Here is a 72,089-nt window from a genome sequence, read left to right as displayed (position 1 = left end):
AAAACTTAGAAACACAATCTTGTTTTTTTTTCTCCCTTTTTCCTTTCCTTTCTTTCCTCAGGTTGAACTCAAAAACACAGCGTTAATGTAGACGGGAGAGAGGGGTGAGGCGTATGTATATACTCCACTTTTGAGATTGAATTTATGTCTTGTGAACATAGTATAACACAGTATCATATTAAATATTATTATTATTATAATGGTGGTTGAATAATTAAAACACCTACACAATATTTATAAATCAAATACATGTTGTCATATGTTAGGATGCCTAACAAGAGCTTAATACAATAATCAAAGGTAAGGTTTCCAAGAAAATGGGATCCCATTACCTTAAAACATTAGCATTGATAATAGTTAAGATGTGATGTATTTTTTAAAATCCTTTTGTTTTTTCTTCTTAAAAAGTCGTGTCATTTCCATTAAAAATGAAAATTCTATAATACTAATATAATCGTCGACTCTTATGTATTTGGCTAATCAAAGATTAGATCTAAGGATAACATAAAGAAGTCTTATTAAAAAATTACAAAAGTTACTAAATGATTTCAAGTAATATATTTGATTATTTTATCAACACTAAGTTGATAAAAACAACAAAATGCAAATGTCTTTTGTGGTATCGTCTCTTTGCTTTGTCATATTACTCATATATCACAGGTTTTCTACTAGCACGTGACTTATATACTCGCATTATAGTAGCTCAAAAATCACGTCTTGTTATAAGTTGAGGTTGAAACGCATCTTCGTATTTGAACTCGATAGAATAAAACTAAAAAAGAGTTGTAAACTATCTATGGCGCTTGTTAAAAGCGCACTATTTTTTGTTTTCGTTAGAATCATAAAGTGTTATAAGAATAATTCTAAAACCACAATTAGAGGTGGGCAATAGGCAAACCCGGTTTTTTCATGAACCGGTTTCGAGTTTTATGCCTACCTTTAACCACTCTAGCCAATAACCACAATGCATCGACTTATTAAGCAGTGGGTAGATCAAAATGTGTGGCTCATGTAAGAGTGAAACAAAGCTCTCGGTCTTCATTTAGAGCATTCCCAACCTCATCTCCGTATTTTTAACATAAACATCAATAACTCACTTCATCGAATCCCTCATCCCCATACCTTAACCTCATATTTTTAGAGGTAAATATTCACATCTCCATTTTGATGTGTCACTATTCACCCTCAAATCTATTTTTTAATATTATTTGTGAGTGGATGGAGCGGAAGAAATAGAAAAATAATTAAAAAGTGAATAAAAATGAATTGTTTAATTGAATAAGGATATATGTGAAGGACGGGTTGTGAGAGGTTTTTTAAAAATAAGAGATAAATTTAGAAAATTATGTGTTTTAATTAAACAAGTTTTCATACCCGCGCATTACGGCGTGCAGATGTTTATGTGTTTATGTGTTTACATGTAGTATGAAAAGAAGACGAAATTCATGAATTTATAAATAATGAAATCCAAATGAAAATAAGCAATCGTCTCCACCAAAAGTTGTAACCAAACAAATGTTGTACATCAAATGAACTCTAATTTAAGTCAGAACTACCATTTTTTTTTTGGTAATTAGAGTGCCCAAAATTTGTTATCTAGCTTTGAACTCCAAAAGCTTGAGGGGCCCTAAAATCATAACTTATTTTATTTTCTAACTAAGATATGTTTGGTTGAGGTAATGAAATGAAAGAAAGAATGTAATGAACAAGAGGATGATATAGATCATTATCATTCATTTATTTTGTTTGGTTAACCTATGAAATGAAATGAATTATTACTTAATATTGTTTGGTAGCAAACACCCCCCCTCCCCCCCCCCCCCCCCGGCAGGAATGAAATAAATTTAATAAAAAATACTTTTATTTCAAAATAAATAAAAAAATACCAAAAATAAATTTGCAATGACAACGGTAGTGGTGGTAGCGTGGGCAACGATGATAGCGGTGGCGGTCAGGCAGTGACCATGGTGGTGGTGGTGGTGATCAAGCAGTGGCGATGGCGACGGCGGTGGTGGTGGGGTGGTGATGGTCAAACAGTAGTGGTGGTGGTAGCGGTGGTGACAGTGGTGGTGGTGACGGTTGTAGCATTGGTGGTCAGGTGGTTGTGGCGACTCTAGCGGTGGTGGTGGTGATGACGGTGGTGGAAGTGGTGGCAGTTAGGTGGTAGCGACGGCAGTAGCAGTGACGATAGCGTTGGTGGTGGTTGTTGTCAAGTGGTGGTGTGAAGAGAGTATGGTGAAAGATCAATGGAAAGAAAGAAAAAAGTGTAAGAATAAATAGTTTTGATGGAATGAAATTCATTGTGTAATAGTTGATTACATTCTATTAACCAACCAACGTTCATTTTTTCATTTCATTTTTTTTATTATTTCTATATACTAAACGTTAGCTTATATGTTAGACACGTCTAGTTTAAGCTTAAGCATCAAAATTATAACTCAACTCAAAACCCAATCAATAGGCATGTCTATATGAACATGTGGATTTATCAATTTTAGCATGTCTCTTTGTTATTTTAATGATGATAAAAATAGGTGGACTGAGTTATGGGCCCAGCCATCCTCATATATACTTAGTGGTCCACATATGGCATACCCATGGTCCACGTCTTAAGTAGGCTTCAATAATGAAGGAAGTGTGGTGGGGTCAGGTTGGTGGTCTTTCGCCTCTTATTTTTTGATATAAGGACCGAAGGACACCTGCAAATGCCCCAAGGGGAAGGGTAATCCAGTAACTTTACAGATTGAGATGTTATCCTAAATTCATTGTTCATTGGAAGATGCAAGTCACGGATTGTCACGTTATCCTAATTTCAATATTTATTGGTTGCTGCACCTCTCAACCTTACCCCTACACCACTTCCACTCAATGTCTGTTGAATTGTTCGTTATTTGACATTCTAGTTCAATGGGACGGGATCTTATGGTTTTAAATTTGAAGCCTAATTCAGTTGGATTTTTCTATTGTGGTGATTTTTTTTTTGATGGGGTTCCTAGATGAGTCAAAGGTGAAACGTCAAAATCAGTATAGACAGCTGATGTTCCGTCTCAAAAAGTATCACTCGAGTATTAGGACTGGTTCCAAACGTTGTTCAGAAAGTAAAGAAGTCGAATTGTTCAAACTCTATCGGTTCCGGTTCAAATCGGTTTTCAAAACACGATTGTATTTTTATAATTGAAAAAAAAAAGTTGTGTATGCTTAATTTTCAGTTATATATCTTTTCTAAATTTGTATCTTTTATATATACAAACTTATTATACGGTTGTTAACATATTATTGATATGAAACAAACGCCTCTTTGTATATGTCTATGTAGAACGATGTATATATTAACGAAACGGAACTATAAATTTGGAAGATGCAGTTTGTGGGAACTTAATACTAGTTTAAGTTTATACATTTAAGCAAAATATATGATTATAGTGTATTTGGTATTGATGTATTTTGACATATTCTTGTCTACATGTTGAGTAAAAAGCCAACATGAATCGTGTAAATGCATTTTTTAGTGAATCATTCACACTTTAATGCTGATCAATTAAAGTATCTGTTAATAAAATTATTATGAGGCTATCAAAAAACCCTTTGGGTATGTTTGGTACGGGGTAATGAAATAGATGAGGGAATTGAATGGACGTGGTAATGGAATGGACAAAGGAATGAAATGAATCATTATCATTCCATTGTCATGTTTGGTTACCGTGTAAGAATGAAATGATTAATCACTTTATTATTATTATTAATATTTTTATTAGTAATAATAATAATAAATAAATAATAATAAATAATATTATTAATAAATGAATATTCATAATAAGTATTTTTAGGACCTCGTGTTGCCACGAGATCGTTAAACTGTATATGCGTTGTGAAATGTTAACTCATCAAATTTAAAAATAAAATATATTGATAATGTAGTAATAGTTCTAATATAATAATAGTTATATTATAATATACAAAACGATAATGATAATTATATAATGATAATATAATAACTATAATTAGAAAATCATAATAATAATATAATTATAATTTTATAATAGTAATAATGATTGTTGACTTTTTGACTTTTTCATTTCTTGAAGGAATGGAAAAAAAACACCTATACCCAAAGAAATGAAAATCCTAAAAATGGAAAGAGTTTCATTCCATTTAGAATGATTCATTCCATTCATGCACGGTAACCAAACATGCTTTTTTTCATTCCTTTGGAATAGCTTATTAGGGGGTGTTTGGTACAGAGAAAAAGAATGGGAAGAAATGGAAATAGAAATGGGAGAGAAATGGAATTGGAGAGAAATAGAAATGGGTGGAGAATTGACAATCATTTCCTTTGTTTGGTACAATAGAGAAATGGGTGGAGAAACGGGAGCAGAGACGTGATTAGGGTTCCGCCTCGGCATCATCATGGTGGAGAAATGGTGGCTCAGAGACGCGTCGCAACACCGCGAACGGAGTAGAGCGTCATCATCATCGCCGCGCAACATCAACACCGCGATTTAGGGTTCCGCCTCGCAACACCGCCTCGCGATTTAGGGTTTCGTTTTGGCTCAGAGACGCGAACGGACGTGGCTGCGGCGTCGGCCGCCGTGCCGGACGTCGGCATCATCATCACCATCGCCGGTCGGAGCATCATCATCATCATACGCGAACGGAGTAGAGCAGAGACGCGATTTAGAAGCAGAGAGAATTCCATTTCTCTTCCAAATGGAGAGAATTGGATTTCTCTACTTTTTGCCTACACCCAATTCTCAGAGAAAACCAATTCTCCGCCCAATTCTCCGCCTAATTCTCCCAAACAAGAGAAACCTAATTCTCCACCCTCAAATCTCTCTACCAAACACCCCCTACATTCCACCTTTCATCCCTTCATAACAAACACTATCCAAGTTGGTGAGAGAGGGAATCTTAGATAATTCCTACCCTTCATTAACAAAACATAAGATTGCACCTTAAATTGATTTAAAAAATGACCCTTTTAGCTTAAATCATACCACACATCATGTTTAGTTATTGATGTCTGTGTATTTGTTTTTGTTTGAAGTGTCATGACTTCAAAGTCGGATGATATTTTAATTAGACAATGTATTCTAATTAAAAGTCTAATTAAAATATCATCCAACTTCATATATATCCCTAATAACCTACAAACTTTTAAAAGGTCATATTTCAATTCAAACTTGAAATATCATATCTATATACCTTTTATAAATGTTTATTTAATTTATGACAATTTATATCTCTCGAATACATTATTCTTTTATCACATTCTTAATTCTGCTTCTCCGATTTTCTTCAATTGCATCCCAGGTTAGTAGTATTGGATGTTGAGGTGGTAACTTGTTCTTTTTCTTTTCTTTTTTTCCTTTTAACAAAAAAATTTTCCACCTACCTTGCATTTGCAAGAATGTAAACCCACGGCCTCACATTTATAAGGGGGAATGGAAAACCGTCACTTGGGCTGCAGTCATGAAATATGGTCTGCACTTGTAAGTTGTAACACGTTAACATGTGTTATCATTCAATTTATAACAAAAAAGCGGCCAAGTAAAACAATCTGTTTCCAGAATGAAGAATGATTAGACTTGTTCACATTAGCAAGAAAATATCCTTCACCATATTCCTTGGAACTTTAAAAACCATGCAATTTATCATGTGAATGAAGTTGAAGCCGTGATATAAGGCATGTGAAAGAGCTGCTTGAATTCAACAACTAGTTGAAGATATTTTAGCACTGATGCCCTTGAATGAATCAAGTACCTTCATGGTTGAATGAAATATTAAAAGAAAAAGATCAACAAATTGATGTGATTTCACTTCATATGAAACCAATCCCAATAAAATCTAGCAGTCTTCTATTGTAAAGGTGCATAACATCACATGAAATCCAAAGCTTTATAAGGTAGCTTGTTGCTAAAGTATGAAATCAATAAAGAAGGATGAGGTGATATAGAATCTATATCAAAAAATAAGTAAATTGTTACATTACGTGTTACAATTTTCCTAGCCCAAGATTATTTTTCTACCTTCGGTAATAATAAGATTTAAATAAACAAAATCTTATATATAAGTTAATAGTTTGACTTTATCCAGATTAAACCAAATCTGGTTAATTCCTGGTAAAAAATTTTAGGATTTTCAAAATCTTCACTAGTAACTATTTAATATTCTTAGTATTTAACCCATGTAGTATACGGTTTCCAACTAAGTTGTTAGATACAATTATACAAAGGTATAATACTACCAGAAACACCTAAAATTAAAAGTTTAATTTCTCTAAATAAATAAGTAAATAACATTATTAAATTGAAATTACCAGCAATAAGATAACATGAGAGAAGTGCCTATTAAAATACTATATAAGTTGGTATGCCCATCCCATATCCTCATCCAATCAAAATCCAACACTTCCACCCCACCACCCCTGTAAGATTCATTTCTTGAAGAAGGTAACCTTTTCTCATTTCACAATCTAATCATTCATCTCCAAATTCCTTCTGTATATCTTTAGCATTTCCAACTTTTGAGGAATCAAAATCCCTTTTGGTGAAACTCATCTTCACTTCTTTCCTCTTTGGATTTCAAGATTTTCCAATCTTGAACCAAACACCACCCATTCTTTCCAGTTTTAGCAACTTCAACAAGTTTAGATCTTGTTCACCATAATTTGGAAAGTTAGTCTTTTCAAGAAACAACATAAAAAATGCTTCTTGATTCAACATTTCTTGAACAACAACCCTTAAAGCTGTGATATTGTTTCTTGGTTAATAAGAATAATCTTGTTTCTTGGATAATGAAGTTAGAATCTGTAATCCTCTCACCATCATCACATATTGGAGATAGCATAAAGAACACAATCTGGACACCACTTGAGAACAAAGTGTTTGAAACTGCTTTAGCTAAGTTTGATAAAGATACGCCTGACCGGTGGCAGAAGGTGGCAGAGATGGTGCCCGGGAAGACGGTGGCGGATGTTATGAGACAATATAAGGAATTGGAAGATGATGTTAATTGTATTGAAGCAGGATATTATCCAAAATATGGGTATAATTGTAGCACTTCTGGTTTCACTTTAGAATGGGGAAATAGTAATGAGTTTACCACTGAGGGGTATGGTGCTCGAGGGCGGAGACCCTCGGGCGCAACCCCTATGGTTGTGGTGGCCGCCAATCGGCCACTGGAACACGAAAGGAAGAAAGGGGTTCCTTGGACTGAAGAAGAGCATAAGTAAGTTTAATTCTATACTCGCTATGTTATTTTTTATGTTGAATTGTTAGCATGATTTAACAAGATAAATTATCCATCACATCGTGAGTAGTGCGTGTTTTGAGTTTATAATCTATGTAAATTATGTAATCATTCTAAGTACTACTACACATATACTTCATAAGTCACTTATGAGCTTGTTGTAAGCTAAAATTAAGCCATGCTTAAACGAGTTCATATCTGAGCTCAAGTCTAAAAATAAGTTTGTTTATTAAACAAACTATACCCAAGCTTACTTATCGAGCTTGATTATAGACTCGCGAGCCTAAACAAGCATGTTTATTATACGATAACTTTTTATGAATATATCTAAATATCATAAACAAAATGCATAATTATAATCATATATATATATAGGTAATTACATTGTTAATTAATAAATTAGTTACTTATTAATAAATAAGTCGAACTCGAGCTTTGAAATTTAGAGCTTGGAACAATTAGCCGGACTCGAGTTCAATAAAATTAAATGAGCCGAGGTCAAGCTAGGTCTGCCCGGGCTTGTCCTTGACTCGGCTTGTTTACACCCTACTTACAAGATACATAAAGGTATCACATGTTTAATTAAATAAATAAATTGATTATGTGTTTGTTTACTAAGATTATATATTTATTTGTTAAAAATTAAACGAGCAAGAACAATGTATTTCATTAAAAATAACCAATGTATAATCTAATATTTATAATATACGTTATTTTCATTTGTTCGAGAATAAGTATCAACATTTTACAACCCGGCCAAAGTTATAAAAGTTTGTCAAATATACTATATGACATTGGGTATTTGGGAATTTAATCATAGATTGTTCCTGCTGGGATTAAAAAAGTACGGCAAAGGAGATTGGAGAAACATTTCACGGAATTTTGTGGTGACAAGAACACCTACTCAGGTGGCAAGTCATGCTCAAAAGTATTTTATCCGACAACTTTCCGGTGGAAAAGATAAAAGAAGAGCAAGCATTCATGATATAACAACGGTTAATCTTAACGAAAACCACCTCTCTTCGCCAGAATCTAAAACAACCACTTCAGTGGAGCAATGCAACCAAACACATGGGAATTTATTCACATCCTTTAGGTATGGAGGTAACACAATTAATGGCGGTGGTGGCGGCTGTGGTGGTGGTGATTTACATGAATCTTATGGTGCACCACATAATATGGTTTTTCAGATGCAACACACATATCCTCACTGAAAATCTATTGGCTATTGGATTCCTATGATTTGGATGGTTTTTATTGGTTGTTTTCATTAAGCATCTTATGATTCTAATTGTACTTGATTAATGATTAGACTAAAAGGCATGATTTTCCTAGTACAAATCAAAATGAGTCAACACTAGTGAATGGATGTCACCATCTTCATTATTAAAAAATAAATAAAAATCCAAGACAACATTTCTATCCCATGAATCTACAAACAAATCATTAGTGATGCTAATGATCCTGTTCAAATGGGTGAAGCTAGGCCTAACTGGTTTGTTTCTTAGACGTTGGTTTTGTTTTTATAGATTGGTTGACAGAACGGTTTAGTTTACGAAATAGTCTGAAAAAATGAAAAAATGTCTAGTATATATCAAAATGGATTATAAACAATTGATTAATTCTAATATTATAAAAAACCCAATATAGTTCTAAAAGTTTTCTTTTTGTAATATTACCTTTTCTCGACTTATAGTCGTGTTTTATTCAGAAGTCACATGTCAATGAACATGTTATAATTTGTAAAGTCCTAGAACATGTCAATCCAGTTTGTATAAAAAGTTATGTATTTTGAAGGCTTGTAGACTTAACCTGCAAATCCGAACTGATACTAGACCGTAGTATTACTACAAAACAGAGTGTGTTCAACGACAGACAAATAAGTTGGAAGTCTCTCTGTTGTAGTGTTATCTATTGGAAGCCAAAGCGTGGATAAGTATTTAACATACGCGTGCTAAGATCGAGGGATCAAGAACGAGGAGCATGACCAACAAATGGTTGTGATTTCACTCACTTTATGTTTTCTGACCGTTCTTTTATTTATATATTTTATAATAAAAGCTAAACAATGCTTTCTTTAATTCTAACTATTTAATATTTCTTAATTCAAACTCTAACACATTAGTTGTAAAATATTCTATTATTTCAGTTAATTAAACAAAAATGTTTTTGTTTACATCTAAAAATATTTATCCTTACATTGCAAAGTTTAAACTCAGTCACTCTTATTGAAGAAACACTAATCAGCCCCGGGCAGATTACGGATAACCTGGGAGTTAGATAGGTGTTTCCCATGAGGGGTTAGACCCGGCAAAAATGGTTCTTCTGATAACCTGCAAAACAGACACCGTGAGCTCGTCACTGAGAAGGGGGGGTTCCTCCTTGTGACCACCCTCCGGCGTGAGAATCAGACTAGATTGCTCTTGAATATAAATGTATATTAAGAGATTGCTAGAGCAGATATCAGGTATAATATGTAATACGAGATAGTATATGATAAGATGATAAGATGAGATGATCATACCATTTGGGGTATTTATAGCCGAAGGTAGGTTTCCAAGAAGGTATTGCCGGCTGAATAGTATTCCTGTTCTACCAACTGTGGCCTACGCACGTGCCCTGCTGGTAGTTGGTGGGTAGGCAGCGGCTGACAGTGACCAGGCCTGCTGTGTACTATTCCTTTTCCACCAACTGCCGGCTATGCACGTGGTATGACAGGAGTTGGTGAGTAGGCAGCGGCTAATAGTGACATACAGTACAGGAGCATGCTGCTCGCCATACTGTTGTCAATAAGCTGTCGTATCTTTAGTCAGATCTTTTGCCCATACCTCGTCAGGTACAGTACAGAAGATCTTCCCGTATCGTACGGACTGGCTTATTTGGGCGGGAGTATTCCCCCTCCCGCCTTTGTGCGGGATTGTTCCCGGCTTTGCTCATTCCTTCAGGTGACAACTGAATTATTGAGAGCTAAGTGCCTTGTGCGTGTAGCCTTGCTGCGCGGGTGGCCTTCTCTGATGGCTTGTATCCGCAGCTGCGGGAACAGGCGGAGTACTTCACCATTGGGAGGCATTTCCTGCGGGAACAGCTTGCGTACTGCGCGTAAGGACGTCACGTCTCTGAGCATGGTGGGTCCTGCGGATCCAGTTGGTTTCTGCGCAGACGTCTCTGTTCAAGGTGAGTCTTGCGGGTCCAACTGAGCTCTGCTGGGACCTACCTCTTCAAGTCCCCCAGTCCAATGTTCTTCTCATGAATGTTTAATAAAGTGAGGTGAACTTTTGGACTTAAGCAAAGGGTTTTGAAAAGGGTTTAGTTTTAAGGTTTTCCATGGGGATTCTTCCCGCGGAAGTCCTTGTCACTTGCAGAAATTCCCGACTTTCCTGCTTGATCTTTGGGTACGATGCGGGTAGGTCTGTAACCTCCTCGCAAGTCAGGAGCGTTGAGTCCCACTTGTGTAGATTCTCCATGAGGTTTTGGTAGTTTTGAACATAGTGATCAATTATGTTAAAACCACCAATTCCATCCTGGAGCTTCAAACAATGTAGTTCTCGACGTTCCCGCTATGCGGGGATGTTATTTCCGTTTCCGCAAGCATTGCCCAGAAGATCCTTGGTTTCAATTCCCTGCGGAGCGCTAGGTATGTGAAGGGTTTTGCCTTGACACTGTACCCGCACTCGTCTTACGGTTATTTTACTTCCAAGGTATTCCTGGCGTCAATTCCCTGCGGGTGCTAAGTATGTGAAGGGTTTTGCCTTAACACTGTACCCGCACCCGTCTTATAGTTACTTGGTCGCCGAGGTATTCTTGGCTTCAATTCCTTGCAGGTGTTAAGTATGTGAAGGGTTTTGTCTTAACACTGTACTCGCACCTGTCTTACAGTTACTTGGTTGCCAAGGCAAGGGGTATTTTCCCGCTTACTTTTGAATCTTTTTGAAATTTTTTGAAATTCGAAGAGTTGGTGAAAGGATAAGAACAATCCAAACTGCTGAAACGTCGTGCGACGGTTTCTTCTGACTGTGTCAGGACGTGCAGGAAGTTATGGTGACGTGACAGTACATGGTCATTCCAGACGCTTTTTCAGGCGCGTGGGCGCGATTTTTCGGGCGCGTGGCCACGAAATTAATGGCACGCGTCTTTTCAACAGCTGTTGCCAGCTTGCTTTTTGCCACGTGTCATAGTTTCATTGCACCTTCGATTTCTCTCTCTTCCGCATTAAATTCATCGCATTAATTGCGATTAGTATATAAAGGGGGAGAGGGTCCTTTGTAATCCACACTTTCACTTTTCTCTTCATCTTCAAGACGATTTCCGGCGAATACTCACCTTTTCAGTCGAGCATTCTCTTGAAATCGTTTTCTTCTTTCATATCTGCAAGATGTCTTCTCACGATCTTGAAGCTACAGCCCAGGAGGCTGGGGTGTACGCCGATGACAAGAGTACTGCTGGCGAGTGCCAGTGTGCTCTGCCTGTCGATCTATATCAGTACATCGTCAGGAAGTTCATGCTCGAGTCTCTCGAGCCTGAGTTTCCTGAACCTCATCAGACGGTGTATGATGCCCCCAGAGGCAAGATCGGGGTATATGCTGCATTCTTTGTCTGTGGGAATCTTAGGTTCCCTGTGACAAAGTTTGTGTACCGTGTCCTAGAGAGGCATGGTGTACACCTGACCGAGGTGCACCCGATGGCGATCGCGAAGATTCGCCACTTCGAGTGGGTGTGCCGGATTCTGGGCATTGAGCCCTTCGTCGACCGCCTGATGACCTTCTACTCCTGGAGGTGCATCCAGGGGTGGTATACTCTGATAACCCGGATCAAGGGTTTGAAGATTTGCGCAACCGAGTGCAGTCTTCGTTCATGGAAGCGGGAGTTCTTTTTTATCTCCGCTCGCGCCATCCCCCTTTCCATGAAGTTCAAGAATGGGCAAGCACTCCCCAGCCTTCACGCCTCCAACTACCAGGAGGCGGAATGGTTCTCGAAGATATCCCGAGTCCAATCTCCGGTTTACCGCTTTGCGGAGTCCGGGATGGTGATGCTCGGGATGAGCCGGGTGTGGAAGGATGCGGATGCGCAAAAGATCCCGATCGTCCTCGAATACGGTTCGAACTCTGTTCCTTATGGTATGCTTCATTTCTTTTTGTTGATTTAGAATCTCTTCTAACTTCTTTCCTGTTTATTTCAGAGGGGAACGACTTGCAGTCGCTCCTGTATCCGCGGGAGGCTGATGGTCCCGCTCGGATGGGTACTCGTGCTCTAGATGAGAACGATTTGCCCATCCTTGCACAGACGGCGGATCGGTTTGTGGAGGTTTACCCGCCAGGCCACGAGATCCTGAGCGCCAGGCGGCCAGGTAAGGCGTTATTCAACCCTCGACCCCTCAATGTTGAAACCTCTGCTGGAATTCCTCTAATCTTGTGTTCTGATGAGGAATCCACAGATGGTCCTCCGTTGGTGCAGAAGAAGAAGGCTGCCGGCGGGAAGGGGAAGGCGAAGGTGGCCTCCACTGCCGATCCGGTGCCTCGGTCTGATTCAGAGACCGAGAGCGAAGAGGTGGCGGGGAACCCCGGTGGTGATAAGACCACTGCTCCGGAGGCTACGACTGTTACCTCCGGAGAGCCCAGGATGACAACGGTGAGCGGCGTGAAGAGGCCGGCTCCATCGGGTTCATCCCCGCCTGTCCGCACTTTTAAGCTCAAGAGAACCCGTAAGTACAAACTACCCTTATTTTTAACTTCATAGCTTTCCATCATTAATACTTATCTTCCTTGTGCAGGCGTGGATGTTGACGCATTCCAGGGTGGAGCAGGGAGGAGTACCTCCGGACCCATGACGGTAGGCTTGGTCAGCCTACCTGAGACGACGACCCAGGCGCAGCGCCTGCGCCTGCTTCCGCTGGTTCAGTTGCTCACTCCGTTGAGCCAACTGTTCCAGCTGTGATGACATCACCGCCGGCTGTCAGTGCCATATTTACCGCATCTTTCACTGAGCCGGCGGTTACTTTTTCTGCGAATTCCGCAGCGGCGACCACGGTTGTGAGTTCATCTCCGTTGGTTATTACCGCGGCGGCCTCCATGCCTCCGACGTCGGCAGCTACAGCCGATCCTTCAGGTATGCTTGGGGCTTCTCGCCAACCTCTGCCTCCTTCCCATCTGCCTGACCTCTTGGATGGATTTCCCTTGGGTTCAGGTGATGGGTTTGGCGGCTATCGGCCTGTTGTTGACCCTACAGGTGCGTAGGGTTCTTTTGGCCTCTTTTTTTTTTTTTTTTATATCATCTTTTCCTAACTGCTTTTTGTTTTTTGCAGTGTCGGATTCCAATGAAGTGTATGTTCCACGATGGAACATCCGCCGAGGAACAACCCTTCGCACACCTGTGGAGTGCGTGGAGTGGGCTCGTCACGCAACTCCCAGTGGTGCGTTGAGGGAAGCCATGGCTAGCTACCAGGAGGGCAGGCTAACCAATGAGCTTCGGGTTCTCCTTGCCCGGATGCAGCAGCGCGTCGAGCTGCTTTGTCGTGAAAACGACAAGTTAAAAGCAGCTCGCATTCAAAAAGTAGCTCGGGCGCGGGCTGTCCGGGAGGAGAACGTAAGGCTTACCGCAGTGGCTGCGGAAAAGGAGAAGGCCTTCAAGGCCCTCGAGGTTGAAGTTCAGGCCCGGCTCGAGGACCGTTCCAAGGCTGCCCAAGCTGTTAACGAACAGCTTCGGCTGGCTAAGGAAACTGCACGGAACGCAACCGAGAGGGCCACCAAGGCTGAAGCTGTTGCTGAGCCTCTACGCGTGGAGAATGAGGAGCTTAAAGCCAAATTAGAGGCTCTCCAGCAGGCTCATGATGCCTTGGCGATGGAAGACGCCAAAAAGCTCCAAGAGATCTTGGACCAGAGGGGGGTGCTTGACCACACTGAGCGGAAGCTAAAGGGCGTCGAAGAGGCTGCGGCTAAAGAAGTGTTGCTTGCCAACCTCAACAAAAGTGAAGCCGAACGCGCCCGTAACGAAGCTCAAGCCGCCCTCCAAGAAGCTCTGGTTGCCAAGGAATGGCTTCTTCGAGAAGCGTTGTCTCAGGTAAGCTTTTCATGTCTTTACGCTTTTCTTTGTAAATATAAAAGGTTTTGATACTTGTATTTTTTTTCTTTTTGTAGGTTGTGCATCGGGTCTTCACGGAGACGTCTTATGACGATGCTATGAGCGCAGCCCTCAACGCTTCTCATGAGGATGGGGAAAAGGCCGGCTTCCTACTTGGTCTAGGGTTCGTTGAGAAAGGCATCCCGCCTTCCAACTTCCCTTTATTTGATGTGGATACTGAAGCTATATACGACCAAGCAGTGAATCAGTATGCCGCCTTCCCGCATCCGGTGGTGGAGAAGGTAAACGAAGCTGCTGCTGCTGATGATGGGCTAGCTTTCCTAAGCTTTCCTTGAACCGCCACGCTCTACTGATGGTGCTGGTCCAAGTGGAAGTGGCCCTGAAGCTTGATCCTGAAGATCCCTTCCCACTGTTAGGATAGGTTTAGCTTGTATAGATTTATATTCTTGTAGGCGGGTAGTTACCCGGCCATTCTTGTAATGAATATTATGAAATATAAATCTTTGTGCGGGTAAGACCGCTATCTTCACTGGATTACTTGCTTTATAAACGTTATATGACTTGCATACTTTAGTTTAAATTAGCAATTTTCTAAGTGTTTAGAATAAGTTAACCTTTGAACGTGGTAGATAATAGGTTGAAGTTTTGCTTCCTCTTTCGTGATTGTGCGGGTAGGACCGTCACTTGCACTTAGTAGGATGGCTAAACTTTACCTATATCTGACCTACGTGGAGGTTTTCCTCATCTTTTTAGAAATTTCTAAGTGTTTAGGATAAGTTAACCTTTGAACGTGGTAGATAATAGGTTGAAGTTTTGCTTCCTCTTTCGTGATTGTGCGGGTAGGACCGTCACTTGCACTTAGTGGGATGGCTAAACTTTACCTACATCTAACCTGCGTGGAGGTTTTCCTCATCCTGTTAGAAATTTTCTAAAGTATTTTGAATAAGTTAACCGTTCGTCGCGCGGTTGTCAATAGGTTCGGTTTCCTCTCATGATTCGTGCGGTTAGGACCGGCACTTTCATTTAGTTGGATGACCAAAGTTTACCTATGACTGACCTGCGTGAAGATTTGCCGTTTTTTGGGTTTATGCGGGTTTTGCCGCCTTCCCCACGCAACGACTTTCCACGTAATTATGCGGTGAAAACCGGCATCAGTGTTGAGTAAATTAACCGTTCGACGCTCGGTTGTTAATAAGTTAGTGTTCAGTTTCCTCTATCATGATTCATGCGGATAGACCGGCACTTTCATTTAGTGGGATGACTGAACTTTACCTTTAACTGACCTACGTGAAGGTTTGCCGTTTTTTGGGTTTATGCGGGTTTTACCGCCTTCCCCACGCAACGACTTTCACACTTATGTATGCGGTGAAAACCGGCGTCAGTGTTGAAAGTTCATAAAGTATAAATGTAAAATCATCAGCGTCGATGTTCTAAGGAGAATCATTTCCATTAGAAGTGGCTCTGGGCCTTTTCTTTACAAATTTGGAATTGATCTACATGCAAACTGTGTAATTGAGCTCCCTTCCATGTTGTTGGGATGGGAGTGCCATCGAGCCGATATGCACCTGGTTCGGGATCTCGTTGTTTGCGCAGTATGTAGTCTCCAACATTGAAGCTGCAATTTTATTCGTGTTTTCCCCAACTGGGGTTCTACACGCATCAGCCTGCTCAGCGTTCATTGCGCCACGAGGTGCGCGAGCGTCCCATCTCTGACAAATGCTTCGACCATGTCCTTTACGTCTGTGCATTCTTCAGTGTTGTGGCCTTTTGTCCTGTGAAAGTCACAGTATTTGCTCCGATCAGCATTGTGACGATGTCGGATTATTGGAGCCTTTGGCCATGGGAGCTCCTCAGTGGCGAATATCTCGGTGACGCTTTTGGTGAGTGGCGTCCATCTGGAGTTCTTGTTTGACTGTACGTTATCCCTTCCGCCTAACCGATGTTGCAAGCCGGATGAGGTGTCAAAGTTTACCCTTGACTGCCAAATGCCTAGCTTCCGCTTTTTGTTTAGTCGGGCGGTAAGGACGTTGTCTTCTCTTGTTTTCTGGGTGTAGAGGTTTGTGCTCTGGGGGAGATCTCTACCCAGTTGCTTCTCCGTTTCCGCAAAGCGTTTTGCTGCTGTCATGATGGCATCCCATGTGGATGGCATGCCATATTTACCCGTTAAGGTGCGGATGAGCTCTGGGTCGTTCGCGCCCTGGATGAAAGCAGCGCGAACAAGATCTTCGCTGATATTACCCAGATTTAGCTTCTTTGAGTTGAAGCCAGTGATGAAGTCTAGCAAAGATTCATCTTCCTCTCGAGTGCATTTGAGGATTGTCCATTGCTCTTCGGTATACTTTCTTTGTTGGCTGAAGTGTTGGCTAAACTTCTGTTGGAAGTCTGCCCAGTCGTAGATGTGGTTGACCGGTAGACGATCGAACCACGCTCTAGCTGCCCCAACAAGCGTCATTTGGAACATGTAACACCACGTAGGTTCCGTCCAACTACTGACGGTTGCCCCCGCTATGAACCTGTTCAAATGATCGTCTGGATCAGATATACCATCGTAAGTGCCGATGTTGGACATCTGTTTGGCACTTTTCGGGACGATTGCTTCCGCAATGTCCCTTGCAAATTTGGACGTTCCCGCCTTTGCAGCAGTTGGTGTAAATGTTTTCGAGAAGTCACGTGGATTTCCGCCTGTGTTTTTTGGTTTGAAGGTTTCTTCAAAATGCCTTCTCGGTTGGGAGTCCGTTTCCTTACGCTTCCCTTTCGCCCTATGACGAGGGTTTGCGTCACTATCGGATTCCTCCGAATCATTGTCCCAGTACTCTCCAAATTCGTCAGCCTGTTGGACGGAACGCAAGCGTTCGTCCAACTCAGCTTGGAATTCCTTCTGACGTGCCTCCGCCCACGCTTTAACTTGTTCAAGTGTTTGGCGGGGGAGTCTCGTCTGTTGTCTTTCCGCCTGGGTATTATTGAATCCCAGGGGATGGTTGTTTACTGCACTTGCCCCAGCTTGGGTAACTGGGGTAGTGTTCGTAAAATTTACTGCACTTGCCCCGGCTTGGGTAACCGGGGTAGTGTTCGTAAAAACTGTGTAATCACCGGTATTCCCCCCAGTAGCTGGGGTTGTGGTTACCGGAGTTTCTTTAACCATCTTTCCAGAAGTTTGAAAAAACTGAAAAGAAATGAAGTTCTAGCTTTTATGCACGGATGGCGCCAATGAAGAAACACTAATCGGCCCCGGGCAAATTACGGATAACCTGGGGGTTAGATAGGTGTTTCCCACGAGGGGTTAGACCCGGCAAAGATGGTTCTTCTGATAACCTGCAAAACAGACACCGTGAGCTCGTCACTGAGAAGGGGGGGTTCCTCCTTGTGACCACCCTCCGGCGTGAGAATCAGACTAGATTGCTCTTGAATATAAATGTGTATTAAGAGATTGCTAGAGCAGATATCAGGTATAATATGTAATACGAGATAGTATATGATAAGATGATAAGATGAGATGATCATACCATTTGGGGTATTTATAGCCGAAGGTAGGTTTCCAAGAAGGTATTGCCGGCTGAATAGTATTCCTGTTCTACCAACTGTGGCCTACGCACGTGCCATGCTGGTAGTTGGTGGGTAGGCAGCGGCTGACAGTGACCAGGCCTGCTGTGTACTATTCCTTTTCCACCAACTGCCGGCTATGCACGTGGTATGACAGGAGTTGGTGAGTAGGCAGCGGCTGATAGTGACATACAGTACAAGAGCATGCTGCTCGCCATACTGTTGTCAATGAGCTGTCGTATCTTTGGTCAGATCTTTTGCCCATACCTCGTCAGGTACAGTACAGAAGATCTTCCCGTATCGTACGGACTGGCTTATTTGGGCGGGAGTATTCCCCCTCCCGCCTTTGTGCGGGATTGTTCCCGGCTTTGCTCATTCCTTCAGGTGACAACTGAATTATTGAGAGTTAAGTGCCTTGTGCGTGTAGCCTTGCTGCGCGGGTGGCCTTCCCTGATGGCTTGTATCCGCAGCTGCGGGAACAGGCGGAGTACTTCACCATTGGGAGGCATTTCCTGCGGGAACAACTTGCGTACTGCGCGTAAGGACGTCACGTCTCTGAGCATGGTGGGTCCTGCGGATCCAGTTGGTTTCTGCGCAGACGTCTCTGTTCAAGGTGAGTCTTGCGGGTCCAACTGGGCTCTGGTAGTTGGTGGGTAGGCAGCGGCTGACAGTGACCAGGCCTGCTGTGTACTATTCCTTTTCCACCAACTGCCGGCTATGCACGTGGTATGACAGGAGTTGGTGAGTAGGCAGCGGCTAATAGTGACATACAGTACAAGAGCATGCTGCTCGCCATACTGTTGTCAATGAGCTGTCGTATCTTTGGTCAGATCTTTTGCCCATACCTCGTCAGGTACAGTACAGAAGATCTTCCCGTATCGTACGGACTGGCTTATTTGGGCGGGAGTATTCCCCCTCCCGCCTTTGTGCGGGATTGTTCCCGGCTTTGCTCATTCCTTCAGGTGACAACTGAATTATTGAGAGCTAAGTGCCTTGTGCGTGTAGCCTTACTGCGCGGGTGGCCTTCCCTGATGGCTTGTATCCGCAGCTGCGGGAACAGGCGGAGTACTTCACCATTGGGAGGCATTTCCTGCGGGAACAGCTTGCGTACTGCGCGTAAGGACGTCACGTCTCTGAGCATGGTGGGTCTTGCGGATCCAGTTGGTTTCTGCGCAGACGTCTCTGTTCAAGGTGAGTCTTGCGGGTCCAACTGGGCTCTGCTGGGACCTACCTGGCTTATTTGGGCGGGAGTATTCCCCCTCCCGCCTTTGTGCGGGATTGTTCCCGGCTTTGCTCATTCCTTCAGGTGACAATTTAATAAGATGATAACTAACGTTTAATAACAAAACATTATAAAGGTCATACATATGATTATATGAATTCAATACACTTTTGAGAAATATGGACTCGTTTAAGATTTTCAAGGTTTCTTTTTTTTTTTTAGTTTCGAGTTATCTATATTCAATAAAAGAAATAAATAACATAAATCTACCTGTAAATTTGTCATTGTCGCTAACTTTTACTCGAAGTACTTTCATAGGATACAAAAATTCAAATAAAACAAGACTTTATAACTTACAAAAAGCGAATATAAATCCAAATCCTGTTTAAGTTAAATTCAAATAATAATGAATTATTGTAGTAAGTGAATTACAATAATAATTATTAGTTTATTGGGTACCTTTGGTTTTGTGTCTGCTGTTAGTAATCCAACTCGAATAAAACAGATTTATAGAGCCTTTTAAGGTGCCAAGAGCCTAAGAGTTGGGATTTTCATTAATGTAAATCAAATTCAAAAATAAAAAATAAATAAACTATATCATTACTTATTAAAATATGAAACTTGCACCTTCTTCTTAACAACAAAACCAGAAACAAACTCAACAGTCGCTTTATCAATCTGTTTAAATGAAAAGGAAAGAAAAATGATAATATCGATCCAATATCAATTTCAAATATTCCAATTCCAAGTTCAAATGTTGTTGATGATATGCAAGAAAATGAAGATACCGATCCACGCTTAAATATTGAAAATGATATGCAAGAAAATGATAATATTGGTCTAAATATTCCTTTGGCTTCAAGCACTTCAATACAAAATACAATCGATTTCAATGATATATCTTCCATCTGATCTCTTTGATAGACCACCTATTGCAAGTTATCATCATAATCAAGCAGATGCCATAAGAAAAACGTATCTTTGTTAAAAAGGTTTTTCAATCATGAGGTCATGACTTTAAATATACAAACTATTCTAGTGGTCGGGGACGTTTTCATGTAAAATGGTTTGATAAACACGATTGGTTGGAGTATAGCACTAAACAAGAAAAAGCATATTGCTTATGCTATTATACTTGTTTAATGAAAATGTTGGTAATCAAGGTAGATGAGAAACTTTTGTAAGTGGAGGCTTTTCTAACTGGAGTAAACCGAGTGTCTTAAAAGACCATGTTAGGAAAGTTAATAGTGTTCATGATAAAGCGCCTAAAAATGTAACAATCTCTTGAATCAAAAGCAATCCTACGAGGTGAATGCCGGTATGCCACTAAGCGTAGTATGGAAAAAAAGATTGCCAATTGATATCGATCATTGGGTTCAATTCATAGTTATAGATTGTTAGAATATAGTTTATCATTTCGTGATCATAATAAACTTGAAAACTCTTTTTCTAAAGATCACTTTCTTGCGGAATTAAAGTTAATTTGTGAGAACAACTCGCATATTGGTAAGTACAGTTTAAGGAATGCAAAAAAAATTAAAATAAATAAGTTAAAGAAGGTGATGTAATTGTTTGATTTCAAGCTTTTAAAAACCGAAAAGGAGAAATCTGCACCCCATATGTAAAAATATATTTGTTATCATGTTCCTATTTTTGTTTCGTTTACATAGTGTGAAGTACGGTAAAAAAGAAAATAAACGTTCCCCCTGAGTGTATTGTCTAGATCTGTCACTATGATTTACCTTCTTGACCCACCTAAAACATATAGTCTGATCTCTAAGGTTAATCCGTGCCAAAGAATTCCTCAAAAGAACAAATTTCAAAGATTCCTAGAACGTCCTGATCCAACTCCACGTCATCTAGCCATGTACCAAAAGCCACCATTCTTCTTGATCAAATTAGTACTCTCTCTCTCTTAGCGGCATTCTCTTCTAGGCCCAAAAAAATGATCACCAAAGACATCCATCGTTACTTCACTTACCTAGTCAGAAAACTTGTAGTTTTTAGCAAACTCGATAGGAATAAAGACGGGGTGCGTGTATTGAGAGCTAAAGACCCACACCACTTACAAGAACACAATATTCCTTAACACTAATTTTCCTTCGGACCTGATTATCTAATGACCAACCGAGATTTTTCAAATCCACATCAATACCAAAAACTCCGATCCAAACACTCGGTACACCCTTTTCACCAACAAGAATAATGCTCGTCCGATACCCGAATATTAAGTGGTATACCTTATCCAACATTCACCAAACACCAAGGGGACACTAGTGGTTTAGTTTAGGTGACACATTAAAATATTTGACATTACAAGTTCCAAGTATCCCACACTTATTGACATTTTTGCATGGCAACTTTATAATAATAATAATAATAATAACAACACACATATGTTATCAATGGAAGTTAGCTTTAGCTATGAGTGTTGTCGGATCACGCGCACCATCTTCTGTTCAACCACCCCACCCATTTTCCACGTTCCCCTCTTTTGCCCCTAATTAGGGTTTATACTGTTCCCACTTTGACTTTCAATCAACCCCAGATCCACCTCAATCAGATGTTAATTCGCACCCACAATTACAAACCCACATACCCAATTGCTTCTATTTACCATCTTGATTTCAGAATCTTCAAACCCTGAACTCACTATGCCGTTCACTTGGAAGAAGAACACCAGACGCAATCGCTTCTCGCAATTGGTTGCTGATCATCTTCAATCGCCCAAGCGTGGTGGCTCCCTTGTTGTCGAAACCGGGTTTCCGACTTCGATTATTGATCTTTATGTTAGGAATCGTGGTAGGTTTCGGAAATCGAGTGTCAAGAAACAGAGTGAATTTGAATCGAATGATTCATTGAGTCAGGTATCGCCAAACCCATTTGTGGGTTCAGGTAATTGGACATCTGGTGGTACGGATCATGCCCAAATTGATGAAATTGTTGAAGAAATTGATGAAATTGTTGGAGTTCATAGCGTTACGAGTGACGATAATATCAGAAATTGCATCGAAGTTACTGAAATTGAAGTTGAAATGGTGAAATTGAACCCTGTGTTGGTGGGTGTGTTGAAGGGTTTGTTGATTATGGGTTTGGTGTTGTTAACAAAGGGGTTTACTGTTGGGATTACGGTATTGGCTTTCGTGCTAATCTTGTTGGAGTCGGTGGCGAAACGATGGAGTTTTAATGAGACGGGTGATGTAAGAAGTTTGGAAACGGATACGAGTTTTGAAGTGTTGGAGATTGAAGAAGAATATGTGGAATCGAAGGCCGATGAAGTGACAAGTGAAGGCTTGATGGAATTGGAGATTAAGCGTAAAGGTTCTAGACGAGCCGTAATGAAATCGAGGATGAAGAAGCTTGTGCTGAAGAAGCTACGTAAATCTTCGACAGGTTCAAAGGAGGAGATAGTGAGAGCTAGTGAATGCTCGGTTTCGAAAGGCCAGAGCTTGAGAATCGTGAAGCTAGATCAGGGTGATATTGTAGAAGTAGAGGCAAAATCGAGTGGAATTGAGTGTGATGGTGAGGGATTAGGAAGGGGTATGCATCGGAGTTCGGGGTGTTTGGTTTTGTGTTTAGTTGTTCTGGTTGGACTGATTGGAGGACGGGTTTTGGCTCTCGTGCTGGCATTATCTTGGTGCTTGATGCTGAAGAAGTTGCAATGGAGAAATGTAAAGTTTCCTGTTTCCTAACTTTGATTTGTTGTTTTTTTGTATCTAAATCTTGTTGTTCTTGACTTGTGCACAACTTTATTTAAGCAATAGAAAAAGATATACATGTACTATGTTTTTCTTGTTATTCAAATGCACCTTACTTGTTTAGTTCTTGTTTTACTAACACACATAGATTTTTGTTATTAGTTAATGGTCACATATTCATATGATGCATTAGGAAACATTCAGTTTCAGCTTTTAATCACACTGTAGACTATGGTCATTAAGTTCAAGATTCAATGGTTTATGTGGAATAGTAAGTTTTTTTTTCACTTATCCATTTTTCTAGTGGCCAAATACTTTGATGAGTAGATGAGGGGTTGCCGTTCGAAAAAAAAAAGTAGATGAGGGGTTGTTTGGGATTTTTAATTGAAGATTAACAAGCAAGTTACAGTCTTTTTAAGGCTTTTTAAGTTCAACATGTTCTAACTCACTTGCAGTTGCAGATAAACAGTGTTAAGTATTTTACCGAAGCTAGTTATTGAGGTAATCGTTTTTGAAACTAGGATATCGGTTTGAATGCTAACTAAAGAATGATGAGTTAGTTAAGTTCCGATTTGGCTGAGAAAGATGAAGCAATCAGATCACTTTGTATATACATCTTACTAACATTCAAAAAAGATATTGTACTAGTATTACTTAAGAACATCTGAATATCTGATATAACTTGGTTTTAATAAGCGCGGGGCGACTAGGTTCTGAAAGCCAAGCACAAGGGAGAGTGTGGTTGGTCTTAAATCTATTAATGAATTTTTAAAAGAAAAAAGATACAAAATAACTTGATAATTTTTTAAAAGATAAAAAATAAAATAATAAAATATCTAGAAAAAGAAAAAAGCTTTATCAACTTGCAAAGAAGGTTTATACCATGTATAAGTCTACTTAAACCCACTTGAACATATATTTCTCTTGAATCTATGAGTTTGTATCTGAGAAATAGGGCAATCCTAGATTCCTAGTTTCTTAAAATACTTTAAAGCATACTATACGACTCACATAACTCATAGTACAAGCTCATGAAGTAGATGACGATGGGCCGATTCTGCATCGCAAATCAGTTGCCCATATCGCTATATTAAAGATAATATAAGGTTAGTAGTGTTGGTATACAAAAGGCATACGCAGTGGTGGTTCATGTAATAGCTGCGCTTCACCATCACTGAGGCACCCGAGACACTCATTTTAAACCCAAGATATAATTGAAGGGAAAAAACAGATTAAGAAAACTTCAATGATGAATCGATCAACGGGTCTCAAGGTAATGCATATGACTAGGAAGAACTGAGGCAGTGGCAGAAGTTATCGAAATGGATCAGAGTGATAGAAATAAAGAGTTAAAACGAAAACACAAAAATACACAAGGATGAAAATACCAAATACTTTCAGCAGTTCATTCTTCTGTTCACCGCAGGTGTGATATTTCCAATCTCAACGGCATTGTATAAGAATGGGAATGGGAATGGGAATGATGGGTCACATAACCTACGAATGTTTATCGATTCGGATTATGTGAATTGGGTAGTTCTAATTTGTTATCGAATTCAGTTTGAATTTGGCTTGATTCGAATTGCAAGAAAAAAAATTAAATTATATATATCTGAATTTGAATATTTCAGTCGAATCGGCTCAAAAGAGTCACAAGTTCAAACTCATTTCGAATTCCAAATTCGATTAGGATGCTAGCCCAATTCGAATATTCACCGAAATCGAACTCTGTTGGGTTCAAATTTATGTTTAATCAAGCGTGATGGCATTAATTTATCTAGTTAAAGATCTTAAAAGTTGATTTAGGGTACGGAACTCACATCTTTTCCTTTCTGTAACTCCTTTGACAGTGGTCTTATGGCAAACTTGTTTGGATACTAGGATTTCACTCGTAGTCCGTCAAGTAAGTTGAAGTAGTGGTGTCAAAAAGGTTATGGAAAGTTTATCTGAGGTGGGATTATGTACATGATCAGGAGTTTCGCACATGTGGAGCGTTAGGTAGCGGATTAGTCTACATGAGGTGCATTTGACATTTTTGAGGTCGAGTATACTTGGGGTTTATTGTTACGTTGAACTATATAAACGACTCATTTGTATAGATCACATGATGTTTAGCACCTTCGTGGCAATAGTGAACAAAAATAAGAGATGAACCGATGTTCTACCCTGAGCTTAAGCAACACATAACCCATTGTAACTAGTTAGCTCCAAAACCCATATTCTCCATTACTGATAATAAGAAGCTCCAGTTGACAGGGTTGAAAGCTTTATCAAAACCAACAATAAACACTTTCTACCTTAACTTTTAACCCAAGATGAGTTTCATTGATACGTCTGTGGTTTATTCGCTTCCGAAAAAGGAATGAAGAACTTTTTTGAGGCCGATGGCAAGAAATTTCAATAGCACTTTAGGCATACAACTAGTCAAACTGATATGATGATAGTCTTTCAAAGAAGTTATTAGTTGTATATTTTGTAACTTATGTTTTAATCAATAGTCAATAGTGTTGTAATTGTCATTTGATTAGATGCAACAGTTACAAAATACTTTTTTTAACGGCAGAGGATCTCACGTTTAAACCCACCATGTTTGGGGCTATGCCCAAGGTTGACTCCTCGACCACCGTGAGACCTTACCCCCCCCCTCCTGGATGTGCGGGATCCCGATGGAATCCGTAAACTCTCGCTCCCTGTCGGTTTTGAACTCGGGATTCAAGCCTAGGTTCGTCTCTTGGCCCAAATGTCCATGAAACTGGCCCAAGTAGGAATCAAACTTGTATCATCACTAAGGGCATGCCTTGAAATGTTACAACACATATTTTTTAGTCCGGTGAATTCAAATTCTATAATAAAAGCTAGTTAGTGAAATCATGCTCAAAAATCTCCCAAAATGTCTTGATAAATTTGAATGAAAAGCCCTCAAGGCCAGACACCTTTTCTGCATGCCAAAACTGCTTCCTCTATTTTAAATAAAAAACGGTAAACGCACGTTTAGGGAGTTCCTTCATGAGCCGATAGTATAGAGGAGCCGTTGGATATCAACTTTATCCGGTTATGAACCAACTCTTCAAAGATAACAACACTTTAATTAGATATAAATTACACATTTTTAAACTGTGTATATTTTGTTTACTACCCTTATTATTTTAAAAAGGATTAATTAATAAATTAGCAAAAGTAACACACTTATATTTTAAGTAACACCTTTAGTTTGAAAAGTAAAATTGGACCCTTTAGCCTGAACGTTAGATTCGTTTCTGAAAATTTCAAATATAAAACAATTCATTAATTAGTCAATAATACCAGACGTTCAAACAATAAAGTTAATAATAATACCAATCACATTATTTCTCGCTGAGTGCCCAATCATGCTTACGTGGACGACGGGCAACGGCTATTACCTTTTAAAACTTCAGACCGTTGATTTCAAACCCCACAAAACCTGGCCCGCAAGTCCAGCTCATCATTAACCAACGGCCACGATCACTCGACCGTTAATAATTCAAAAGAAACCCTTTTATCCTTAAATAAAACCCCTTCGATTCTACACATTATTATTATTATTACTACTCATATTCCTCATGAACCCTTGTCATCTGCTTCTTGTTCTTCAATAATCCCCAATTACCCATTTCAATTCCATCATTTTTTCTCAATTTGATTCATGGAACGCGATTCCCCGGTGAGAATTACGGTATCATCCTCGGGCGGGCTTCGTAACGTCGCGTTATCAAGCCCGGTGAGAAGGGTTTCCATTTCGAACTCCCCGCTTAGCGGTGGGGAAGTAAGACGCTTGAGTCTCGGCGGGAGATACGGCGGTGGTGACGAGTACGTCGCGTACACCGTACACATCCCGCCGACACCGGATCATCAGTTCGTGTCGAATTCCCAAAATTCCCAAAATAGCTCTGAATACAGTAAAATCCATGGAAACCCTAATGAGAATCGGATTAAGGATACCGTGTTTACTGGCGGGTTTAACTCGGAAACCCGAGCTCACGCTCGGAGGATGAAATCGGTTGAGGAAATGATTGTTCCGAAGTCGAAATTGCTGTGTCAAGTCGATGGCTGCGACGAGAAGCTTCTTGATAAGTCAGAGAAATCTCAGTGCGAATGCGGGTTTCGTATATGTGACGATTGTTACACCGATTATTGCTCGAATGGAAAGGGGGTTTGTCCGGGGTGTAAAGAACCGTTTCACGAGAGTTACGAAGAAGACGATGAGGGCGATTTGCAGCCGATGATGTCCGAGGAGAAGGATACGGTGAACCCGTTGAGGAAGAACCGGGGAGGGGTTAGATTGGAGAATAATTTTTCGTTGGTGCGGTCGTTTAAGGCCCCGAATCAGGATTTTGATCACACACGATGGCTGTTCGAGACGAATGGGACTTACGGGTTTGGGAATGCGGTGTGGCCGAGAGAAGGGTGTCACCGAGGTGGTGAGAAGTATGAGTATGAGAATCCGCCTATGTTTAATGCCCGGAGGAATAGGCCACTGACTAGGAAAGTTGGGATTTCGGCTGCTATTCTTAGTCCTTACAGGTTAGTGTTAGTTGCTACTTTTTGTGAATTAAGTTGAAGAAATTGCTTGACTATTGTTGTTATTATTGTTCTTGCTTAAGTTATAAATATATAGGTATGTTTAGAATGTTGAGATAAATGCTGTTGAACTAGATTGATTAAATTCGGTTTTCTCAATAACAAGCTATAGTTGATTAATTTTTGTCCTACTTTATTCAACCTAACTTAAGTTAATAACAAATTAGGGTAAAAATCAATCTACAGATAATTTATAAAAGGTTTTAAGATGAGGCTATTCAGTTTATGTAGCCCAATTTAATTTGAAAACAAATTATAGTAAATAAATTTCTGAAAATTGTATAAATGCTTTAAAGTAATCTTGTTTATTGAGTGGAAACAAGAATTCGGTTATTCGGTTCGGTTTGAACTTTACTGAATTCGGTTCGTTTACAGCTATGACCGAATAAACAAACCAAATAACCCGAAAACCTAACCAATTAACACCCCAGTTAAAACTCTGACTTGTTTTTGTAAAATGCAGGTTGCTGATTGTTATCCGGCTAGCCGCGCTCGGTCTATTCCTAACATGGCGAATTTCACACCCCAACCACGAAGCCGTCTGGCTATGGCTAATGTCCGTAATCTGCGAGGTCTGGTTCGCCTTTTCCTGGCTCCTAGACCAGCTTCCCAAGCTCTGTCCGGTCACTCGCTCCACCGACCTCGCAGTCCTCAAAGAACGGTTTGAACCGACCCAAAACAACCCGAAAGGCCTATCCGACCTTCCCGGTATCGACATCTTCGTCTCGACAGCCGACGCCGAAAAAGAACCCCCACTCGTCACCGCCAACACCATCTTATCAATCCTGGCCGTTGATTATCCAGTGGATAAAATAGCTTGTTATTTATCCGACGATGGAGGGTCACTGGTCACATTTGAAGCTTTAGCTGTAGTTGCTAGCTTTGCTAGAACATGGGTCCCATTTTGCAGGAAGCATGAGATCGAACCCAGAAACCCGGAAGCTTATTTTTCACAAAAAGGTGACCCGTTGAAGAATAAACGGAGGGTTGACTTTGTACGAGAAAGACGAAAAGTCAAACGAGAATATGACGAATTCAAAGTCAGAATCAATGCGTTACCTGAAACCATTAGAAGACGTTCAGACGCGTGCAACGCACGCGAGGAGCTTTTAGCTAAAAAGAAACAGATGGAGATTGGTGGGAGAGTATCTGAATCTGTTAAAGTCCCGACTGCCACGTGGATGTCTGACGGCAACACGTGGCACGGGACTTGGTTTTCCGGTGAGGAAGACCACTCTCGTGGCAACCACGCCGGAATTATTCAGCTTATGTTGGCCCCGCCTGGCCCCGAATGCGCGTATAAAACCGAGAAGGACCCCGAGGATCTGATCGATACGCGGAATGTGGATACGAGGCTACCGATGCTTGTTTATGTGTCCCGTGAAAAGCGGCCCGGGTTTGATCATAATAAGAAGGCGGGAGCTATGAATGCGTTGGTTCGGGCTAGTGCGATTATGTCGAACGGTTCGTTTATTCTTAACCTCGACTGTGATCACTATATTTACAACTCGTTGGCGTTAAGAGAGGGGATGTGTTTTATGCTCGACCGAGGCGGTGACAAGATTTGTTATGTTCAGTTCCCGCAACGGTTTGAGGGGATTGACCCGAGTGATCGGTATGCGAACCATAACACGGTTTTCTTTGATGTGAGTATGCGGGCTCTTGACGGGTTGCAAGGCCCGATGTATGTCGGGACTGGGTGTATATTTAGACGAATTGCGCTTTATGGGTTTAGCCCGCCTCGGGCCACCGAGCACCACGGATGGTTCGGTGGGCGGAAGATCAAGTTTTCGTTGAAGAAATTGAAAAAGAATAAAGCCGAAGATGATACCGAAATGATCATGCCGATTGTAGATGATCAAAATGGTAATAGTGAAGAAGGGGATGAACTTAAAGAAGCTTTGATTCCCGAACGGTTTGGGGATTCGAGTTACTTGATCGACTCGATCGCAGTGGCTGAGTTTGGTGGTCGGTTGATTCACGAGTTAAGAGGAAAAGAGAGCCACGGGAGACCATCGGGTTCATTAGCAGCTCAACGCGAGCCAATTGATCGGGCGGCCATCGAAGAAGCGATTAAAGTCGTGACGTGTTTCTATGAAGATAAAACCGAGTGGGGTAAACGGGTTGGGTGGATCTATGGGTCGATAACCGAAGATGTTGTAACGGGTTACCGTATGCATAACCGAGGGTGGAGATCGGTTTACTGTGTCACAAAGCGGGATGCGTTTCGAGGGACTGCTCCGATTAACTTAACAGATCGGTTGATTCAAGTCCTTCGGTGGGCCACGGGTTCAGTTGAGATCTTTTTCTCGAAAAACAATGCACTTTTCGCGAGCCGAAGGATGAAATTTCTACAACGAATCGCGTATTTCAATGTCGGGATGTACCCATTCACCTCGATCTTCTTACTCGCTTATTGCATCCTTCCTGCACTTTCACTGTTTTCGGGCAAATTCATCGTTCAGTCATTAAACGTCACGTTTTTAGTCCTGCTTCTAGCCATAACAGTCACTTTAAGCATGCTCGCGCTTCTTGAAATCCGCTGGTCTAAAATAACCCTCCACGATTGGTGGAGAAATGAGCAGTTCTGGTTAATCGGTGGGACCAGTGCACACCCAGTGGCAGTTATTCAAGGTTTGTTGAAAGTGATAGCCGGTATTGATATCTCATTCACCTTAACTTCAAAACCCGCAGCAGCTGATGATGGTGAAGACGAGTTTGCTGAGCTGTACGAGTTCCGGTTCACAATGCTAATGATCCCTCCCGTTACAATAATATTAATGAACGTTGCAGCGATCGCAGTTGGTGTTTTCAGGACGGCTTACAGCCCGTTTCCCGAGTGGAGCAAGCTTTTAGGAGGGGTGTTTTTTAGCTTCTGGGTGTTGTCACATCTTTATCCGTTTGCTAAAGGGTTGATGGGGAGACGCGGGAAGATATCAACGATTGTGTATCTGTGGTCGATGTTGATTTGCATCGTGGTGTCGTTGATTTTCTTGTATGTTCATCCGCCTGATGGGAGCCGGACGCAGAGCATGATGCAGTTTCGGTTTCCTTGAATTGTTTGATGTTAGGTGTTACATATTGTAACAAGTACTTTGTTGGTTTATTTTGTATTATATTGTAAGATTCTTGTGGGTTTGAAACTATTAATCAGCAGGTATTTTTTTTGGTGTTATTAAAGTGTGTTGTTGTCCCACATTGGTACTGGATGAAAAGAGTGATGGGTTTATAGCTGGATGAGATTGCTGTGTTCGTAACCCCTGACAGGGACGGGAACAGCTTTCGAGCTTACCTGTTACACATCCGGTTAAGGCAAAACCCACTTCGGTGGATCTATGACCCATTTTTTTTTTTTTAAATCTCTTGGCAGATTGTTTTGACATCTACATCATTGGTAAATTTAATGCCTTTGAATACACAAAGCATGTTTGTAAGTAAAAGATAAAATCATACTTAAAAACATACTTTAATCAAGCTCATTTGGTTCCGATGCTCTCTGCCCACGTCACCATCAAATCGTTGTCGTTTTCTTCTTCAGTCTTCCATTTTCGCCAATCAACCACACAATGTTTTCATCAATGTCACACAAAAGGACTAAATATATGGTTCCCTCACTTGTATGTCAACATTCCAAAGTATGGACATCGTCTTCAAACAACTTTTCGCTTTCGATAATTTTTTTCCTGTCATTCGACATTAAATCAATGCAGTGTGTCAAATGGAGCCCAATAAAGATGTTTCCTAGTGGCTTCTTGCATGGCCCCTATAAAAATTCACTAAGACGACGCTACATCTTCTTGCATCATCCGTAAATAAGATTATAATAATACAGTAGAAACTCGATAAATTAATACTCGATTATTTAATACTCTCTCTAAGATAATATTTTTTGCCGGTCCCGACTCGGGGATAGGGTGCTAAATTAATAATTCGCTAAAATTATAAGATAATACATTTTTGATAATTTCTTTAGACCCCATATAAAATATAAATTAATAATTTCTTATATAGAGCATATTACATGAATGATTTATGAAGGTTTTTTGAAAAATGACTCAATTGTCTTTTGTTTTTTGTTGAAATCAATTTCCCCTTAAATCTCGTCTCTAATTTTCCTTAGCATGGTAAGAACTTCTGGTGTTGTTTTCTCATAGCTCAACAAGAAATTGTTCAATGTGTTATTTTCTTCATCAGTCAACAACTGTGCAACTACATTTTCTTCTGGGTGAGTCAGAACATTCTACTATAAATTAATAAAATATTAATTAATATATAAATTAATAATTATTAATTTATCGATTAATTAATAACTCTTTTAATTAATAAATTTTGGTGGTCCCAAGTGTATTATTTTATAGAGTTTCTACTGTATGACACTAGATCAGCATAGGAGTAAGAAGATTACTAGAACATAAGATTTTTTTTCTTTAAATCTCCAACTGTCAGAACCCGTTCCTGAATGAGTTTCCAATCTCGTTCACGTTGCGCGCTCAATGTACCCACCCACTCCAATTAAGAGGCAGTGTCCCGGGCCAACCTGCCAGTGGCGGACGGATATATTGGTGAGTGGGGGTTAGTCACCCACTCAAATTTTTTGTGGACTGTATATATATTACAATTTTTAGTGTTAATTTTGGTTAAAGAAATTAAAAACCCCCTTAAGTTTTTTTATTCGGCCCCTTACTCTTTCTGTAAGTCTTGGCCCATCTCAATAAAATGAGAACAAACCTACTCCTGCACTTCATATTTGCTAATGAGTATTGATAGAACTAAAAGAAACCCCTAAACTAATAAGATCCTAATTCTTAAATGAATAACACGGCAGACGGTTCAAGCTTCAAGCGACCATCCAAGTTCCAATCAAATCAGGTTCATATATACATTTTACATAAATGAAAAAAAGAAAATCAAATTGTATGCATTATCTTAACTCACAAGCCTTCTTGATTTCTTTATCTTATATCATTGGCTTATTGATGCTTTGTTTCTTTGTTTTTGCTAACGTTTCATATGCAACCGTTTACTGTTAAAACTTAGAAGTTTTAATTCATATAGTTAATTTTAATTTTTTGTTGCTTACTTGCTTGAATATTATGAAAATGGAGTTATTTTATAGTTTACACCGAATATTGTTTGGTTTTTGATCTAGCACTACTTAAATTTTTTGTTTTACGAAGTGCTATGGAAATTTTTTTAAACCAATATCTGGACCTTGTTTAGTTGATCTAGATAATCTTACTTGGGATCCCGATATGTAAAGAATTTTGGATTACCACACAGATCAAAGAGATGAGATACGGAGAAAGTATTGGATTAATGAAACACTTAGGTCGCGTTCGTTTCACAGAATGGAATTGAATTGGAATTGGAATTTGCATAATATTTGGAATTTGAAGGAATTGGATTTGGAATCTGAACATTCCAATAAGAATTGGAATTTGAAGGAATTGAAATCTAATTCCATTCTTGGTGTGTTCGTTTGACAAATGAATTGGAATCGAGTTTTTTTTAACGAGGATAACAGCGGAAAAATTTTAGTTTTTTTAGATTTTTTGTTTTTTATTTATATTTTGTGTAATGATTTTTTTATTATTATTTTGTTTTAATTTTTTTAAGGGTTTTCTGTTAAGATCATAACCCCTCAAAAAAATATTCAAAAATAATAATAAAAAATTCACAACTCAAATATAAATCGAAAACAAAAAAGTAAAAAAACCAAAATATTTTAATCGTTGTTCTCGTTAAAAAAAAAAGAAACTAGAGAAAAGATTCCAACGAATTCACTTGAAATCCTCCATACTTTGGAAGGATTTAGAATCCCTTTATTTAAAGGAATTTGAAAGAATTGTATTCCAATTCCTTGACAATCGAACGCACCAAAAGGAAATTAAGATTCCAATTCCAACGAAACGAGCACGCCATGCCATGGGATTTTAATTCCAATTCATTTGAATTCCCACGAATTCTATGAAACGAACGCGTCCTTAGAGTTCAATTATCATATATATTTTGTTTTGTTATATTTTACCCCCACTAAACTAAATGTCAAGGTCCACCACTACAACCCGCCCTACTCACGTGCAACTCGGATGGCCCGGGTTAACGACCCCGTTGACCCTAACAGTTTATTTAACTTTTTGACATTATAGTATTAATAATATAAATTGTGTATAAGAAAAAAATATATTATAAAAGTTAATTGTATTTTAACTTTTTCTTTTTTATTGTTTAAAGACAAAATAACTTTTAAAACCCATGTTTGAGGTTAATCTTAAAATATAGATAACAAGTACAACCGAATCCATCAGTTGTGGTTTAGTCGTAGAATGCTTTGGTTCTTCATTGAAGTCCCAAGCTAGGTCTTGTTTAAGATTGTCATTTCGAATCTCGGGTCCATCCTGGTTTTCATCTGGTGACACAACGACTGTCAAAGTGGCAACTAACAGTGTGGTTTCTTAGGAACGTTCAAACCAAACTTTAAAGCTAGCGTGAGCCTAGTTAAAATAGCATAGTTTAGCCAGAATAAAACAACCGACTTCCCCATTCTGAAAGTGCTACCTAAACACAAATAGAAAAGACCCATTGAAAAAAAGGAAAAAAAAAAAAGAAAAGATACCAAGTACAACCACACCATTATATAGTAAATAAAATATTGAAAAAACTCTGTAGTCGATGTTCATCCACCTTCATTTGGTGGTCGTGGTTGATCCGTTCACCGGTTTTCTTACTGCCTCTTTCATTGACTATGGCGATGACAGTTGAAGGTTAGACTTATTATTATTATTATTATTATTATTATTTGTCATGCTTGTGATTCCGATACATAAACCCCTCCATTTGATCAACGGGATGTATGTCCGATGATGATGATGATGCTATTGAGAATCCACCACCTGAATTTTAGTTAGTAATCTTTTTGGACTTTTGTTTCACAAATTGGGATTTTTTACTTCTAGGGCTAAATTGGTTTACTTTATTTCTACAAATGGAACAGATAAATAGTTTAGCTTTGGGTTGTATATTTGTCATTCTTCTGTGCAAACCCCTAACTTTTTAGTTAGGATAATTCGATTGTAGAACGATTATGCTAGTGACAAACCATAGTGGAATCACATACACAATATTTGTCAATCCGTCTGTGTGTAATTACCGTTAGATACAACATTCTTATCATCCGCGCAAAATATTTTCAGTTACTTCTGGGGGTGTAAACGAGCTCGAGCTCAACTTGTTTCTAGCTTTATTTTTAAAGCTTGAGCTCAGATTGTCTATAGTATTTCAAGCTCGAGCTCAGCTCGATTATTATTATAATGTGTGTGTGTGTATTTCAATTATAAATTTATTTATAGCACAATATGTATTATATCATTTTTTAATCATTATTTTATGTATAATTATAATCTTTAAATAAAAATATAGATCAAACATATTAAATAAAAGTTATAAAAATAACATGCTTGTTTAGGCTCGATAAGCGAAGCTCAAGCTCATATACATAACAAGCTTATGTGATTATCTCTAAGCTCAAGCTCGGCTCGCGTCGAGCTTTTTGCGAGCCATCTCGGGTAGCTCGCCAGCGGCTTGGCTCGTTTGATTGTAATTCATAAATATTAATAATTTCAAATAAAGTATACAAAAGGTGTATTGACTTCTCTACCCTTTTTTGGTGCATGTATACATGCTGGGCTTTTGGATCATGCTTTACTTAATCTTTACAGTGTAAGCCGGTCACCCTAAATTTATCTCTTACGTTTTAATTACATTTGTAAATTCTAATATAACATATTTTCAGACTTGCTGGACTTGCCCTTTTGTTTTCATCAAGCCTTCTCCTACAAATTCTGGTAAGATTTTGAATCTTTTCTTTTCAAAATATATTTTCATTACAAACTTTATGACACTATTTTGGCTGCAGGCTTGTGCATTATACAACAACTGGTGGCCGATGTTATCAGGTAAGTTTGCTACATTAATAGATTATTATTATTGTTAATATTATTATTATTATTATTATTACTACTGTTATTGTTGTTGTTGTTATTATTATTATTTGAGAAATTAATGTGAATTAGTTTAATTGATCGTTGTGCAGCTCTCATGTACATTTTGGTCCCTATGCCATGTATGTTCTTTAGTGACGGGTCTACTGAATCTTTAATTAGCCGGAACGATGATGGGTATGCATCATATTCTGAAAAGTTAATACTTATTGAGCCTGCATTGAGTTGAATCTGTTTTTATGCCGTTTTGTCACAGGTGGATGAATGCTGCAAAGTTTTTAACGGGTGCGTCAATGGTTGGAAGTTTAGCGATTCCTATTATCCTCAGGCATGCAGCTTTCATTAGCACCGGAGCTATGCTGATTGAATTCGTGTCTTTTTTTATATTTCTCGGCACTGTCATGTGTTATTATCGCGCTAATGTTGAAGATGAATGGTCTACTAAAGAAAGTTCACTGGGCATGTTTTTTAATCTTTAGATCATGAAAGATGAATTCAATTGGACAAATTCCCACAAATGTATGAGCTTGTGTGCATAGCAGCGTATGTATCAGTTTTAAACCTTACAATTTTTATGTCTTAATTATCAATTTAAAAAAAAAAGTGGTATGCATAATTGATAAGTATCAAAAAATGTATATAGAAAAGAATCAACAAATTATGGGTAGGAGAATTTTCTTTTTGAAAGATTGGATATGGTACTCAAATTATGATTCAAATGCCTGATAATTTGGACGGTGTTTTTTTTTTGGGCAAAAGCTTAAGTGTTGCCTTCGAGATAAATCTTACATTAGACATGCACATTTGGTAATTCGAACTAAAACCGGTTAGAACACAAAACCTAACAAGGTATTGAGAACCAATCTGTAACCGATTCAAACTGTAGGTTAAGAACCTTTATGCATTTTGTAACCAAAACCAATTTTTCTAATGGTTAATAACTGATTAACTGGTTATTACCATTAGGAAAATAACTAGCTATTATCGAGACAACAAAATGGCTTTTTGGACCATTTTGCCCCTTAAGTTAGTATAAATAGCTATTGGATGGATCGGTTTAATTATATTACTTTTCCAGCTCTTAAAAACACAAAAACACAAAAGAAACGCAAGAACTCTAAAAAGAGCTCGATGGGTTTGATGCTTGATGCTTCCTCAAGTAAACCAACCATGGTGAGGATCATACCAACAACGAGGAACCCTGAACTTTTTTCAAAGTGTAATTTATGTGAATTGACAAGTGGTTCTGAAAGAGTTCGATGCAATAGCTGTCTAGTGCTTCTCAAAATATCTCCAAATTTCACTCCAAAAGCTCATATGTCAAAACTTTGCAAAACGGTGTAAGCAATGTTTTGACTAAAAGATATTTGAATATGTTACCTGCAACAACTACATGGTCCTTTTAAAATCGATATTTGAACAACTATCAAGACCCGACTAATTTTATTTAATTATAGTATTTTGCAAAAAGATTCTCACACTATTCAATTTTGTGGCTTTTGATTGGTGGTTAATGGGTAATGTTGGTCTTGACTAGTTCAATTAATTTTCTTTGTTCTTTTTTTTTGGTATATACTTACAAGCTAAATGCACAAGCCTCAATTGCCTATCATATATTTATATTTTCTTCCCTGGAGTATTAGTAAGATTACAACATTAAAAGTCTTACTTGAACTCCATTCCCAAATTATCAACTAGTAGTATATGCATTAAACTATATGTTCCAAAACAGCTATTTCTACATGGAGAAAAAAAGGACAAAACCCCTGGTTAATGTACAAAACTAGACTATAACATCACTTTAATTTACAAATATCTGTGATTTTAATGGTGTTTCTTGCAGTCGAGTTTCTAGTGAAATGGGATGGCCTATGTTTACAAATTCGATGTACTTTCGGTGTCTTTTTGATTATGTTTCTTGCTGAAGGAGTCACTGAGCATAGCAGATTTACTTGGTTTATCATTTGGATTCTATAATTGATGAACATTCTGATCCTGCACCCATTCACAGTAACATTTAAACGTTAGTTCACAACAACAACAACAACAACACATATTAGAGAATTCGAAGGTGGAATCACTTATGAACAAATATAAACGAATGTGTTCATGTCCGTTCGTCTAATTAAATGAACAAAAAGTTTTGTTTATGTTCGTTCAATTACTAAATAAACGAACTTCCTTTCAAATGGTTCACCAAACGTTCAGTCTAAACACATCTCAATGTCAAAGTGAGGGGTGCTACATGAGCTAATTGCTACAACTAAATGAGAATTACAAATTATATCTATACATTAAAGCTAAAGCAAGTTTAATGTTTGCTAATCCATAAAAGTGAGATTATTTTTCTATACTTTTTATTGGTAAACTTGTTATAATTGTATCTCTATTTCTCCATGCTTATAAATAAAACATGTTTTTTATAACTCATAAGCGTGAACAGCATGAACAAAACGCATGATTGAATGATATACTTGTAGTCAAGAAGAGAACATAAAACACATTGTCAAGAATCATGATCTAAGTACTGTAAGTTGTAGAAGAAATTACTTTTGACCAACCTGTAAGTTATCTATATGATATCTCTGTCACCAAATGGATGCTCGTCTGAATCATCGTCAGTCTGATGCAACACAGATTTGGGAGAACTTGAGCTAACAGAAGCTTGTCCTATGGTTAGTTCTGTCAAACTATCTTGTACACCCTGAGCCACAGATGTTTGGCTAGCCCCATGTGGTTCGTGTACATCGTTGCTTTGGATTGTGTCTGAGTTCAATGGTTTTGGGTTTTCGTTCGTTTCTGAATCCGCTTGAGAGTTTGATAAGTTTAACCGACTTTGTCTATCTTTTTCTATGTCTAGATCATCAAGGGTAGGGGCGGTTTCTTCGTCTGAAAGCTCGACTTGCATGTCAGAGACCATGGAATGGTTTACGGCATGGAGTCCCCTCTTGTTTCTCCCATAGAAGAAATTAATATCCGCTTTTCGTGCAGCATATGAATCAATTTCTTTTTCGGCCCCATCTTCTTCCTCTTCTTTTGGATAGTTACTGTCGGTACTATCATCTGATATCGAACTATCTTGTAGAATATGTTTATAATCTGCTAGTGATCGAATAAGACAAAATCCAATTACAAACTTCATTTGAGGACCAAATAGCAACGCAGATTTTAGAGGCTTAATGCCATATAAAAAATTTAAAAATTTTGTATGATATAATTAGATTAACAAGATATTGACCATGAAACCGCATATAAGAACAAGTAGTGTGAAATGTACCTACCAAGGGTTGAAGTATCAGATCCTATGATGGACTTCTTCTTGTTGGAAAGATCTTTGTAATATGGTATATCATGTTTACCATGCATGATTGCTGAACGCGATAAAGCACCTAAGCTAAAGCTTTGATGCCTGCAAAACACAGGTTCTTTGGGGCGATCGCTAACTTTAAACTCTTCGTGAAAGTTATCACCAGTAAGATCCAATTTTTCTTCATGTGGATCATAAGGAAGATCAAAAGGGTTGCTTGTTTTTAGCAAGGAAGATGGAGCTGATCCCGGAGATTTATTACCGCTTGATTTATCTTCAAGAAATGGATTTATTTTCTTCGTTTTTACCTTAGAAATTTGAACATTATTGTCATTTTCTGTTGATCCTTTTTCCTCAAAACCAAGATTCTTTCTTGATCTTCTTCTTACCATCAAACTCTCCAATCTCTTATTTCTACCGGCTTCTGAAAGCCCGAGATCCAAATCGTTCTTTTGATCATCATCGGTCCACCGCACAATCTTATGATCTTTTCGCATATCATCATTTTCAGACGCATCCCAACTTTCTCCTTTAAAATCATCCTTTTCAGTATTACTGTTACTATTACTATTACTATTAACATTACCATCCGAGGATGAACCTTCACCTTTTCCAACAATAGATTCAAAATTCCCTACATCCGGCTTTTTCTCGCTCAAAAGTTCGTGTAAACTTTTCAAGAAAACATCATCGTTGTCGCCAACGTTCGTATCAACATTATCGCTTTTTTTTAGGGTGTTTCGTTGAACAAGGTTACCGCGATCACTGTAAATAGACTTAAAACTCCTGCGTGACTTTGCAAACTTTTTCCTCCTAGCCTCTTCTTCAGCTTGTTTAATCTTTTGATGATTGATATCCGATAAAACTCTATGAACGAAAAGCGAAAGTCCAACGAGAGGGGAAGTATAGAATAAAATTTTAAAGAGCAAAGGGAAGAATAGATACAAAAGAAAGAATAAGATCACAATACTTGTATGAATTGGATATTTCTGACAACAAAATACATAAGTTTGACTCCATATTTTCTTGATTTTACACCTAAAGTTTTGATCATCATGACTTCCATCCATGACTTATATCCCTAATGTTTGCAGACTATATTATCATAGCCAGGAGAGAAGCTTTCATATCAGATTGATCCACACGGTTAAACACCCTTCGTACGGGAATCGAAAGGGTGGACAACGGATCATTGTCGTGTGAATCATATGAATATGAGAAAAAAAAACAATGGGGATTTGTGTGTGCATATTTTATTTTACTAAATCTAGAAATGGATAATGAAATATTGTCTGATTGAGATGTGTTAGATTTTTAGGGGTTATTAATTTTTGAGAGATTTCTTTGGCTGTGACTTGTTTGGATCCTCAAAATCAGGACTTCCTTCACTCCATAAGAACACGCAAATTTAAACATATTTCTAAATTTGTTCCACCCTTTGAAATTGCATGGACTACTATTGACTAAGGGATACAACATATATATTGAAAAAGTTTTGAGAACATTAACTTTGTATGATTATTGTTAAAGGTAATGTATTTAATGCATGTATTGAAAGTAAGTTTTATATGAGCACTAACACCACCACCGCTACCACCATACTCACCATTAGAGGTGCAAAAAAAACCGGTTTCGGACCCGACCCGGCGGTTCCTACCCGGAACAGGACCCGACCCTACCCGCGGGTACGAACCGGGCTTTGGGTTTCTCCCCGGACCCGCCGAAACCGGTTCCACCAATACCCGGTCAAAACCCTACCCAAAACCCGGAAAACCTGGTCAAATGCCCGACTATACCCGGAATCGGTTCCTACCCGTCCCGGTTTTGACTTTTGTTGACCATACCAAGTTCTGGTTCCTGAAAATACCTGGTTTGTGCACCTCTACGCACCATCATCACCCCACAACCACCATGTAATCGCCACTAACTCTTACAATGTCGACACCACCATCTCCTTCAACAACATTACCGGCACCACTGTTGTGGTCACCACCACCATCGTTGCCTCTACCTCCATCATTGTTGCCTCCTCCGCTGGGTCTCCATCGCCACCATCATGAGCCAACATAAAAATTAAAATAGCGGGTGAACCCTTATATATATATATAATATATATGTCGGAGTTTTAAGAAAAATTTTTGGCCATATGGATTGTCTTTGAAAAACACAATGGAAAAAAAACACAATGGAAAAAAACACTATAAAAAAACACAATGATAAAAACACAATAAAAAGCACAATGAAAAAAAAAACACAATAAAAAATACTATTGTATAACACAATTTTGGTAAAACACAATTTGTAAAAACCCACTTATTTTTTTTCAATTTTTATATAACAATACGGTACTCATATAAAAGATAAAAAGACACTCGTTAGTATGGTGAATTTGTTTTTCAATAAAAACGTCGTAAAAAAAGTTATGGACGTTTAAAAATAATGGGGGGATTTGGCACATTGCATGTGAAGAGAGAAAGTCAACAAATGTGTTATTCCTTTTATACCCTTTCCCTTATGTTCACACTTGATTTCCCCCTAAACTAATCTCAACCCTCCATGTTCAAAATCAATGGACAAGATTACTTCCTATCCTTCCTACAAAAACTATATTTCCTATAGGATAAGGTTAAAATGAAAATTCACTTGAGTTGTGAAAACCCGCGAAAACGCTATGTAACATCGTGTTTTTTTTTGTTACATGTAATATATGTTATAACATTTAATACAAAACATCGAAACATCGAAAAAAAAATGTTTTGCTTTTTTTTAGCATTTTTTTACTAATTTTTATATATGTTTTCAAGAGTGAGAAAAAGTTATATTTATATTTACATTTTTTATTCATTTTAATTGTGGACCATAAGATTTAAACATTAATTAAAAACATGTGGTTGAGAATGAGTTTCTAGAGTTTTCACAACTCAAGTGGGTTTTCATTTTATACTTAGCCTATATATATATAGGAGAAGTATAGTTTGAAAACCCTTTTGAGTTGAGAAAACCCTATGTAACATCGTTTTTTTTTGTTACATGTAATATATGCTGTTACATTTAATACAAAACATCGAAAACATTAAAAAAAATGTTTTGCTATTTTTTTTTACATTTTTTAGTAGTTTTTATATATGTTTTTAGGAGAGAGAAAATATAAATAAACTTTTACATTTTTTATTAACTTTAATTGTGGAACACAAGATTTAATCTTTAATTAAAAACATATGGTTGAGAAGGGGTTTTTAGAGTTTTCACAATTCAAATGAGTTTTTATTCTAACATAACCCTATATATATATATATAAAAGACGACTTGTTTTCAACCTAAATTAATTTCAAACTCATTATAACCGGAACCCAATATGAATTGAACTTGTTTTGACCCGACACTCAATCTGACCATACTAGACTGTTTCACAAGGCTTAATTAGGATCATATGACTAAAACTCCATAGGGATGGGCCATAATAGGGATGAGCAAATGTTGCTTAGTATTGCTACTGAACCAGGTACTTTCGATACCCTTCTAAACCATTATACTTATCCTTCATCACAAAGTCAACAAATTTGGCAGCAAAATTAACCAGAAACCTGATTATCTTTCATTACAAAAAAAATCTTAATCTGAGTGCATACTTCAGCAAAAATCAATAGTTTACAAAAGTTCATCTAATTAAACAGCAACCAAGTTTCATCAATATTTCAATGACAAGTTTTTCTACAAGTTGATTAAATTATAAAAAGAATACAAACCACCGTGCTAACTTCTTACCATGCAGGCTTTCTGTTGTTAATGAGATGAATCTTAGCGTTCTAGCTATGGTTCAATGTAATTGGCCATGAAACCTGAAAAGAAAAACTAATTGGGCTTACTCGAGATAAAACTATATGTAATAGTACTAAATATTCAATATTTTAATAAACATACCTTTTGAGGATATATAAGGTTTAAGGGAACCATATGCTAACTATGAACCTTAAAGCACCTCACATAAGGGAACAGCTGAAGAAGATCTTCTCGGCTACGTTTCTACAAAGACACGGACATTAATGAATGATCTTACTCGTTTTTAGTGAAGGGTATTTTAGATATTTCACTCCTACTGTCTATGTGTAAAGTCAAAGTCGACTTACCTTGATGCCAATACATCCATTCACATCAAGTGTCTGGAGTGTGTTTGAGCAGAATTTCAAGAGGGTTTCTAGGCATTTGTCAGTTACTCCAACAATTCCAAACAAACTGCATATTTTGCAACCATCAATAATAATAAAAATAACCAATGAAGATGCAGAAAAATAACCGAAAGAAAAAAAAAACTAATAAATGTATCGATTTACCTAAGAAATTCAAGATTAGTGCAACCTTGGGCTATGGCTATAACACCCGCATCAGTGACACGCACACACCTTTAAAAAATATTAATGCAAAATTAGGGGAAAAAACAGAAACAGAGTATGTAACAGTCCATATCATCATCATCGTACTCAGTAAATCCCACCGATAGCAAAGCTATGGTAGGGTCTGAGGAGGGTAAGATGTAGACAGCCTTACCTCTACCCCGAAGGAATAGAGAGGCTGCTTCCGGTGAGACCCCCGGCTCGATAGTAGTTTTGCATCAAGCCTTGGACATAAGACACATAACACTCAACCACCGGGACATCGGCCGATTGGTGCGTGTACCCTTGTCTTTCGGCTATCAGCGCCACCACATGATGCCTGATTAACCTTCCGCCACTTTTAACGTTATTTTCACGAGATTAGTAAAATAACGTCAAAATTAGTGCAATTTCACTTTTGCCCACCCGAGGGTTCACACAGTCCATATTGTGTTATTGAATAAAAACAAAGATTTACCATGTTAAATTGAGAGTACGGATATTTTTGCATTTGGCTATAGAGAAAAGCCCTTCATCAGATAGATTCTGTCATTAAAATGTAAAAACAAAAATTAATTTCCAAGAAAAATCATAAACTAAGCTCGTATGGAAATCAATTATATACCTGAGCACCACAAAGATCTAAGAATTTGAGATCGGTTAAGAGTGACATTTTTTTATAAACTCCATCTGTAAAGCTGAACAAAATAAACAAATTCTTCGTAATTTAGATTGTCCCGACAAGAAATAATTGAGTCAACTTTTGGTCAAAATAATTCGACAAGTTACCTTGAAAGTGCATAAAGATTTAGGCTTTTGAGACCAGTGCACTTGACTATTACATGCTGCAAGCCCCCGTCTGTTATCTTGACGCACCTACATAACCAAGCATGCAAGCATTAAAAACTTCAAATTTGAGATTTTCGAATATATAATATACGCATATATATAATTATAACACAATAATAATACTTCAAAATAACATACCGAGTGATATCCAGTGACTCCAAATGTGGATAAATCTCAGCAACCATTTGTAAACTTTTATCTGATATACCCTGTTATCAGCATCATTGCATTTTAGCATAGAATATATTAAATTTTTCTCTCTTCAACAATGTACGTTAAACATACCTTACATCCACTTAAGTTCAAATCAACAATATGCTTGCAATGATTCACCAGATGTGATATACCAACATCTGTAACCCTAAAGATATATATGCTATCAGAAAGGATAACTAAATATACAAATATACATAAATATAAATGAAATTACGTGAAAGTTGAAGTACCTTACATTCCAGTAGATGGAGAATATCTTCAAAGAAGGAGAGGCTTTAGTAATATCCTCAATTCCTTTGTCGGATATTTTTTGGCACCCATTAAGATTTAAATGCTCCAGATTTTTAAGGGAACCTGAAAACTGAATATTGCAAATGCATCCTCACTTAAAATAATAATGTATATGAAACTATAAGCGAATTCAGCAAAAGATTAAAAGAATACCTGGTTTCTAATTATGCTCAAATGTTTATCTTCAATGCCTTGTGCAAACTCAAGGATTATTTGTTTGACATTATGATATCTAGGCTGCAGCAGATACAAAATTATATAATGAAACAGAACAGAAACATAATTATAATGTTCTTGAAATCTAGTAAAACTCCAATTCTTTTTGAAAAAAAGAATAGTTATTGTTTCACATTATGATGAGATGGCACTTGTATGTGGGCATACAAGTGATTCACATGTTTTCGTTTCTACTGGACTACAGTTCAAACACTACATGCATACATATATGTGGTACATGGTTTGTAAATTGTAATAACAAATGTTGCCTAGGATTGATTAAGAGCAGTAATGCAAATGTGCAGTCCTGCTTCTTTGTTTGCTTTTATAGAATCACTATGGATTGGGTTTATTTGTTGGAGTAAAGTTCAACAGAGAAACTTGAATTATTGAATGCAGAGGTAAGCAAGTTTCGGTTCGGTCCAAGAAACCAACCAGATAAACAACAAAAAGGGCTCTTCAAATATTGGGTAGGGGTGTAAACGGGCCGAAAAGAGCCTGAGCTTGGCTTGTTTTGATTTACGAGAGCTAAAGCTCAGCTCACTTCTAGCTCTTTTCCTAAAGCTCGACCTTGGCCCGCGAGTCTTTTTTCAAGCTCGGGCTCGGCTCGTTTATCATATACTAATTAAATAATATACGTTTTCAACTGTTTTTATATATTTCGAGGGAAAAAAAGAACCTTAAAAGAGCCAAAGCTCGGCTGTGCAATGTGAAATTAAAGCATAAAAGTCCAAAAGAGGCTCTGGCTCGGTCTCGATAACTAAATGAGCTTAATTTAAGGCTCGGTCTAAAAAAAAAGTCAACTCGTTTTGAGCTTTTGTCGATCTGAGCTCAAGTAGCTCGGCTTGTTTGCATCCCTAATATTTGGTAATGGTAATTATTGGCAGAAAATGTTCTTCTAATTGAAGGTTTGAACGTGTATATGGCAGTGTGTGTGTATCATCAAACTAATTGCTCCTAAATAGGCTAAAACAAGTGAATTGGAAAGAAGGAATTAGGGTTATGGAAACAAACCAGGGAGAGGGCAGCTAGAAGTCGATGTCCAGAATTATTCATCTCATGAAAATCAAGAACCTGATCAAATTATTATTATTATTATTAAACAACATAAAGAAGGTGGTAATTAGGGTTTATGATATGATATGATGATGTACCAGCCATAGGGAAGGTGAGGTAACGAGAGTGCGATTGAGAGAAGAGGATACGAGAAGAAGAGAGATTAAGTCTCGTTGAGGAAGAAGAAGCAATCTGCTGCTGGTTATCATCTTCATCACCCTCGGCACTGTTTCTCGATTCCATTCCTCACTACTCTCCCCCATTCTATTCTAGTCTCTTCTTCCACACTTGTTTAGTTTGTTTTGAGGTTAATACACAAAATACAATTATGTTTTAGTAACTCGTGTAGGCGTAATCCATACCATGTGGCATGTTGACGTCCTCTACATCGCCCCTTTGCAAATGTTGACGGGCGCCATCCTAATAACGGCTCCAAAAGGTGAAAGTGACGGGTGGCGACTGGCGGGGAAAGGAAAGAGGGTAGTGTTTTGCATATGTTGCATCATTAGTCTTCAACGTTTAATAATTACATAATTTGATCTTGTAAACTTATTACTATGGTGATTTAGATGTATGAATATCGTAACTATAGTGGTCCTTGCCCCCTAACGGCTGTTAAATTTCTTCACTAATTAGGTGTGAAATGCCTGTTTTACCCATGTTAAAAGACAACATTAGAAAAACATCTTTGACTTTTTCAAAAAGTTAAATGAGTTAAGGAATCCAAAACACCCCAAATATTGGTACAGTATTCACAAATCACATAACTTTGGGCACCACAGTTTCAGTTTTACGCATTTTGCCTCCTAACCAAAACACACACCAAACTGACAATGGACGGAACCGAAATATTTGGGGTGGCGGTTTACGACCAAGTCGGTCAAGGTCAGATGATTCGAGGCGCCGTCGGCCTCTTCTAATTTCTTTCTATTTCAATGTTAAATGATTAGGTTTATGGAAATTATTATACATTGCTACCACTAATTTTGTATTGTGTGGTTTCGTTTTGCAGGAAACCTTTCTCTTTCAGCATTCCACCCAAGCTGCTGTTTAGTAGATCAGGTAGTTTTTTTATTATTATTTATTTATTTTCATTTTGATGTTTTTGACCATGGAATTGTCTGTTATAAATTCAACTGGAATGTTCCATTGCCCATCTATAATTATAATAATAATCAACAAAGATTTGGGTGTAGGGTAACTGGTAATTCGATTGAAATGGGTAGGTGGGGGTGAGGGTAAACCTGTGAATCTGTATCTGTATTAATTAGTATTAACGTTCGATTCCCATCCTGCATTTTATTGCTATGTCGGTCCGGGTATTACCCATCGGATCACAGCTTCTGATCCTGCATTTTATGACTATTCTGTTAATGGGTCGGCCGGGCATTACCGATCGGACCACAATTAAAACCACCCTTGAACATGCTTAACATAAAAATGTGCAGCCCACTTCGTTGCAGCACCTAAATATGATTTGTAGTCATACGGTTTTATATGCTCTGCCAATCCTGTATAGGACCGAAACCAACATGTTTCAAACTCGACCCATACACAGCAAATGAACAATAAATTAACACATTTAACTAAAAAAAGAATAATATTTGCTTATTAATACTTTTGTATTTTCATATTAATACTTTTAAACAAGTCACGGTCTTTTAGCCTTACAATTTTGGCACAAAACTTTGGCCACTAAAGTTTTGCCACAATACTTTTGGCCTTACAATTTTGGCCACCAAACTTTTGCCACAATACTTTTAGCCTTACAAATTTGACCACAAATTTTACATTTCTAAACTTTTAGAAATTTTTAAACTTTCAACTTTGGCCACAAAACTTTTATGAAAATGAATCGAATGGAAACCGACTGACTTCCGGCCGCATACCCGTTGCAACGCTTGGTAGCCTTCAACCGTGTAATACATTTAATCTGCTTATTCCACATTGCTTGTTTCTTTTAATTCCAATCCCATTTCCTTCAAATTCCGTGAACCAAACGTGCCCTTAGTATCTATCACTTGAGACACGTTTAAAAACATATAAATAAAAACGCTCATTCCTCGAACCCGTCCGGACCAACCATTTAGCTAAGCATGTCATGCTCCTACTCCCTAGTATGCACTATTCTTCCATAATAGTTTATTTAGGATTTGAATTGGAAGGGAATGCTAAGAAAAATGAATTTATTTTTTAAATTAATTTATGATTTTCTTTGATATTTTGGTTATTTGCTGTAACTGTTTTGTGAGGTTTTTGATCTCTGCCAAGTTTTGAACATCATTTGAAAAGCTGTATAGAAGTTGAACTTTTGGAAGCCAAGGGACTTTTTGTGCAATTCTGAAATTCAACAACAGAATATAAAGGAGAGTTTTGCTAGATTAACTTTCTGGTTTAAGTGTGTTCTTGGGGAGAAAGTCTCTAATCTTCCATTTCTAGGCTTTGTTTGTCTGAGTGATTGTTTGATTCGACAACGCCTATAACGGGCCTCGTTGTTGCTTCCGCTATCTAGATCGGTTTTCGCTGTTGCTCCTGCTGTTCAGATCGGCTGCGGTCGTTGCTCGTGGTTCGGATCTGTTGTTGTCGTTGCCGTTGTTGTGCAGATCGGTCGTCGCGGTTGTTGCTGTTCAGATCTGTTGTCGTCATTGCTCCTGCTGTTCAGATCGGTTGTCGTGCTTGCCGCTGTTCACGTCTGCTGTCGCGTCGCTGCTCCTGCTGTTCACATCGGTTGTCGTGGTTGCTGCTGTTCAGATCTGTGTTTGCCGTTGTTCAGATCTGTTGTCGTTGTTGCTCCTGCTGTTAGATTGGTTGCCGCTGTTCAGATCTGTTGTCGTCGTTGCTCCGGCTGTCAGATCTGTTGCCGTCGTTGCTTTTGTTGTTCAGATCTGTTGCTGTCGTTGCTTCTGCTGTTCATATTGGCTGTCGTGGTTGTCGCTGTCTAGATCTGTTTCCGCTGTTGCTCCTGCTGTTCATACCTTTTGTCGTCGTTGATCCTGCTGTTCAGATCGGCTATCGTTAGTACGTTACCGCTGCGGCTTCTTATTATAAAAAGCGAGAGGGAGGGCTTCTTTTGGTAAGTTTTAAACTTTTGTTTGTACATACGAAACAATCGAAAGTTCTAACATGAGTTTTGGTCTAAACCAATGAAATCGAAAACATATAAAAGGCCTACTGTTAAGTTTACAACTTCAATTCTTTACAGGTGGAAATCGAAAACATACCGCGGAAGAAAACCTGTATCCCATGGCGTTTGATTTCTATATACTTCATCTGGTTCTACTTTCACCATCATAAAATGACGTTTTTCAAAGCTTTAGATTTGAAAGAAGATGCCAGCTTCCGGTATGATCCTCGTTATCTAACCTTTTTGTTTAAATGATTTTTAGTTATTAACCCTTCAAAAAATTTCTAATTTGAGTTGTGTGCTCAATTTCTAAAATCTTGATCAACAGTTGGTTAGAGTTCAAATCATGGTTTAAATCGGCCTAAAAATTTCTAATTTGAATTGTGTGCTCAAATAGTGTGGTCAACTTCTAAAATCTTGATCAATTTGTAACTCATTGTTTAATGACATCATCGATTTGAGATCCTCGTAACGGTCTCCTCCTTTGTTTCTCCATTTCAAACCCCTCTGATTATTTATTAAATACATTACCAAAAGAGTAAATTTGGAATACCTACAGATTATATATGTGGCATATACTGAGTTTTTTTCTTCTTGGTTGGTATTTGTATGCATATACGCATAATCTATATCTGTCTTTAATAACTTCCCTTCATCATTGATCCATGTATGCTACATGTAACATTGCTCGGCTTGATGCTAATATTAACATTATATAGGGACTTTTCAACTATATTCAAGTAGTCTATGCACGAGTTGCAGGATGGTCTATGATTGATAGTTTTGTCTTGATTGATTCACCATATTATTATATTTATTCTCAACTTTATTAGATTGACAAAAAAGGAAATTATGATGTATAATGCTTTATTGTTAATCACATTGCAACATCTAAGTTTCTCACAACACTTTCATAATTGTTTCATGTTCAAGGATCTAGTCTTGAGACTTGATCAAGCAAGGAAGCTACAAAAACACATGGGATGTGTCAACACCGTGAGCTTTAATGCACATGGGGTTATTCTGGTCTCTGGTTTAGATGACATGAGGGTTGTACTTCAGGATTGGGGATCTGGATCCATTAAACTCTCCTTCGATCTTGGCCATAATAACTATATCTTTCAAGCAAAAATCATGCCAGAAACCGATGACCGAAGAATTGTTACTTGTGCTGCTGATTGAATGAAGTTGAAGAAAATTGATACATGTCTATCAGCAGCACAAGTAACAATGCTTCGGTCATCGGTTTCTGGCATGATTTTTGCTTGACAAATTGTGTTATTATGGAGGATCGAAGGCGAGTTTAATAGATCCAGGTTTCCAAATTTGAAGTACAACTCTCATGTCAGCCGAAGCCGTGCGAAGAGACAGCAATATCCCCTTGTGCATAAAACTCACTGTGTTCACACATCAAGGAAGAGCTCATAAGCTAGCCAATGAACCTGCGAGTCCACATGTCTTCTATACATGTGGTGAAGACGGATTAATTCAACATGTTAGTCATCATTAAATCTAATTGCCATTCATTAAATTCTATATTCACTTCTTAATAGTTATTATGCTTTTCCAGTTTGACTAAGGACAGGAGAGGCCACAGAACTTTTCAAATGCCAACCGGTGCGGGGTAGAATTTCACACTCACTGTTCATCTGTGTGCTGTAGCAATTGATTCACTAAACACTAATATATATGTGGTGGCGGGATCAGAAGAATTCACTAGATTATATGATGCTAGAAGATACAGATATGATGCTTCAGCTGCATTTTGTAAACTCGTTGACTATTTCTGTCCCGCACATTTATTAGCAGTGATGGAAAGGTAAAGAGAGATCATAATTGAGAATAGCAAACAATGTATAATATGATTATTTTGTTGATATGGAGCATTGGTTGTCAATATATAATTTTTGTTTTATTTGTCTATGTGTGTGTGTGTATATATATATATATGGAGGATATATCTGTAAATAGGGAAAATGGTTTTTCTTTCAAGCCGTTTTTTAAAACTTATTTTACAAAAGTGCAAATGGTTTGCGACCGAAAAGCAGTTGTAGATCTGTCCCAAAATGTCAGTGGCAAAGCAGTTGCAAAACTGCTGTTGCAAACCAGTTACAAGATTTGCGACGCGGAACGTAAAGCAGTAGCAATAAGAATAGGTGACTAAAGGTTTTGTGACTGTCATATTGGTTGCAAATCCAGTTGCGACCAAAATGGCAGTCACAAATGCCAAGTTTTCTAATAGTGAAGAAGCGGCTCATGTGAAATTTGAGGGAACTAGCAGTACATGGTAAACGCATCTGAATGTACATAGATATCTACACATATCTGAATGTACATAGATATCTACACATATGTATGTCTGCACGTACGTGGACGGACGGACGTCTATTCGCAACACATATGAAGTTATAAACCATATGGGCTGTTCTCAAGAACACTGGCGTCTTTGTACTTCTGTTGTGTTTATTGTTTTCTTTGTTTGTCCATTATTTTATTGGGTTCGTCACAAAATTCGTTCTTTTGTTCTTCCGTTGGGCTTTGGTGTTCTGATTTTGTCGGCAGCATCATCAACGGTTGACGTCTAACACTAAATTCTAAATATCTATATATTTTTATTGTCTTTGGAATTATTAGTTGGTTAAATTTTGGTTGATTAAATTTAAATTAATTATTGAATTATTGTTTAGCAAAATCAGTTAGTAGCTTAGAGACTAAAGAAAAAAGAATATTAATGAGCTATCGACCAGTGAAGTTATTAATAAATCACAAGGTCAACTAGAATAAGGGCCGGCCCAATTACCATATATTTCTCCAAAATACTCTAAGGTAGTGTTTGTTTTTTCTCTGAAGATCTTCCTGGTCTCTTATGTCAGCAGCGCGCAGACCACGCGCAGATGTTATGGTCTGAAGACTGTTTGTTTTTCGAAAGACATTTCATTAAAAAACGTTTGTGCGCACCATCAGCTTCTAACATCTTCCCACATCTTCTCATCAAACCCTTCCATCAACCCTAGCAACTCCTCCACCCCTCTCCTCTCTCCTCCAACATCGCCCCCCTTCCGGCCACCCCACACCTCCGCCGCCCCCTTTCCGGTCACCCCACACCTCCGCCGCCCCCCTTTCCGGCCACCCCACACTTCCGCCGCCACACCCCTGCTGCCGCTATCCCCTATCCAGCCACCCTACACCTCCGTCGCCCCTCCCCTGCCACCACTGCCCTCTCTCCGACCACCCCATATCTCCACCGCCCTTCGACTGCCGCAGGTCCGCCGTCTCCGCCGCCCACTGCCACACATCCACAACTCCAGTCCGGGTATTATTGTTTTGTTGATTTGTGTACTTTACCTATATTTGTATGATTTGTGATGTAATCGGTTTGAATTTGTGTATTGGATTATACTATTGAAAGTTTATAAGATCGGAATTTGTTGAAATCAGGTTTAATTGATGTTCGTCGAGTGATTATTGATGTCGTGTATATCAATTTAGGTTTATTTTGTGTAAACGAGCTTGAGCTTGGCTCGTTTTGACTTACGAGAGCTCGAGAGTTATTTTTCAATTATTGTTGAATTTTTATTAGCTTTTTTTTTAAAGAAATTGATTTGTAGAATTTGATTTGTTGAATTATTATTAGTTTTTGTTCAATTATTAGTTTGTATAATTGTCCAATTATCATTAGTTTTTTGTTTAAAAAAGTTTGTAGAAAGTTTAGGTTTAATGAAGATCTTGTTACATTATGTTTGCATAAAGTTTAAGTCGTTTGAAAAAACAAACAGTCTTCTTTTTGCAGACTGCAGAGGTTTGGTCCACCTCTTCTGCTACAGATGTCTGCAGATGTGGTCCGCAGACTTCAAACATTTTACCTCTTAAAAAACAAACGGCACCTAAATCAATCCTGTGCAAAATTATATGGGGGAATTTGCAAATTATAAGGTGATATTTTGAGTGGTTGTACGTGTAAATTATAGTGTGAAGAGATAAAATGTAGTGATTTTTTTATAAATTTCCCTATTTATCTTTTAATATTTGTTGATATTGGTTGTGAGTAGAGAAGAGAGAGACTGTAATGATAAATGTATAAAAATGTATTATTAAATTGAGCATGAGATAGAAATGTAGTGTTTTTAGTAATTATAGAGATGGAGTACAGGCTGGGAATGCTCTAAAATCACATAGTTGAACTTATTTCATTTTTATTAACTTTGTTCTCTCATTATGATATTTGAGATTTAATTTTGTGACTTTGATATTTTGTTTTAGAATTATCGTCTTTTTCTGATGCAGGAGCATCTACGGGTTATCGTGATGGGCTCGAATGTGTAAGGATTGGACTCGAAGGATGGCCCAGTGAGCCAATGCGACAAGGTAGCAGACCATGCATACGTGGAGTAGTGCGAATGGGTGTTTGTTTTGTTAGACTTTGAATAATTTACGTATTGAACATTCGATCAAATTAAGCATGCCACTTTCAAAGCTTTCGATTAAGATTCTTTTGGTTTTAACCGTGCTTTCTTGATAAACAATTTGCTTGTGTTTCCGTGTGCATCATTTTGCTTATTACAAGGCCAGGCCAGGTTTAAATTTACGAACCCATGCATTGTGTAATCCGGACACAATTTAAACAAACAAACATGAGCACAACCCTTAACATCTTTAACGTATTCAGTCAAATGGAAACAAAGGTCAAAACAGGTTAGCAGTTTACTTAGGTTGGAAACAAGTACTTTAAACTCAATAGAGTTTTGTGTATACATTAATTTAGAAAAATCATAAACAAAAAAATTCAAATTCCATATTATATCAACTAGCATCATACTACTATACAAATTTGATTAAATAAAAACTCAGTGCCAACTAGATCAAGATACATGACTCAAAACAAGCCGGTGGCGTCATCGTCTAGAGAAATCAGCCTCCTCGTTAGTGAAAAGAGTGACCATGCCAGAAACAAGCAATTGGGAAGCTCCGAAACTTAGAAAAACATCATATAGCTACTGCTTCCCCAATGAATATGTAGAAATCAGAGACAAACACTAATTTGACCCAGGTAACTTGAAAGACGACCAAACAACTCCAATTTATAGACGGAAAAATATTGTTTATTCCAAAATGAACCCCTAAGTATTTGAGTACACATATAATATCCTTTATATGACCCATATTCAAGACCCGGTTTTAGCTAGAATACCCGTACAAATCGGATAGCTTCGCTTCATGATTCTGTTTAGAAAAAAATAAAAAAAAAAAGATGATTCTTTTCTCGAGATTAAAACAATATAAAACAGTTAGAACCAACAAGAATCAAGAAAAAGTACTACATATTTAACAATATTTCCGGATAATCACTATTTACGAATAAAGGAACATTTGAGGTAATTATTCATCAGTTAGTTCTCCAACCATGCTAGAACACATCCTACTTTAGAAATTACATAAGATATCTTAAATCGGACATACTAATACTAATGATGAAATTAAAATATTAGAATGCTCTGAAGCTTAGAAAAACATCATATGTGGTAGGTAAGAAAGAAAGAGAGTTTTTTAATCATCATAAAAAAACAAATAAAATTTTATAGACATGAGTCATAAAAATAAGGTGGTTATATACAAACACCATCCCCATAGTGTGTGAATAAGGCTATATGGCTCGTTCAGGGCCTATACGAGTCGTATAGGCCTCACTTATTTACATGCGTACGGAGGTGACAGTGTGACAGCCTTTTGCAGTCTATACGAGCCGTATAGGATCTATACGACTCATATAGACAGCATGTCAGCCTGCACTTTGACCAGAGATTTATAATTATTTTATAATCTATACGAGCCGTATAGATGGTATACCACCTGTACAGCCCAGGTATCAGTTTTTTTTTGCTCAAACCATGTAAGATTTGTGTGTTGCTTTATAATTCGTCACCCAACAAGTTCTATTTCATTCGTCATGTATCTGTAAGCCATTGAACTACTATAATTTTATTGGTCGGTTCATCTCTAAGATTGAGGATGGTAATAAAGTAGAAATTCTTGTTAGGTCTGTATCAAAACCTTTTTTTTTTTTTTGAAAATAAACATTATTTCATAAGAGAAGTTTTTAAGTTTGGTAAAGTTCTTAATTAATTAGTGTTATCAGTTTGAAAATAAATATATTGACTATTTTCTTAATCAGTGTTTAAATGCATCAATATGGGATCAATGTTCGATAATAACTCCAAATACTTGTTAGTCTCTATACGCTCTTCTACGGATATTATATATTATATATATAGTATAAAAAAGAAGTTTGGTGACACAAAGTTTCTATTTTGATAAACTTTTATTTTGGTATATAATAGATAGTTTCTATTTAAAAAACAACTTGATTTCTAACATGTTGGCTGTATGGGGTTGTTCTTATGTCTAACTTGGTTTGCCACCCATGTTCAAATCTTTGCAATGGGATATGGTTGTTATTGTTTGTTAGCTTTTTTTTTTTGCTAAATTCAATTTGGTGCTGTTAGCTTTTTTTTTTTTGCTAAATTCAATTTGGTGCGTTGTGTATACCTTTTTTTTATTTTTTTTTGTTTTAGTTATGGTAACGTAACGAATATGACGGAAACCGACCAAATTTGTTTAGACTCACCGTCTCGCGCCTGGGTTTTACAAAGACCGAATTTTACCGACCGAGGCTACGCCCATAACGCACGTAACCGAAATCACCTGAATTCGCGTCGACTGACAAATTTAACGCCCGGGATTGACAACACTTGAGTTTTACCACCGTCCGAGTTTGGTTGCGCAGGTAAAACACTAATTAAATAATAATTATGTGCATTGCTATAAACTTGAGATAGCTAGGGTACTTGCATGATTGGCATGTGCAAGAGAACCTCTTTAAGTCTCAATATCTTGAGTGCTAAAAAATAGATAACATAAGCTTTTATGTCTTGTCGTTTAAATCAATATTAGAAGATACTCGATTGAGGTATGGAGCACTTACAATGACTCAAATCAAATTTTAATCACTCGACAAAATAAATATTTTGCAATGCCTTGTCTATCAAAATAAATGATGATATGTTAAATCAAGATTGACACGGAATGAAATATAGCACGCATGTAACATTACATAGTACCACTAAGGATGAACAACAAAACATTGGCGTGTGCCTTTGATCTGATGGATACATTGGGAATCAATCAATGACCAACAAAACATGTGGTCTTTTGCTCCATATTTGGTGGCCAAGACATAGAATTAAGGGTGGCGAAACAAACCCAAATGGGTTGGCGAAACAAACCCAAATGGGTTGTTTTGGGTCAATTTGGATAATTTTTAAAATTGAGATGGGTAGGATGGATCAAAAGAATTTTACAAGAAGGTCAGGGTGAGTTGGATAAATGCTAGTGACTTTTGGTTATAGGTTAGAATGGGTTTGTTTATGGATTAGAATGGACTAAAACAAGCTTTATTCAATTTTATTTCAAACAAAACCTACGCAACCGAATAGAAACTGAGAAATCAAAACCGAAACCATTGAAACTGAACATATACCGAAACTGACCGAAATGAAAAAAAAGCAAAACCGAAGCGAAAAAAGAAACCGAAAAAAATCGAACCTAGCCGAGACGAAACCGAGTTTTTTTTTTTTATGAACGAGGAAGACGGAAGAAACATTTTAGTTGTTTTACTTTTTGCGTTTTCGATTTATATTTTGAGTTATTATTTTTTTGAATATTTTTTTGAGGGGTTTTGAAACCCTTTGTATTTTAGCATTTGTTTAGTTCAAGATGGGTTAACTTTACCCAGCTTGACCCATACCCATCCTAAAACGAATAAAACCGAGAAATCAAAACCAAACAAAAACCGAAAACATTAAAATCGAATAGATACGAAACGAAAAAAAAGCAAAAATGAACCGAAAAAAAACCGAACCTGAGCCGAGATGAAACCGAGTTTTTATTTTATTTTTTATGAACGAGGAAGACGGGGGAAACATTTTAGTTGTTTTACTTTTAGCATTTTCAATTTATATTTTGAGTTATTATTTTTTTATTAATTTTTTTGAGGGGTTTTTAAAACCCATTCATATTGCCACCTCTACGTAGAATAGTGTTGCATGTGAGGTGTACTGATCTCTACAATGCGACTGCTATGATCTCCCTACCTAACACCTCATTACTCTTTACACCCCCAACTGATCTCTACAATGAAACCGTATATATGATGTACTATATGTGGCATGTGTTGAGCGTACCCATTAACATGCATTGATGCACATCATATGGTACGGTACCTGGCCAATAACCCACAAACATATCATAAAGGAGTTCATCAACTTCTTGACGGCCTCCAACAATCCCTTACCATCCACTGCAGACGGGTGGAAACCTTTCGAGACGTACAAGGATCAGACTGGCTCAAACGTTACCATGTTGATCACCCTGGGCCAACAAAAGAACGACCGTTTTTTGTCACTTGGCCGGAGTCTAACCCGATTGTCTGAGTCCATCATGAACTGACAATCGGTCAGAGTCCAACCTTGTTACAAAAGACGATTGTTCTTTTGTTTCCCAAGTGTCATCGACCAAGTGGCGTTTGAGCAAATCTAAACCTATACGTTTGAAGAAGCTTCCACCAGTCCACTACGGATGGCGACGGGTTGCTGGTGGCTGTCAAGGAGTTGTTGAACTCCCTGATGATATGTTTGTGGGCTTGTGGCCATGTACCTTACCATATGCCGAGCCCGTTAATTAATGGGTGCGCTCAAAACATGCCCCATATGGTACATCGTATCTATAGTTTCATTATAGAGATCGGTTGGGGATATAGGGAGTAAGCTGAGTTGTTTGGTAGGAAGATCATCGGTTGCATGTTTTCCATCAACCATATACCGTATTATGTCGACGGTTATGTCTCCGGTGATAAGAGGTCCGTCATGGCATGTGACGGTGACCTGCGAGTGGAAGAAGAGGATGAGGGTGAGGATGAAGCAGCGCATACTATAGCAGGTTGGTTTTTATGTTAGTGAAAAAACTCAAGAAGAGTGTTAGAAAATCCATAGTTGCTTTTCCAAAAAGCCATTATTTTGGTCTTTTTTAAAATTATTTTTTAGCCCTTTCAAAAAACTATAATAAAAAAGATTTTTGGGATTGTCAAACATGTTTTATTATTTTATTTTAATGACTTCTTGAAAACACCAATACCAATAAGCTAATAAACATTTTTCAAACCCAATCCCAAACATGCTCTAAATTTGAGAAAATGATCAAAATGTCTACCTAATCATCAAAACGTCCATCCAAATTCAACCGCAAAGCCACCTAGTGTTTGTACACCTGCCAAAGATGTTTCGGTCGTTTTTCTGGCCATCTGACAAGGATTTCCCGGCGGCAGCGTGTTTTTTAAAGTAGCCGGTCTTCTTCATTTCAGCTTCCTTTATCAAAAAAAAAAAAAACGATCAGGAAATTTTAGTGCGTTATGAAACATGATCAATGGGATAGATCGAGTTTATGGATTATTATTATTATTATTATTTTTTAAATTCATGGATGTGTTTTTTTGGAACTACGGAAATGTGGAGTCTGTGTGTGATAAAGGAATCTTACCGGCCGTTTCTGAACCGGACCAGAAGGACGGCGGATCTGAACCGGAATCTTTCCGGCCGGACCTGAACAGTTTCATGTGGGTTTTGGTCAGTGGTTAAATTAAGAACAAGAGATGAATATTTTGGCAAGTGGGTTTTTTCCTCTGTGATGATCATGGATCCATGGTGGACTGGTGGGTGTATAGAAGATGAAGAGTACAGATCTGAAGATGATGGAGGTGGACTGGTTTTTATGGACAAAATGGAAACAGTGACTTGTTAAATTAAATTAAATAGATATTCTGGTAATTTTACTCTTTAAATTTCTGGAATAATCCCTCATCTATATTTCTTCCCAACAACACCCCTTTACTATCACAGTATCACTTCATGATTTTTATGGAACTGAATCTGGTTTGATGCTACATTTATTTAATTTGTCTTGGGTTTTCTTTATTGTATTACTAGGTTAGACCCCCTATTTCATACGGGTGAAAATTATAATAAAAATAAAAATTATTACATGTAATATGCAAATTCGGTTATTTCATATAATAATTTTTATTTATAACTTTTATTTTATATTATTATAACTTAAAGTATTAAAATTGAATTACATGTATATAAAAAAATAAAAGATTTGTCCAATTTTCACCATTTAATAATTTTCCAAAATTTTAGCCATCGTATTGATTTATATAGTTAAACTTTTGTTATTGATTTAAATGAATATAAACTAAAATTAATGAAGAATTTTATATTGAATTGTAAAAGGTTAAATATTAGTCTTTATAAATTTATATGAATAGTTTAATATAATTTTAGAACGGTAATTAAATGAAAAATAATGGATAGAGGATTTTATGCATTTAATGAATTATTATACATTTTAATGAATGCTAATTAAATGTTAATTAGGTGGAAAATGTATTTAAGGGAATTGCTTATGTGGAATCCAATGTAGACACTCTAAAATGGTGCCATGTGGAATAATCATCTTGCTTTAATAGTATAGTTATATTAGATTTAGTGTTTTACCCGGGCAATTGTAAAACCCAAGCGTTATCAGTCGCAGGTGTTGAGACGGTAAGTCGACGAGAATTCGGTCGGTTTCATTTACGTGTGTTATTGTACCGGAACTAAAACCAAAATAAAAACAAAAAAAATAAATTTTGAGGTTGAACAATGGGGTGGCGTCGGCCGATAAAACTCGGGCATTGATAAAATCCCGACCGTTGTCAATCCCGGACATTGAAGCAGTGAGTATACGCAAATACGGTTGGTTTTTGTCATGTTCGTTACGGTACCGGAAATAAAACAAAAACAAAATTCGCATTCAGTTGGTTTTCACTATGTTTGTTAGATACTGAAACTAAAACAAAATGCGTTAAGTCTACTCGAATTCGTTCGGTTTCCATCACATTCGTTACGGTACAGGAACTAAACAAAAAACAAAATTGACATTCGGTCGGTTTTCGTTATGTTTGTTATGGACCGAAACTAAGACAAACTAAAAAGACTAATAAGGTGCCGCAAAGTTGCATATATAGATAAAAGAAGGCAAAAAAAAAAGTTGACAATGGGGACTTGAACTTGGATTGATTAGTATATAAAAAAAAAAGTTGCTACGATGGAGACTTGAACTTGGGTTGATTGGTATAATAAGAATTTATGAAGTATTCAATCAACCATCAAACCAACTCTAACAATTTGAATGAGCCTTGAAAGTAATTATATAAATAATCAAAGTTATAGCCTTAAAATTTTGTGTCATCAAAGTTCTTAATTATACTAATGTATAATTAATATATGGGGATAGTGAATATGATGCTGCTATACACCCAAGTTAGATGCAAAACTCATCAAAACTACGTAGTTTTTATTAAATCTAATTAAATCTCTTATTTCCCATATTCCCTTGTATCATTCTAACCCAAATTTTACCACCGATGTTTCTTCACTACTGGAATATCAATTTTATGCATACTTTTCATCATTATTATCAATTTTAAATAATATTTATTTTCTTGTTTTTATTTGGTTCATGAAGAACATGCAGGTTCTTCAAATTTAAATATCCCTTGGTTTTTTTATACTAGTAATTCGTTTTACATTAATTAAATATTAATGTTTTAAATATATATTTTCGTAAATTAAATTTACTAAATTTATATTTTTGAAACATAAATAAGTTTGACATGTTTTTAATAACTTTATGTATCTCTCTTGTGGGCCATTCATTTAATTGATAGAGACTTGTCTTTAATATATGACCTAAAATAGTTAAAAGTGGTATCAAGATTAGTAAAGTCTAGTGGTAACATGAGGTATCTAGCCCTTTGTTTTTAGATTGTTTAGCTTCTTTGGTCTTGTAATAATTATGATAATATTATTATTGGTATTATTATTGAGAAGAAAATTGTATTTTGGTCTTTTTATAACAAAGCAAAATTAATAGCAAATTTGAAAATTTTGATTTAACCTATGGCTGAATTGGAAAAGAATCTCCTAATGCTCACGCAAATCTAGCTTAGAGTACAATAACTATTGACAAGAAAAAGACTCTTGCCTAACAGAATGCAATAACTTGAGTGGTTGAGTTACTTCAACTTTTATGATATTAAAACTCAATTCCTGTGATTTTATAATGTATAAAAGTTGATTGTGAGAATTAATTGTTTTCTCACTTCTAGGCTTCTAGCCCAACCCAAATAAATTATTTAATCAGCCCATGGTCCATGTATTATTGTTGCAGCCCATTAATAAACAATTTGTTTTTGTCAAGGCCTCTTTATTGCAACTACTGTTCTCCTTGAGTGACTGTGAGTGTACACTGTAAATTTGTAAAATATAAAAAGTGGGCCACTTAAAAAAGACTACAGTGAAGTGATATATAGGACGTGTTAACAACTTTCCATATTTTAAAAGGGTGGGTTATGGTGGTAGCCGTCAATTAAGATAAATTGGTGTTGATGATAGTACACCATGTTGTTCATTAATGATCATAAAGGGTATCATAGTTGTTGGAGAAGTAATTTGCTCTTTGTTGATAATTTAAGTTTATCCGTCCAAATTTAATATTACAGCAGCCACGCCATTCATATAGGTTTAATTTTCATATTTCTTTTTCTTTTAGTTTCACCATAGGAATCTTGATCACATCTTAAGTCTTGTTTTTTAGTGTAAACACTATAAAATAAATTCAAGAGTGTTTTAAATATTTTACTGGTTAAATAAAATAGGTTAAATCGGCTTATAACTTATGTTTAAGTTGGTAATTCAATTCCTTCCTTGTCACCGGCCAAAGTACTAGTCTCAAAACGATCGACTAATGACAATATTGTCAGCGTATTAATATAAGTGGGATAAGAAGTAACTAGTGACAACTCTCCAAAACATATATATTCACTTAATTAAAAAGGTGATTAGTAAGCTCGATCATAATGTAAATAAAGAATAGAATAGATGCCTAGCTCATCACAGAGACTGGCTTTAGCTTAGCATCGGTTATGATCTTTGCTAATTAATTCATTAACAAATGTATATTTTTTTAGCGATGTTATATATAATAAACACCATAATGTACAACCTAGAGTGTGTTTATATCTTTTTTCTTTTCCTTTTAAGTGTGGTGCTATGGATACACATAGAAATATATTAGTTTCACCATGGGAATCTTTGTTGCTGCTGAGCCTTCTTTTTTTCAGTGTAAATTAACACTATAATGTACGTACAAGATCGAGTGTGTTTAAAATATTTTATTGGTTAAATAAAATGGGCTAAACAGGATTATAACTTATTTAGGTATTAGTTCATTCCTTGTCACTTGTGTCTGAAGTACTAGCTAGACATATGTTTCTCGACCAAAACGACTATGGCATTGCTGTCAACAAATTAATATAATTAAGTGGGTTAATTAAGAAGTAATTAGTGTTAACTCTCCAAACATATTTACTTGAAAGGTAATTAGGTTATAAGTGATCATAAATGTTTCTTTAGTTTGACATGCATTATGATATTCTTAAAATAAATTCTATGTAATTACAAAACATAATTAATTAAGTAAAAGAATAGAATGATGCCTAGCACTATCTTCAGGTTTGCTTTTTCGAAAATTGAACGCACATGCATCATAAAGACTTTAGCTTCCATGTATAATGGAAAAGGAAAAGGAAGGTTTGGCGCCATCACCACTTTGGTGGGATGGTAAAGGCTTTGGCCTTTTGGTGAGAGGTCCAGGGTTCGATTCCTGGCATTGGCGGTATAATGTAAATAGTAGGAGGAAAGCTTGAATGTTCAAAAAAAAAAAAAAAAAAAAAAAGGTTTGGCATATGTCTTGATTTTCAATTTTATCTATTAATATAAGCAACATGAGTTGAGAAATTAATTTCCAATTTAGGAAAAAGTATTTGTTAAAACTTATAAAGCTTATTGTTAAAAAGCTTATATATTTATGTTTAATTAATTAACACATATGTATTTTTGAGCGATGTTATATACAATAATAAACACTATAATGTACAAGTATAATGTGCAAGTGTGTTTTAAAATATTTATTTACTGGCCGGTTAAATAAAATGTACGGGCTGAATCAGGTAAAATTGGATTAACGCATAGATTGAGGAAGGCTAAGCAGTTAATCCCTTATCTCCTAGTTCATATTTCTCAAAACGACTAAAAATATATCAATAGATTCTAGGATTGATAATATAAAAAGACATATATATCTATTCATGAAACATAACACGAATAACTTTTGAAAACCACACAACATAATAACATTATCACATGTTGCCAACACATTTGTTGGCCACATGGCTCCAATCAAATTGGACAAGGAAGTGCCGTACATGTTGTATACGCCCCGTTTGCATTATAGAGCACCTCCCCCACGAAGCCTCCACCACCCGAACGTACTTTCCCTCACAAATATCTCCAATCTCACCTGGAGCCAAGGGGTTATCACCCAGGTACCAGCCGTCTTTCATCGGATTGGTGAGCTCGTGACCGCATCCACCATTGCCACGCCATTGAGCGGTATCAAAGGTGGCACCCCGGGTATGTAGTCTGGAACCACAAACGGAAACCCACAAATGCCGGGGCACATCTTGCCCGAGTTGCCCACCCATGCAAAAGGTAGGGTTTCGATCAAGAATACAAACTCTCTCATCACTCCAAAATCAAACACCGGCCGGTATGGCATCTGGCCATACCATATAACGTGTACGGTGATATTGGAGCTGACCACAGGTCCCATGTGGAATCTGATGATATTGTGGCCGGTAACTTCCTTCGAAGCCGAGACTATGGGATGATCTGCTTCGGCAGGGATGAAGACAGACAGGATAATAAGTGCTAATGATATAACTACTATATACAAAGTAGAGAAATAATTAGCAGCCACGGCCGGCCGTGTTTGATTTTGGAGTGAGACAGAGAGAGTTTATTTTCTTGAAGATGGATGAACTAATTAAGATTGGTGTGGTGGAGATCGATGGGAACAAGCTAAGGGAGAGTGTATTTTGAACTTGGGAGTTGGTGGTGAAGTGAGATAGAAAGGGTTGATAGATAGATGTTGCCTTTTATAATATATGGGACAGTGTCTTATGTACAACAAGCATGGTGAAATGAAAGTTTTAAAAACAAAAAAAAAAACAAGGGTGGGGGGTTAGTTTGTTAACTTGTTGGTTAAGTCTAGTTGGTTCACTTTGTTGATGAAATGGGGAGAAGTGGAGACCAAAGGTCAATGGAAAGGTTGAACAATTAAAATGGAATGGAGGGAGATACTAATGCAGACACATGGGTTGAAGTCAAGGAGGAAGAACAAGAAGATATGTTGAGAAAGAGCACAATTTAAATAAGATTTTATTTGGAAAATGACAACTACATAGTGACATGAAGAAATAGTTGGTGACGATGATATAAAAAAACATGTCATAATTATATATGTATTTTTTATAAAACAAAGATGCGAAAAACAGTACAGAACCTTTATCGAGTGTTTTGGCACATGATTTATCACTTTAAATAACTAAATCCCCCCCTTTTTTTGTTTGGTGTTGGTGAAAGCATTAATTTTTCTTTTGGTGGTGGTCATATCACATCTTTAACAGAATGGCCGACATCGAGTACAACAACTTATCTCAATTGATGGATAAAGAAACACTTTTCTGGTCTTTGAACAAGAAATGCCACCAACCTTCCTAATATGGAAAGTTCGTATCTCTCAGTCTTTGAACAAGACATGCCAACCTTCTCCATGGGCCCACCATTGTAAGTGAATTGATGCTACTCTAAAGCTTAGTGATCGATAACATGGTGTACGTGTGTTTCTTTATATTTATTTTTATATGTTAAAAAGCAAAGTTGAAGATAAAATTGTTTGTTGGATTACATCGAAACAGAAAATAAAAATCGTGTGTATGATGGAATTAAGATATACCACAAGCTCATGTGATCACCTAAACCCTAGTCAACACTCCTGTTTTGATTTGACGTTCCTTTTAAGCTCAAACTATCATTCAAGTTATAGGTAATACCTTTCATTAGATTTTATAAAAATCCCCAAAGTCTTCCCTTGTTCACAGGCAGTACTAGTCATGGATTTTGTCTGAGAAGAGAGAATGAATAATCATTTTTAGTGCTTTGAAACCTAAGCACTTAACCATCGAACTAAATTAATTATGAGTTAATTTATTTTTAGAAGCACCCTTAATTAAGCGTATAACCATTAAATCGATTCATATAGATTTGTTAATTTGTTTTAATAACCTTCCACCTGACTAAAACATATACAGTTGGGTTTTACTCACTTTGAAAGTCTAAGCTTCACATTATTACGAACTTTTAATAGATTGTAGTCATAGGACTCGTAGCATTATTAAAAGTTACAATTCTAAAATTTTTTGTTAATTAGTTAATTTAGCTAGTTTGATAATTTTCGTAACTTGTAAATAAACATTCTCAAAATGACGATGACATCTGAGAGACATGGTTGATTATCACCAAAACTAAAATGATTGCGATATGAAGATGACAATAGAGAGATATACATATATGAATTAGATGTCTCCATGGAAACGCAAGACTTCACCCACAATTGGGTGAAGTTAAATACATATAATTCTTTGATATGGTGATTGGGTTGACTCGATTCACTATTTTTCCAAGCTCTTTTTGCAATAATATTATGGCTAATTCTGGTTGAAATGCATTTTATTATTACAAATACGTATAATTTATTTAGTATGAGAACATTTTGAATCAATTTAAAAGTTACTCATTTGGTGTGTTAAACAAATGTACATCCTCTCTTACCTATGATAATTGAGTATCTGTTTAAGACACGATAAGACCTGTTAATTAAAAAAGTATGGCATGCGATTTTTTTTTTAAATAGTTGAAATTAGTAGACTAGACTCTTTCATTTTCCCAATTGATACATAAAACTTAAAAATTGTCTTATAGTCATGACATATAAAGTAATTAAACGTGTTATATTCATATTTGATACTTGTATTTAGCGTGTCGTTTCTAACCTGTTAAACTCGTTAAGACGCGAATTGTCAGCCCATTATATGGGTTCTTTTAAAACTCGACCTTGTAGATATGTATATACAGTAGACTTTAGATAGACGGGGCAGTTGATTGAAGTGTAAGATAATCTCTTTATATCTTGAGTGCAAAAGAAAAGGTAACATCAACTTTATCTTTATGCTTTGTTGTTTACCAAAGTCTAAGAAGATATTCGATTGATGTGTGGACCACTAACAACAAATTAAATCAACTATTAATCATTTGACAAAATAAATATATTTGTAATGTTACGTCTATCTTTAAAATATATGATGATATGTGAAATATCGATTGCTGTGGAATAAAATATAGCATGCATAGCACACTGCATAGAATTTATGTATGGACAACTAAACATTAGCATGTGCGTTTACATATGGGAATTAATGACCAATTAATCTCTTTTAACTGTCGGTCCCTCAATTTAACGGGATTCATTTCTTTCAACTCAAAATGATGTGTCAATTCTTAACTGATTTTGTTCGTCAACAGTTAAACATTTTTTTGTAATTTTTTCAAATAAACAAATTTTGTTTGATATAATACTAAAAGGTTGTTATATTACAATAATATTATGGTTAATTCCGGTTTAAATGTATCTTATTATCACATCTCAATGTATAATTTATTTTTTCAATTTAGTATCAGAATATTTTGAATCAATTTAGAAGTTACCCATTTGGTGTGGTAAAGAATGTAAGAAGTTAGTTACTCTAACGGTCTAACTCATGTGAAGTTAGTATCCTATATTGTCACATCATTTTTACCTTTAAATATCCTGGACTACCCTAATGGCTGACAATGGTGCACCCAAACTATCCTAAATAATTTTATTTTTTAATTTTAAATAACTCAAAAATTATAATTTAAAAACTCAAATATAGATAAAAATGCACACAAAACACATAATAATTAAACGACATTTTATTAAATAAAACATAGATAAAAATTCTATTCTCAATTCCATTCGTTTTTTACTTTTGTTATGAGTTCAAACATGTCGTTATCGCAAGCGTTGGATCTTGCCCTATTGAGTGTTGGGGAGCATATTGGCGAAGAAGAAAAAACATGGTGGAGAAGAGAGAATAAGTCTGTTGATTCGTGAAGGAACCATTGGAATTTGGATCTTGCCCTATTGAGTGTTGGCTTGTTTGAAAGAAATATATTGCTATAGCTCAATGAAGAAGGCAACAGTCAACAAGTGTGACCTAATTTTGTAACATACCTATTTTGAGAATTAATAAATAACGGAAAGTTTTATTATTATCGGTGTGTCGTTAGTTTGGTTGTGTGCGTGTTTGTATTTGGATAAGATTGGAATGGAGGTAGACGGTGGGGCCCATGGCTTCCTATATAAGGCCATCCCCCATCCTTTCACCATTTCTTTACACAACACACACACTAGAAAATACACACTTTCTCTCTAGCAATTCGGATTCGGATCCAAGCAAAAGGAAGGAAGAATCTTGGGTGTAAACACCATAAAACAACAAGAAACACCACCAAGCTTCACGGATCTGTCCAGATCCGAACCCGAGACCAACAAAAGGTGAGTTTTGGTTTTAAAGGTTAAGTTTTAGGTCGGATTCGACATGCAAACCGATAGAAGGATAGATCGGGGTATATGATGGAAGAAAAACATGAACTTGATAAGTTATAACCCCACGAGAATGTTATATGGTAAAAATGTGATGTTCGGGCCTTATAAAACGCAAGTATGCAAAGTTGGTACAACCCAAAACCCCTAAAAAGGGTAAAATCGGGTCTTAAGGAAGAGTCACGAAGTAAAATGGCCATTAAATGGTAAAAACGAAGAAAAAGAAGAATTTCGCATCGCATAAGCCATGCGAAGCGAAAAAGGCCATTTCGCATCGCATGACCATGCGAAGCGGAAAAGGTAATTTCGCATCGCACAGTCATGCGAAGCGAAACAGTTCTATGCGAAGCGAAATTCTTCCATGCGAAATTTTATAAAATTCATTTTCTGATGCATTTTTTTTAAAGCTCAACCCCAGCTAGGGGCGCTGCCCCCGGACCCCCGTTAGTTGAGGGTGTCATTGACTTGGATATAAGAAGTAGTAGTAATGGATATTTGACACTCGTAATGCGTTATACAGTTAGCCGTGCACAGCTAAAGAAGGGCATTACTATTAACGGCGAGAGAAACTGACTTTAGGTGAGTTTCTAGCCCCTTTATCCGTTATGTTTTCGGGGCTGTGTGCATACTCCTTTGTTGTAGTTGTTAATACACTTAACTTAAGTGGTAAGTGTATGATATGTGTATGTTATATGTATGACTAAGTATTGAATGTTTATATGAATGAATATGTACATATACGTATATACATGACCAGAAGATATGTAAAGTATTGAATGAAAATGTATGTATGATCGAGTGACGTGACAGGTATGGTTATTGGAGACAAAGGGACCAGACCCTAATAATATCTGAGACAGAAGGGACTAGACCCTAACAATATCTGAGACAGAAGGGACCAGACCCTAATAATATCTGTAATGGTAGAGATAGAATAGCCTATGGTAAATCACAAGGCCTTATGAAAGAAAGTATGTAAGCGCGTGTGCATGTATATAAAGTTTGTATGAAAGAAGGAAGAGTAAATAAGGTATGAATACGTATCTTCGAATGCATATGAGTAAGGATATGAATGTATTGTACGTTAAATGATTAACTAGAACTCACTCAACGTAGCTGACTTTTAGTATGCACGCAGGCAAATAGATTGAGGCAGCTGGCTTGAGGAAGGACACATGGCATGGACGGAAGAGATTGACATCTACGAAGCAGTATCAAGATTGTTTTAATTAATCACAATTTGTATGTTAAGACAAGAATGAATGTTTTGTAATGTGATGCATGAAGTTTTAAATTATTCCGCGAAAGTTTTAATTAACTCTGATTTTAGAACTGTGTTTATGAGTAAATCCAACACCAAAGTAGAGTTACCGGGAACAGGGCTTTACAAATTCTTGACCCAATTCTTGCATGGGCTTTATTTTTATACATAATTCATGGCCAAATTTTAACACAATTTATCAAGTTATTTTGTATTAATTGGCCCAATTTTGTATTAAATGGTTTAATAAATAAAAAAAATTATATATATATTTTTTCTTTTATTGGAAATTTTTTTATTTTATATTGTTATTTCATATTTTCGAAAACAAAAGAAAAGAAAAAAATCATAAAATTCGTTGAAGCCACTGTTAACTTGAACCACAACGGACTCAAGCGGTTTTAGCGAGTGTTTAGTCAGCACTGTATGACACAATATTATTGGATGAATTCGGAACCCGGCTTCAACGACAACACACAGTATTAAAAACACAAGTTTATATTCAATCTCCGTATTTTTATTTTATATTAGACAACAAAAGTATAAAAATGTATCACCATGCATGTTAGTTGCGCTCTGTAACACTCTGTAGCTCTCATAAATGTACCCCTTTATAAACGAAGATTTTTGTGGTTTTGATTTTTTGAATAATAAAAAAAACTATGCTTGAGAGATTTGGTTGATGCGATCGACAATCCTCACCACAACACTTCTATATATTCACAAATAAACCTCAAATTAAACATATATCCACAACCTTTTTATGGAGTATTATTGATTACATCAGTTTGTCACTACGTGTCTTTTCATTTATCTTGGTCGGTCTAAATGTGTTTTTATTTTCCTGGAACAAATATAAGATCTGATTTTTCTTGAAAAAAGTTAGAAACAAGCATTCATAAAGATTTAACAAAACCTAGCTTCTAAAATAAAATTACATGTGGTGGGTACCACCAAGAGAAAAGCTAGCTAGGGAAGTTTCAAAATTGCAGTATCAAAACATTAATATCATGAGCTATACGAGGCTGTGATGATAAGGTTGTTATTCGTGATGGTGGGACATGTCTTGTTTAAATGCCCTTTCTATACCTAGAAAGCATTTGCTGTCATCCATTGACAATGGAGCACTAGAGAGCATTTGCTGTCATCCATTGACAATGGGGCATGGCTTATGTTGTACATGCATCAGGTGAATCCATCACATGCTGTCACAACCAGGACAACAAGAATGTATTCATATCATATCACATATGTGCCTTTTTTCCATCTTTAATTTGGTTCCATTTGTTAAGAAAAGTTTAATCCAATCTCCATATTTTTTATTTTATATTAGACAACAAAATTATAAAAATATAAACACCAAGCACGTTAATTAGTTGCTTTCTGTAAAACTCATTGTGTAGCATTGAAAAATTTCTCTCATTGCTTTTATAAAGAAAAATTGGAAATAAATAATCTCACCTTTTGTGTATTGGCCGATAATAATTTCACCTTTAAAAATTATTAGCAACGGTCTCACCTTTCAACTATTTTTGTCTCAGTGGTATTCCATTAAAAAAAATACTTAACATCATTAAGTTTTTTTCCTAGTTTCAAACCAATGTTTTAGGGCTTTTGATCGGAAGAACGATACGAGTCGATTGATGTAAAACTTATCTGGAAACAGTGATTCAAATGGCTTGATTTTTGTTAATTAGAAATTCAAGCACCCGAATTGAAACATTGTTTCGTCGTTTGGATCACCATTTCGAGATAAGTTTTACATCGATCGACTAGTATTATTCTTCCGATCAAAAGCCCTAAAACATCGATTTCAATCTAGGAAAAAACTTAACGACGTTAAGTATTTTTTAAAAAAGGACCATTGTGACAAAAATAGTTGAAAGATGGGACCATTGGTAGTGATTTATAAATGTGTGATTATTATCGACAATACACAAAAGATGAGATTATTTTTATCCGATTTGCCTTTTATAAATGCTTCATTCGTTCATCTACGTTTTTGTACGTTCGTTAATTTATGTTCGTTTATGTTGGTTCATTTAGTTTTTGTTTATTTAGTTAAATAAATGAACATTGTTATGTTTGTTCATTTTGCTCTCGCGAACATTAATGAACAATGCAAACGACCTTGAACACATTCATTCCTCTGCGTATAGACTCACAATCAGGTAGGTTTTATTGACATATCAAGGATGTTGACTTATAATATGTTGACTGATATTGACTTTAACAAAAAATTTAACTCTCTGACCCTGGTTTTTTAGTTTTTTAAAAGTCCAGAAGATTATGTTTGATTTGAATTTGAAGAGCTCGATTATGCCGACTTTTAACAGATAAATTTGTGGTGACTTCTAATAGAGTTCAAAGTCTTTAAACCTTTATGTAGATACAATGATAATTTAAGTACATTGAGGTTTTGGATTTTTCTTTATCAGTGTCATAATTTTATGTATTTAAGTTTACTCCATATGATTTTGTCTCGTATAATATTTGTTATTTTTCATGTTTTACTATTATTGGCTTATTACTTTAGTAATTGGTATAATTATTTTGGTTGTTTACATGTTCATTTGATATACTATGTGCCGATACATATCATATTTCTCTTTACTTTACTTGCGTATGTAATATGGTTTTAAACTTTTAATAACTTTTTTTTGGAATTTTTTATAGTAATGTTTTCTTTTCATTGCAGTCTACATCGTGCTATTTATCTTTGGGGGTTAATGTTTGTTTTGTCAATTGTCATAATGACAATTTACCAATTTTTAATTGCACCATTTTTTTATTTTCAAATTATTGTTATAGTGCGAAAGTGAGTTGTTATATTTACTGTTGTTTTAATTTGATTGAGTTATGATTGTCCAGCCCTGCTAGATTTTTGCTTTGTATTGTGCTTTGCATTTGCTTCTGGTAATTTGATCACGTAAGGTTGGTTTGCTTGTTTTGTTAGTCTTGATTGACAAACTTTTGACTCAATTAACAGTTTCCATTTTAGCTGATTTTTAATTATACACATGAGCTTTATTACAAGAAACGGTGTTGAAATGGCTTCCTCTATGAAAAAATCAACAAGATAGTTCATGGGCTCTCGTTAGAATATAGGAAACATGTGTGTGTGATTTTGATTATAACTAATTCAAACACCTTTAGTTCCTGCTCTACTAACCAGTTAATGAATTGTGGTAACATTTGCAGATGTTCAATCACTGGCACACACTAGAAAAAATGCAGGGATGTACATATTAATCAATCGCTCACGAAGCAAGCGTGGTGC

At 36.9% G+C, this 72,089-nt stretch overlaps 6 protein-coding genes and 1 pseudogene across 6 annotated transcripts; 5 read left to right on the top strand and 2 right to left on the bottom strand.

Moving 5' to 3' along the window:
• Nucleotides 1–6,780: 6,780 nt before the first annotated feature.
• LOC143612476 (transcription factor DIVARICATA-like) lies at nucleotides 6,781–8,726 on the top strand. Its single transcript, XM_077086454.1, has 2 exons — nucleotides 6,781–7,227; nucleotides 8,069–8,726. Exons 1-2 carry the CDS (start codon nucleotides 6,794–6,796, stop codon nucleotides 8,460–8,462), a joined length of 828 nt encoding a protein of 275 aa, XP_076942569.1. The 5' UTR covers nucleotides 6,781–6,793; the 3' UTR covers nucleotides 8,463–8,726.
• A 13,012-nt stretch (nucleotides 8,727–21,738) lies between these two features.
• Nucleotides 21,739–22,776, top strand: LOC143612473 (uncharacterized). The gene has a single exon (XM_077086451.1). The coding sequence runs from the start codon at nucleotides 21,739–21,741 to the stop codon at nucleotides 22,774–22,776; it is 1,038 nt and encodes a 345-aa protein (XP_076942566.1).
• Nucleotides 22,777–26,432: 3,656 nt separating this feature from the next.
• On the top strand, nucleotides 26,433–30,605 carry LOC143612467 (cellulose synthase-like protein D5). The gene is made up of 2 exons (XM_077086447.1): nucleotides 26,433–27,324; nucleotides 27,845–30,605. The coding sequence occupies exons 1-2, from the start codon at nucleotides 26,447–26,449 to the stop codon at nucleotides 30,435–30,437; spliced, it is 3,471 nt and encodes a 1,156-aa protein (XP_076942562.1). The 5' UTR covers nucleotides 26,433–26,446; the 3' UTR covers nucleotides 30,438–30,605.
• A 33-nt stretch (nucleotides 30,606–30,638) lies between these two features.
• Nucleotides 30,639–30,732, top strand: LOC143612481 (U6atac minor spliceosomal RNA; annotated as a pseudogene).
• Nucleotides 30,733–35,024: 4,292 nt separating this feature from the next.
• Nucleotides 35,025–35,913, top strand: LOC143612478 (vacuolar protein sorting-associated protein 55 homolog). The gene is made up of 5 exons (XM_077086456.1): nucleotides 35,025–35,100; nucleotides 35,174–35,225; nucleotides 35,297–35,336; nucleotides 35,474–35,558; nucleotides 35,638–35,913. The coding sequence occupies exons 1-5, from the start codon at nucleotides 35,060–35,062 to the stop codon at nucleotides 35,858–35,860; spliced, it is 441 nt and encodes a 146-aa protein (XP_076942571.1). The 5' UTR covers nucleotides 35,025–35,059; the 3' UTR covers nucleotides 35,861–35,913.
• A 2,690-nt stretch (nucleotides 35,914–38,603) lies between these two features.
• LOC143612471 (uncharacterized) lies at nucleotides 38,604–39,854 on the bottom strand. The gene has a single exon (XM_077086450.1). The coding sequence runs from the start codon at nucleotides 39,756–39,758 to the stop codon at nucleotides 38,604–38,606; it is 1,155 nt and encodes a 384-aa protein (XP_076942565.1). The 5' UTR covers nucleotides 39,759–39,854.
• A 2,748-nt stretch (nucleotides 39,855–42,602) lies between these two features.
• On the bottom strand, nucleotides 42,603–45,917 carry LOC143612480 (F-box protein At3g58530). Its single transcript, XM_077086457.1, has 12 exons — nucleotides 45,785–45,917; nucleotides 45,645–45,704; nucleotides 44,568–44,651; nucleotides 44,354–44,484; nucleotides 44,193–44,268; nucleotides 44,046–44,116; nucleotides 43,848–43,934; nucleotides 43,684–43,756; nucleotides 43,537–43,604; nucleotides 43,020–43,088; nucleotides 42,816–42,921; nucleotides 42,603–42,711 (listed from the first exon to the last, which is right to left on the bottom strand). Exons 1-12 carry the CDS (start codon nucleotides 45,899–45,901, stop codon nucleotides 42,646–42,648), a joined length of 1,008 nt encoding a protein of 335 aa, XP_076942572.1. The 5' UTR covers nucleotides 45,902–45,917; the 3' UTR covers nucleotides 42,603–42,645.
• Nucleotides 45,918–72,089: the final 26,172 nt, after the last annotated feature.

Source organism: Bidens hawaiensis, unplaced genomic scaffold (genome assembly GCF_021521415.1).
Source record: "Bidens hawaiensis isolate Kalapana, Puna unplaced genomic scaffold, B.hawaiensis_p1.1 tig00034619_1, whole genome shotgun sequence".
Lineage (NCBI taxonomy): Eukaryota > Viridiplantae > Streptophyta > Magnoliopsida > Asterales > Asteraceae > Bidens > Bidens hawaiensis.
This window is presented reverse-complemented; position numbering and strand designations above follow the sequence as displayed.

Bases quoted from the DNA above. Each gene is read 5' to 3' on its own strand.
- LOC143612473 (XM_077086451.1), top strand. From the start codon at position 21,739: ATGCCGTTCACTTGGAAGAAGAACACCAGACGCAATCGCTTCTCGCAA.
- LOC143612467 (XM_077086447.1), top strand. From the start codon at position 26,447: ATGGAACGCGATTCCCCGGTGAGAATTACGGTATCATCCTCGGGCGGG. The intron at 27,325-27,844 runs GTTAGTGTTAGT...TGTAAAATGCAG, and splicing joins GCTATTCTTAGTCCTTACAG to GTTGCTGATTGTTATCCGGC.
- LOC143612471 (XM_077086450.1), bottom strand. From the start codon at position 39,758: ATGGATGGAAGTCATGATGATCAAAACTTTAGGTGTAAAATCAAGAAA.
- LOC143612480 (XM_077086457.1), bottom strand. From the start codon at position 45,901: ATGAAGATGATAACCAGCAGCAGATTGCTTCTTCTTCCTCAACGAGAC. The intron at 45,705-45,784 runs GTACATCATCAT...TAATTTGATCAG, and splicing joins CCTCACCTTCCCTATGGCTG to GTTCTTGATTTTCATGAGAT. The intron at 43,089-43,536 runs GTAAATCTTTGT...TATTTTTTAAAG, and splicing joins CGTACTCTCAATTTAACATG to GTGTGTGCGTGTCACTGATG.
- LOC143612478 (XM_077086456.1), top strand. From the start codon at position 35,060: ATGCTGGGCTTTTGGATCATGCTTTACTTAATCTTTACAGT. The intron at 35,337-35,473 runs GTAAGTTTGCTA...ATCGTTGTGCAG, and splicing joins CTGGTGGCCGATGTTATCAG to CTCTCATGTACATTTTGGTC. The intron at 35,559-35,637 runs GTATGCATCATA...GTTTTGTCACAG, and splicing joins ATTAGCCGGAACGATGATGG to GTGGATGAATGCTGCAAAGT.
- LOC143612476 (XM_077086454.1), top strand. From the start codon at position 6,794: ATGAAGTTAGAATCTGTAATCCTCTCACCATCATCACATATTGGAGAT. The intron at 7,228-8,068 runs GTAAGTTTAATT...ATTTAATCATAG, and splicing joins TGGACTGAAGAAGAGCATAA to ATTGTTCCTGCTGGGATTAA.